This window comes from Clupea harengus, chromosome 6 (assembly GCF_900700415.2).
Source record: "Clupea harengus chromosome 6, Ch_v2.0.2, whole genome shotgun sequence".
NCBI lineage: Eukaryota > Metazoa > Chordata > Actinopteri > Clupeiformes > Clupeidae > Clupea > Clupea harengus.
This window is the reverse complement of record NC_045157.1, coordinates 23,154,077-23,215,024: the sequence shown is the minus strand read 5'-3', so window position 1 is coordinate 23,215,024 and position 60,948 is coordinate 23,154,077. Positions and strand designations below refer to the sequence as shown.

Genomic DNA, 60,948 nt, shown 5'->3' with positions numbered 1-60,948 from the left:
TAAACTCAACAACTGTACATCCACAAAATACGCCTTACATGTTCACTCAGAATAAGCATACAAAATAAGTTTTAGTCTATTGTTGCCCGAAACATAATCATTCAAGCACCTCTCCTGGAATGAAAAATATCCATGAAATAAATTTCACCTAAATATTTGCTTTTGGCTCTCCTATTTTGCGTCTGGTTTATGTAGTGCCAACAAAGATTATCTCAGAAAACAAATGCAAATCTTCTTTTTCTACTCTCTATTACCTCTCTAATTCTATATCAAATGTATTTGTTAAGAAGTTACAAAATAAATTAGTTCATTTATTTTCATTTACTTTTAATTCATTTTTGCTGTTGCTGATTGTTTTTTGTTTTAATCAAACCAAGCAGCTTAAGCTTCGTTTAGGTTCAAAGTGAGAGTTCATGTAATTTGCTATTAGTAGTAGTTCCTTGTACATATCAGCATACATCTTTAGAGGAATATTAAGAGTTTTAACCTTAACAGTACCCATTCACCATCTCCATTGATTTAAATGCAGCTACACAATTTCTTTCAAATGTAAATTCATAACCAGTCTATATGTATTCCTTGCACTTCTGATATCAAGTTGCTTCTTGTACATTTAATTTGAAAATCAGCTGCTTATGACCTACACCAATATTTACAACTTCTAAAATAAGGAAAAGAAAACTAAAGCCTTCTGTCACTAGATCACTTTAAACTGTGCATACACAAGATGTAGGCTGGTGGACCTGTGCTTTTAAAGAAACTGGTTGGGGGCACTGGGCTGAAAATGGCGAGTGGCAAGATGAACAAGCAAGCAGAAATTAAAAATAAGCACTACAAAGAACAATACCACTCTGACACCCTAAAACCACAATGTTTTTTGTAGCAATGGAGGGAAGTAGTAGCTAATCTGAGTTTGTCTCACTTTCTCTGACGAATACAAATAGTCCATGTATAGGTTAGAAGTATGCATTTAAGCCGAAACGCGAAAAAAATATTTTGTGTTTTAAAATTGTCAGGACTTCGGGCGGCGATTGCCACGATTTGGCACATTGGTGGCCTCTGGTGGCCAAGGGACAAGATAACGGACTTGTTTTCGCACACATGTGCATTTGTTGTGATTTGTGTTCTCACCTGTTCCCCATTGTGTGCTCTCACCTGTCTCGCGTTTTTATGATTGTCACTTCCCTCTATCAGCTAGGGTATAAATTCCTGGCTAATCTCTGTGGCCCTCATTGGGTCGTTAGTGTTTTCCTCACTATGCCTAGCGCGAGTTCAAGGTTCGTTCACTGTGCAGTTCTCGTACTGCTTTTTGTCGCGTTGCTCTCAAGCATCGCCTCTCGCTGCTAGGGCGTAGTTCCGCTGATAGCTACACTTTTAGTAGCTTCTTTAGTTTATGGCCTTTTGCCCTGGATTCATATCTTCTCTGTTTTTGGATTTTCCACTGCTCTCCTGTGTTTTGGATTACTGCTGTTTTGTAATAAACAATCCTTTTCAACATCCTGCAACTGGGTCCACTCATTAGGACACTGGGCTAAGCGCTGGTTCACCGGATCCAGCATCTTGGGTTCAATCCCAGAGAAAAGCCTGACAGAACGACCCGATCAACATGGACCCATCAGGTAGTGCCCAACAGGGATGCAAGAAGTTGGCGCAGACGTTGAAGAAGCTGCTTCAGCGCGAGCAGGTCTTGCTGCAGCTGCAGAAGGATCTCGACCGCCAGCAGGAGGATCTAGCTCGTCGCCAGCAACAACTGAACCGTCGGCAACAACTGGACCAACCTCCCCCATGGTTCCCACTCTACGATGGCAATCTGGGTGGCTCCTCAAATTCAATCTGGAGTGCAGCCGCCGGCCCATCACCCTCTCCTCCGACCGCTCGAGAATTGCCTACATGATAATCTTGCTCTCAGGCAAGGCCTTGGCATTGGCAACCGCTTTTATGGGAGAAGCAAGACCCCGAGTGCTCCAGGCTCAGGGCTTTTCAGGCGGTGCTGTTGTGGGTCTACGACCGGGTTAGCATGGACAGCTTCGAGGCCGCCATTGCCTCTGCTCTGAGGAGAGATGCTGCCCTTACCCCTGCTCTCCCGGTGACGTCTGCTGCCGTTCCTGAAGCCGCTAACAGTCCAAGTGCACCAAGCAGCCCGGAGGCCGCCAGCCCGGATGCCGAAGCCCCAGATGCCGCCAGCCCGAGTGAGCCAAGCAGTCTGGAGGCCGACAGGCCAGATGCCGAAGCCCCAGATACCGCCAGCCTGAGTGAGCCAGGTAGTCTGGAGGCCGACAGCCCGGATGCCGATGCCCCAGATACCGTCAGCCCGAGTGAGCCAGGTAGCCTGGAGGCCGACAGTCCGGATGAGCCAGGCAGCCTTGAGGCCGACAGCCCGAATGCTGCCAGCACTAGTGAGCCAGAAAGCCCGGAGGTCTCAGCCTCAGGCGCCCTTGTACCAGGCGTTCCTGGCGCGGGCGCCCCTGGTCCCGTCCCAGGCGTCCGTGTCCCTCTCTCCACTGTCCTAGATGCCCCAGTCCCTGATGCTCCCAGCCCTGGTGAACCAGGCAGCTCCAATGCTGCCAGCCGCAATGAACCAGGCAGCTCCAATGCCTCCAGCTCCGATGCCTCCAGCCCCGGTGAACCAGGCAGCCCCGATGCCTCCAGCCCCGGTGAACCAGACAGCCCCGATGCCGCCAGCCCCGGTGAACCAGGCAGCCCCGATGCCGCCCCGGACCCCGCAGCCGCTCCTACTGCCGACCCGGACCCCGCAGCCGCCCCTGCTGCCAACCCGGACCCCGCAGCCTCTGCTGCCGACCCGGAACCGGCAGCCTCCGCTGCCGACCCGGACCCCACAGCCTCCGCTGTCGACCCGGACCTCGCAGCCTCCGCTCCAGGCGCCCCTGTCCTGAGCGCCCCTGTCCCGACCACCCCAGACGCCCCTGTCCTGAGCGCTCCTTTCTTGAGCGCCCCTGTCCCGAGCACCCCTGGCGCCCCTGTCCAGAGCGCTCATGTCCCAGGTGCCCCTGTCCCAGGTGCCCCCTGTCCTCGTCCCAGGCGTCGGTGTCCCTGCCCCTGTCCCAGGCGTCCCTGCTCGCGCCCCAGGTGCCCGTTCCCCTCTTCAGTGTCCTGGGTGCCACGACTTCGCCTCATGCTGGTCGTCCACCCGACCAGCCGCCAAGGACTCTGCCCTGGTGTGGCCGCCCGCCCGGCCGCCCACCAGACACTCTGCCCCTGCTTGGACGCCCGCCCGGCCGCCCACCAGATACTCTGTCCTGGTTCGGCCGTCCACCCGGCTGGCCACCTGACCCTTGGTTCCTGGCTGGCCACCTGACCCTTGGTTGGTTTTGTGATTGTCACTTCCCTCTATCAGCTAGGGTATAAATTCCTGGCTAATCTCTGTGGCCCTCATCGGGTCGTTAGTGTTTTCCTCGCTATGCCTAGCGCGAGTTAAAGGTTCGTTCACTGTGCAGTTCTCATACTGCTTTTTGTCGCGTTGCTCTCAAGCATCGCCTCTCGCTGCTAGGGCGTAGTTCCGCTGATAGCTACACTTTTAGTAGCATTAGGACACTGGGCTAAGCGCTGGTTCCCCAGATCCAGCATCTCGGGTTCAATCCCCGAGAAAAGCCTGACAAAAATATGTATAAATGAATGTGTGCTCATCCCTGACAGAGACATTTTACTTTAGGTGGATTTCCGCTACAAGAGCATTTTTGATTCTTGCAGCCAGGATCATTTGTCCTGGAGCTCCTGTTTAAGTGGAAACTGTGGAAGTCAGGCCAGTCTGGAAAGAGGCGTGATGCATAACACTGGTGGAAAGTATCCTTACAATTATAATTGGTGCCAAAAAGAAGGTGTTATGACCAGACGCCTTCCGAGTGATAAGCCTTTTGAACTTACGTAAGTCCATCCACTGGTACATTTGTTACACCCAATTCAAATGTGGTTATCCAGAGGGACCTAAATTATCAGAATTTTTATATTATTATGATAATTTGATACAGAGAACCATCTACAGGTTTAGCTTCATAGAACGTCCATCATGATAACTTTACACAATATATAGACATTAATTCTGTTTCTAAGATTTGAGAAACACTTGAAACAGTAGGTTTTAGGCAATCCTTTTCACAAACTTTATTAAAATGTGCAAAGGAAGTGATCTTTGTCTCTTTGTCTCAGACACATACATTCTTGTTGTCATATACCATGATATTGTTTGTATCTGATTTGTGCAAGGCATAAGAAGAGTGGGTACCCACCACTTATAAGATTGTTAGCTAGTATAACCAGCTCAGGTTAAATGTCACTTACTTTCCAAAGATGCATTTGTGATTTGAACTTTTTGGAAACGTTTCATACTGTGACGAGCAATGTTATGGCAATTACTGTAATGTACCAAAACATATCGGAATTTGCTACATTTCAAAACCAATATAGAGATGACAGTTGGTCATGTTGTATGTTTCTGCTGGCTCTTTCTGCATGTTTAATATAGGTGGCTTGTAAGGGAATGGAAGAAATAATTTGAAATGGATTTTTTGCTAAAGTCAAGCCTTCAAAAACCTTTACCGAGCTAACCACTTCAAAGAATTAGAAACAAAACAAAACATCTTTACCAACATTTAACTATTACTGCTTGGTAATCATCACATCGCTTCTTTTTATAGTGCATACAGTTGCTGTTGGGTGTCTTTGAGAAACTCTTGGAACTCAGTTTGGAACCTTCCAATCCTGGTAGATCTTGGACTTCGATCTGACACGAATGAAGCAAACCGTTCTCCAGTCACAACCATCATATCATTTGTCCGGTATAACCTTGTCCTTTTTATATTCATTGTCTTTTATATATCTTTCATAACATGTGATTTGTTTGATATCACACGGGCCAGGATATTGTACGTGAAACTCAATCACATTAAAAGTTGTTGGACTATAGCTCACACAAGTTCCCAAATCTCCTGCAGTGTACCACAGAACTGTCCTCGCACATTCAACTTGATCGCTTTTGATGCAGATGATGATCACGTCAGATGTAGAAGCAACATAGGTTTACCCTCAGGGTTCCACCTTGATCAAGTAAGAGTCACCCAGAAGAATCACACACACACACACACAATTTCATGAAGCATTTGTCAGGACAAAAAGTGACATTTCCTTTTGATGTCTGTTTGTCCTAGGATTCTTGCGCTTTACACTATGTCACCAGCACCAGCACCAGCACTGGATCCTATGGTTTCGAAATTGTTTTAGAGGACTTCCCCAATCAGAGCATCACTCTTACCTACAATGACAAGACTACTGCTTTCAAGGGTCCAATCCATGCAGGGTGGCCATTGGTGCATTCTCCCTTAACACCTGGTCCTTCCACAAATAGTCCAATGACGGTGCATTCTCCCTCAACACCTGGTCTAACCACAAATAGTCCAACGACGGTACATTCTCCCTCAACACCTGGTCTAATCACAAATAGTCCAACGGTGCATTCTCCCTCAACACCTACTCTAACCATGCATACTTCCGCATCGCCTAGTTTAAACACAAGTAGTCCAGCGGTACATTCTTCCTCAACACCTGGTTCACCCATTAATAAACTAACGATACATTCTTCGTCAAAACCTGGTTCAACCATAAATAGTCCAGCGGTACATTCTTCCTCAACACCTGGTTCAACCATAAATAGTCCAATGGTACCATCTCCAACCCAAATGGCCTTTGAGTCCTCTACCCCTTGGTCACAGAACAGCACTCCATTGAGCAAACTTCCACTGCAATTTGTTGTTGTGGGTAAGTGTTTTAAATGTAGATTGTGGTTTATTTTTCAGTCAAAGAATCACAAATGCACCAGTCATTTATAATCTGTTGCCATTTCAGTTGACCCCCCAGCACCATCTTGCAGTGAAGGAGTGTACTTGCCCCAGTTCCTGCCTCCCACTCCACACAACGGAGAACGGCTTCACGCTGCCATCAACCAGGAGCTAGAAATCAGAATTCAGGCGAAAGCTTCTAACACAATGCAAGTAGACCTGTAATTCAAACTTGAATATATGTCTGTGCGTGTGCAAGTTTGTGTGTGGCTGTTTTTGTGTGTGAATGTTTGGTCATGTGAATAAACTCTTAAAGTACCTTGAATGATGACATAAAGTTTGTTCTGTCTTGAAGGGTTCATGATATCATAATAAGTGGACCTCTGAACATCACAAAGGACAAGGTCACCTCTGGAGAGTTTGTCCTCAGATGGACACCCAGAAGTGGTGACCTTGGCGAGCATTTTCCCGTCTGTTTTATTGCTGAGAGCTCAGTGAATAATAGGCCTACGTAAGTTTTTCCCAGTGGCATCAACTTATGAATGCTTGAATTTGTAAGCGATGTTAATGATAGTTTTGTATTGCCTACAGACACGATTTTTAATATATGATAAGGACGATAAAGGCTGGCAGAAACGAGAGCGCAGGTGATGAAGCGAGCAGCAAAAAGCAATAGGTGTGCAGTGCTAGGCGGAAGTCAATAAGTGAAAGGTTTGACCAATAGCGTTGTCGAGCAATCCCTTAAAACTGAATGCGTTAGAAGAGATCACAATGTAAGATGCTCTGGGTTCTGGACATTTTTACAAGGAATAAAGGCATCTGTTGTTTCAAACTAATTGATTTGTTAATATACAATTGTAGCTTGTCAGAACTATTTGAAAATGCCCTAACACATCCCTTCGAAACTAACTTTTATATTGTTAAACATGAGAGCCTTTGTGATTTTGAAAAGTATAAAGCGTTTTGCTCCTTTAGATTTCATTTCAGCCCAACGTTATTTGTATTGAGATCGATAGCTGTACATTTAATTCTGGAGAATTTATTTCAGAATAAAATGTAAAATGTAAAAACACCTGTGACATGTGTCAGATATTAAATGTAATCATCTAAAATACATTTAATGGAACACGTTTGCAACTTCGGAACTGGGTATTGAAACGAAAAATGTAGAGCTTACATCTCTGCTGAAATGTTTCTGCAGACATTTTGGCACTTGCTCCGGTATAACTTGTGGGAGCAGAAGAGGTTAGCTCTATTTTCTATGGACATGAACGTTTTTGGATGGATAACCGTGTTTTCTAAGTTACTACTTTCACTAATTTCCCCAATAGCATAGGCTACTGTGTGGTGATGCGAAATAACTATCTTAAACTCTTAGGCTACTGCAACAGCATTAGATTCGCCTCAGGTAACTTATTCGAAGTTAATTAAATTAACATGTTATCCTTTATTTGATCCTTTTACATATAATTATTCTGGGAACAATATGTAGGCTATTTAGTGCAGTTAGGGAATCCAGAACCCCAGCAGAACCGAACAGGTGAGTGAAAACCTGTTTAGCTGACCACTGGATAGTGGACATAGAGGCTGTCTATTCATTTGTGTAACGCGAGACTGATGGTGACTGTGTATGTGTAGGTGTACTAACGATATGGGATATCCCAGAGGCAGGGAAATAACCGTATGCGTAAAACGCCAGAGTCAGTGAAGAATATTTCGCCACGCCCAGATTCAAAATTCCCCGAATCGGCGTAGAATTTTGTTTATAGCAGGACAACCAGCCCGGGCGAAATCGGCCATTTCCGCCAGCCGTTATCGTCCATGCCATGTATTATTCAAAATATCCATCTCATTAATCAGTAGGCCCACACTCGGTTGTAGTTATTGTAAATTTAGATACAGTAAGTAAATATTCTATGTCTGTGCTGAGCATTTTCAGCATACAATGATGTATTCACTATGGGAGTTATCACTCCAAATTCATCCATTAACTTGCATCGGCATTAACCAGTAAACATACTTACTTTCAGTTCCACCTTCTATCAGTCTGACATGAGATGTGTCATTGTTGATGTTGGACATGAAAAGGGTTTGTGTTTTCCATTATCCCATGCATTGAATAAATGGTAAAGGATACATGTTTGTTTTTACATAATTCACAATAATTAATATCCACAGCTGCTTCAGCTAAAGTGATTTGCTCTGAGAATTTTATGGCCATTGAAGTGGACAAATCACTATCAGACAGCATCAGACTAAATGAGGATCACCTACGACTCACTGACCCATCTTGCACACTCTACTCCAACGGCAGTCATGTCTTTGCCAACATGTCTCTCAACACCTGTGGCACTGAAGTGGAGGTGAATAAACCTTATTAAGCCCATCTTCAGAAAAAGTATATGCTATATAATATATTAATTCCATATTTCCTTTTAAAAGGAGGATGAAAACAATCTCATCTTCAGGAATGAAATTGTGTCTTTTGATAACACAAATGACATTATAACAAGAGACCAACAGGTGGAGCTAAGGTTCTTCTGCAAGTACCCTAAAAAAAGCAGTGTGTCCATAGAGTTTGATGCTCACAGAGGCCCTTATGTATTTATACAAAAAGGATTTGGAACTTTCAGCTTTGAGTTTGAATTCTTCCAATCAAGTCAATTTCAAAATCGGAAGGACCCCAACTCCTATCCCCTGGAGTATGATCTTGGTGAAATGATGTACATGCAGATCGAAGCCATCTCTCCAGTCAACAATACAGAGCTCTTTGTCGAGTCTTGCACTGCCAGTCCCAGTGATCACTCTCAAGCCCATGTTTCCTATGCAATAATTCAAAATGGGTAAGCTTGACATGTATTGTAGATACTGGAAATGTCTTGTTCATGTCATGTTATGTTCTAAACATACCATGTTCTCCACATAGGTGCAAGGAAGATGAAACAATGCAATTCTACTCGAGCCATACAAATAAAGTCCAGTTTGGAATGAAGGCATTTAAATTCATTGGATGGCATGACCAGGTAACAGATGGAATTATAGACTGCTCTCTGAATGAACAAACCTAATTTATGTTGAGTATGTTCTGTATTCAATTGGTTTCTCTCCCAAAAGGTTTACATCACTTGCTCAGTCATACTGTGTGAGGCTGGACATCCCAACACCAGATGTTCTCAGGGCTGCACCAATGCCACTGCCCCACCTGCAGTGCATCACCATCACAGGAGAGAGGTTACCATTCAGACCACCAGTCACTCCATCTCCCAGGGGCCCGTGCGGCTCAGCAGGAATGCTGACATCAAGAGTGCTCCAAGCACAGGTGACTATCCTCCTGTATATCTCCCAGTGTCGCTTGGGTACTCCCAAAATGCACTTAATAAATCACAGTTTGATGCAATAGTATTTCCTTATGGCTAATTTCTCTAACACGTACATACCAGTGCCAGGCAATGTGTAACTGTGACTATTTCTTCTGCTACTGTTTTCTTACAGTGCTAAATGATGAATTGAACATGAATCTTGTTTTCCTCACTGGATGCCTGCTGGCAGTTGTTGCCATGGTGTGTGGTGTACTGATCTACACAAGGCGACCTAGGATTGAATATCAGTTACTACCTTCTTCCGACTAGGTAGCCTTCATGCACAGCAGGGACATATACAGAGAATTGTTATGAAACAAACTATATAAACTCCTTTTTTTTCTGCATGGATTGTGTTTAAAAATGGCTAAAACAGCTGATTATATAGATATACATTATTTCCATGTGATATAATTACATATTACTTTTATTTTTTGGAAAATGTAACTGTTAGTAATAAATGCATGTTTTTGCCAAATTATGACCATATTATTCTGGGTGTATAGTCAAGCTTATATAGGTTTAGTTAGGATCACAACCCTTACTGAGGCTCTTTCCTACTAAATTTTCCATTATCTTCTCTACAAAAAACTGTCTAAACATGTATGGTATGGTAATAAAGGTTTCTTAAACTGGTTTAATAAAGCAAATAAATTCTATATTTGAAAGACTGGCTGAAGAAGTACATGTCTAAAGACACTAAGGAAAACTATGAGGTGGGTCATCCTGTCCATCATGGTAAGTTTTATTAGCTGAAATAAATTAAAAAAAACCTTATGTAACCTTTCCAGTGTGCTTTTGGCGGGATTTACATCTCCTGACATCTCCATCAATATGCCTCTGTTTTACAGCACATGTCCAAACTTTGTTTAATGTGCCCTCTGCTGTTCCACGCCGGTTTGTTGTAGGGGCAGGAGAAGGCACGGGGTTGTTCACAGTGTCACGTTTGACCCTCTTGGACCCTGTGTAAATTCCATGAATTCCAGGCATTCTCTCTGTGTAGCATATTGTCTGCTGTGATTAGATGTCTGTTTTTTGTCAGCCTGATTAGAGACTCAGAAAAACTAGTTGGTGATGTTTGTCCTGAGAGTGGCAATCTTAAACATTTTCAGTTCTGTTTCAAGTCTGCAGTGTCAAAAAGAAAGAGTGAGTATTGGGTCACAACAATGGAAAAGAAGAGAGAACAAAGAAGAGAAACAGAGAAGGAAAATGAAAAGGGTCTATTTCAGCATTCACACTGTGACGCTAATTAATCAATGGTATTTGTTGGCAATTTCTTTAATTAAAAAAATCCAGCTGACTTTACTGTGTAAAAAAAGGAGAGCACATTAATTTAATAAAAAAAATCAGTTATGACTGTAAAAATAGTATACCAAAACCGTTAATTCAACAAAAAGCTCATTCACATGTGGGCAATTGCACATTAATACAAAGGAGAAGAAACAAGCAAATCCCAAAGTCAGACTCTTCAACTAGTTGACAGGTCAGTTACAGAACCCATGTGACTTATGACTCAAACTCTACACTAACCAGCATCATCAGACTTCTCTTTCTTTCACTTTGATGTCATTCCCACATTTCATAAAATGCCACAAAGGAACAAACACTAAAGATACATGGATATGTGTGTTTTCTCTCTCTGGAAGCAGAAATATCCTGTTTTAATGAAATAGGATTAGTTGGCTTTTGACGAAAATGTATGCTAATGCTTACAGTCTGCCAGACAAAGGGTGGCATAGTCCCCATGTAATTTCTCAGGAACAGGCTGAAGTAAGAGTGATCTAATTTTAGTTGCTGAAATGGGGACAAAAGTGAGTGGGCAGGGGGCTGGGGTCATGGGCCACATGACTTTCTTGGGGTGAAGAGACCAGACCAGACAGTGGGAGGGAGACGTAACCAGAGAGGGTCTGAGGGATGAGGACAGAAAGTGGCTCTGTCAGATACTTCTAATCTTGTCCTGCTTAAAGTGGGCAATACAAATGTGTCAGGAGAGAGAGAGAGAGAGAGAGAGAGAGAAAAAATTGAACACTATATGAGTACAAATACATTTTCTATGCAATATATTTTTAATAATAAAAAAAATAATAACAATAACAGCAACAATAATATATTTGTTTTATAAGTTATATTCTATTTAAAGAGTGCTCTTAGCTCACCTAGAGAGTTCAGATACAGGTGTCTATATATGTTTTGTTCATATTTGAATCTGCTGTGCCCCACACTGGCCTATGGCTATTTGCTTTGAGGAAGGCTGGAGCTACTCTGCGTGTGCTCCCCGAGTCGAGCCACGTACCAACGTCACCAGCACGCATTGACTTTTCTGGAGAGCAGGAAACGGCAGATAACACCACAGTGACTTCTCCGCCGACCGGGAGAGGGACGGCTTCCATCGACCAGGGTTTCGGGAAAACTGAGATTCAAACGCTGTCCTATGCTGGATTTAATTATTTCAAAGTGGGCGAAACCAAAATGATCGCGGATAACTACAGGTTTTCGCGGTGGATCTTGTATTTAGGACACAGATAAGTTTTCCTGGTCTCCGGGAGCTCCAAATTTTCTCCTGGATCTAGCAGTCTGCTTTTATTTTGCTCCGCTCTACTTGGTGACGCGGCTCAACAGCAAAGAAGTGATCTGGAAGAAATACATTTGGATGTTTACTTTTCACAACGTTGCCTTGAGTACTTATTAACTCGTCTGGTGGTCCACTTTAGGTGCCTTACTTGTTTCCGCACCAGAATATTGTTGAGTATCCCCTCGCCATCAAATGAGTTGGCTAATGTTAGCTTGTTAGCGTCATCGCTAGCCTTGTTTAGCTCTTTAGCTTGGTAGCTAGCTGGCTTACCAAGTGAGCCAGCTTGCTAGTTAGTGGGGCACGGGGTTTAGCGAAATCTAAGTTTAAATACATGGTTACAGAGCTTTAATTCTTGCCATAATTGTTTGACAGAAAATACGGCATCAGGACTACAATGGCAAGCAGTATTAGAAGTTGATATATGTCACACACAATTGCCAGCACAGCAAAACCATGCAATACATCCAAATATCCAGATAGCAAGCTAGCACTTGATTCAGATAATTGTCCAATGTTGGTGTGGTTTATGAGGCCTCTGGATTTTCTTCCTTCCTGTGGCGAAAATTTCATAGACCGATTTTTTTCTCAGTTGATGGATTTTATGATTTTTGATGGCTTTGAGGATTATTACAACTTCACCGTTATATCCGAGGGCAAAACAACTGTAGGATAACCGGTGTCAGATTACATTTCAGATAACAAACTGTTCCTGAAAACAAAAGAAAAGTGGACTTGACGGAAATCTAAACTGTGCGAAGGTAAAACTACATGTTGATATTAGATACCATACTTGACTTTGACTAATAGTAGTTCTGTTATCCATGCATTTAGGACGTACATTTATGTTACATACATGTATGTTAAGCATAAGATAATGACAGTGTTAGCGTTTGTTGAACTCATTTTAGTTCGGTTAATGGCTGGCGTTTTAATCTGGTTATCCCTCTTCCCATAATTATATTACATTTTTACAGATTTGTTTTTCAGTTGTAATCCTGTGGGTATGTCATCTCCTTTTGCTTGACTTCTCCCCTATTTTTCTCATTGAAGTGATGAGAACGATATGTATTTTAACTCATCCTTGTCTGAAGTGGGTTAGGTAGCTTGCCTTCAACACTAACCTTGTTGTTTGTTAGCCAGGCCTGCTAATTTCGCAGTTTATGTGTGGTAACGTTAATTATTCAATCTAAATTCCAGCACACGTTAGAGAGAGAGCATTGTTATTTCTTCCTTTTGTATATTTCTTTTAATTTTGTAAGATAAAGTGAATCATTTAATGTCATCATTTGAAAGTGGAATGAATTGTTGTTTATAGCGAAAATAGTAGTTGTCACGTACGTTAGAAGATTGCCAAACTAGACAATTTGGTTGTTAGTGCGTTTAATTTTACCGTCCACATGGGCACATTTTGTTTTACGTTTGCTAAAAAACATGACGTTGTCCACGCAGAGCTTGAACGATTTTTACTTTGCTAATACACATATATTTTAGACAAACTAAACGCTTTTCATAAAAGCGTTAGAAATATTTGTCTTGAGGGTATGGATGATAAAAATGTGACAGTTGTTTACTCTGGCTAGGAGGCCTCCCAGACAGCACCTCAGTGGTAAAGGCTTGAAAATGAATTCTTCAGTTTTTCCACATTATTCAGTAACTTCGCCGCATGAGGACAAATCGATGGTTCACCTCATTTAAGTTTTCGGGGCTACAATTAAGAGCGGTTACAGTAGGGCATGACAGTATGTCAGCTTGCCAGGCAAGGGAAAGACAAGCATCCTCCTAGTGCCATCTGTCAATCTGTCTCGTGCGGCTGAAAGTATAGCCCCTCCCCCTTCAGTGATCTTCATTCGGGTGCTTTCGTCGCTTGACCTCGTTATGAGAGCACAACAGCGGAGTCCATTTGCCTAGTGAAATTAGGGTAACCCTTTTTTTCTCTCCAGGATTTGTGATACCTAACTGCTAGTCTTGCAGGATTTGTCAAGTCGGTATGGGGGTTGTTTGGTAGTGGGGGTGGGGTGTGCTATTGCCATTGCCAGGGTAGTCTCCTCAGGACACGTTGAATGGATGCTACGGCTGGGTTTCAAGTGGGCACTGAAGTGAAAACAATGGCTTTTGAACATTAGTGGCGTTGGGATTTTTTTCTCGCTCTTTAGCCCACTATTCCAACTTTGAATGCATCCATGCTGATTTGTTGAACCTCTGTCAGGCTCTGGTCTGCAAGTCTTCTCACATGATCTCTGAATGTCTGGATAACCATTCCAAAAGGTCCAGTGACATAATTAAACCCCCTTCTGTTAATGGGGAGCTAGGATATGCTGTAGATTTAGATTTAATTCCACCATAGAGATAGGCCAATAGTGTAGTGCGCCTTTGCACTTGTCCATGCTGGTCTTTGACAGTGTGCGTGCGTGGAGACGGCACCCAAGCTCTTTGGAATGTGCTGTTTAGCTTTAGAACATGGCCAGGCTGTCTACGCTTTTGTCAGAGAAAGAGATGTGCTTTTTGAGCTATTGATGTATTATAGATCTGTCAATCAATACATATTTTACTCTTTTCTTACTGTTACATCCCATTATTATATTATAGAATTATGAATTTGTTAAGTTGCCCTGGTGAGATAGATTGTGAATAATGACTGCCTAGAAAAGCTGTTTTTTTTGGGGGGGGTGGGTGGTTATTGACTTTTGAGAAGAAACTAAATTAGTGGTGTAAGGTCCTAGAGCATAAAGAACTGATTTCTCACTTCAACAGAGCAGAAAGCTGGTGCTTACATCCACACTTTGAGAACTGAAAAGTAGGCCCTACCAGTACAGTGCTTATAGCCTAAGGGCAGTTTCTTCCCTTCACACCTTCAGTGACCGTGCCATTTGTTTGGGTTGTCAACATTCGGGGGCAGGCACATTTAAAGAAAAAAAAGAAGAGTAGAAAGTAGTGTTAGTAGTTTTCACACTAATATTTCTTTAGTTAATCCCACCTTCAGGTAGATGTAGTTAATGGTTATGAGTAACAGAATTTGTCTCAAGCTGTGATTTGTTTCCTGCAGATGATGTGCGAGGTGATGCCCACTATCAGTGAGGCAGAGGTGGGCCATGGGAATGGCAATGGCAGGGGGTCCGGATCCCCGCTGCAGTCAGACTCCGAGGGCCACTTTGAGTCACTGATGGTGTCCATGCTGGAGGAGAGGGACCGGCTTCTGGAAACCCTGAGGGAGACCCAGGAGAACTTAGGCCTGACCCAGAGCAAGCTGCATGAAGTCAGCCACGAGCGGGACTCCCTCCAGAGGCAGCTCAACTCTGCTCTGCCCCAGGTAAGCGCTTAGAGTCGACCCAGGTCGCAGCAGCAAGGACGGTATTCTACTCTGGATGGAGGAGATTCTTATAGTGTGGGGTGTAAGCATTATCTGTTGCCAGCAGTACTGATGACGATGGACCACTGTTTTTGATACGGCTAGTGCCAAGTGCATAGTTGCTTTTGTTATATAAATACTGAGCTTGCTTTTTGTAGCAGGCGCCAGCCAGAATATTCATATACAACTTAAAGTCCAGGATTTAAGTATTGAGTAGCATCTACACATTAAAACACCATTTCTTAATGTTTGAGTGTTTATGGGACTATGTGTCCCCCCTTAACTCTCTCTCTTCGGAGAAAACGCAAAGCATGCTACACCAATATTTACCATGGGCAGAGTTCAGGGAGATGGGGGAAAGGGGTTATGAGTGGTATTTCAGTGGTTGGATCAAAGGCAGTATTTCAGGCCATCCTCTTCAGCAGATGGCCAAACTGATTTGAGACGCAAGACAGAGGACCTTGTAGATGGGGAGGCTAGAATTTCAGTCATTGTCTATTGGAGACATCCCTTGGGATCCGAAGGCTTCATGTTGGTCATATCTGTTTTTGTCTTTCCATGGTCTGCACGAAGCTGTAGAAATGCTAGAATGTCTACAAACAAAGCTCCCTCCTCAAAACTGCTGGTCAGATTTCTCAACTTTCTCAGCAGTCTCAACATGATCTAAGAAATGGGTGAAGTGTTCCAAGTAGAACTTCTCCACCAATCAGCTACACAAGCCGTTTTGTCATCTCTGCTCACTTACATCATCGTGTCATCATGAGATTAAAAGTGTGCTATCTTTTTCAAACACCTTTTAAGCTCTGATTCACATGCCAGTTAGCCATGACTGTGTCATGGTAGGTATTTATTTAAAGAACCCTAGATCTCCGTGTCAGGCTGTAGTGATTTGCCCCCTTGTTTAACTAGAGGAAAACCTTTAAAAGAAACCTGATGAGAATAGCACATGAGCTGTAACTCCAGTTTCTATGTGCCCAACAACGTCTGTTTATGTTTCCTGCGAGTGTTTCCTCACCATGTATATTTAGCTGTTCTGTTCAATCTGGATACATTGAAGGAGTTTCCTGTCAAACCTATTTTGGACCGTTTTGCACAGCTGTACACAGCTTTTTTTTTATTGGAGAGTGGAGTGCAGTTAGAATGATCTTCTCTTCAGTACTGAAGGTGAAATGATGGTTTGCAGTGCTAGGAAGGAATGTGTTGTGAAATACTTCCATACTCCATTACACTTTTACTTTGATCTGACAGCTAGGTTGTGTGTGTGTGTGTGTGTGTGTGTGTGTGTGTGTGTGTGTGTGTGTGTGTGTGTGTGTGTGTGTGTGTGTGTGTGTGTTTTTGAGTGAGAGGCAGAGAGGCAGAGAGAGAGAGAGAGATGTAGACTACAGCATTCACCATCAGTGTTAATGAGGCTTTGTTTTTCAGCGTGGAAAATACTTCCTTTCATGCACACTTGTCTGCACACCTGTTTGTAAATGGTTTAGTCTCTGCAGCAAGTCGGTACTTGCATTCTGTATTTCTTGTCTGTAGAAAGTAGGCGTTACAGACATGAGGTACCTTCTCCAGAACTGCATGATTCATCATAGCATTAACAATTCTTCACAGAAATGTGTGCATCTAGCCATGAGACCGTGCAAACATTTGACAGTTAATACCACCTTCTGTTTTAACAACTATAAGCGATTGTCATAGTTAAATATGCATCCTAATCATTTTAGTAATTTGGCTTAATTCATGGATTAAGGCTGTTGAACATCATAAAATATTGCTCGCAAATGGCGCCCGAACTGAGCATAGCTCTCCAATGGTTGCTGCTAAACCTACAGTGGCCCTGTTTTTCAGTTTAATTCAATTTATAATATCATATAATGGTTATCATTTCTCATTTATCACTGGACTATCACTTGTTTGGAACTATTTGGCACTATGTTTATCTGTTGATGTGTGTGTGTGTGTGTGTGTGTGTGTGTGTGTGTGGCCTTGAAGATGCAGTCCGCGGTTCTAGCGAAATGTTGTCGATATTTTAGCTCAACAGCCAATCAAATCACTTTATAGCCCAGCCCTAGTTCATAGCACCAGAAGATGAGGTAGAGTCCACACTGAAACTCTTTTGATTGCGATATAGAGCATTGGGCTTAGAAATGAGCTCCCTCCTTCTTGCCTTGTGGTTTGGATGTCTTGAGATTTCAGAATGATCCACTGAGGCCGTGTAGAGAGTTTTGGCAGTACGCAATGCCTCTTTCTGAAACACGGAGATGGGTAAAAAGTGATGAACAGGAATTATGTCACGTAGATTTAGATGCATGCAGAGAAATCTGCAGAATTGGTTAGGAGCAGTGTGTTTATTGAGGGTCAAGGGCTAGAGGAGAAAGATGGCTCTGCATTTGAGCAAGTTATTGAATTAGTGATGAATGACTGCATACTGCTAATTGATGGTTCTTCCACTATTGCAGAAAGAAAGGGCGTTTAGGCCTCTAAATCAGTTTATTTAGAAGCACATGTACTCTCTGGACAAATCCCAAGGCAGGCGCGGTCTCTCTCTCTCCTCTCTCTCCTTCCCTCCCCCTTCTCTCTGCAGGGATGTTCTGGCCTTCACACAGACTAATAAATGGCACCACAGAGAGAGGGAAGAGAGAGGGGAGAGAGAGAGGAGAGAGAGAGAGAGAGGGAGAGGGAGAGGGAGAGGGAGAGGGAGAGGGAGAGGGAGAGGGAGAGAGGAGCGAGCAGGAACGTATATGTGCTGAAGTAAAGGAGGTGTGGGTGGTGGACGAGTTGGCATTCTCAAGAGGGTTGGCAGACGAGGGCCTCAGTGTAGCCGCCGGCTCGTCTCCAACTGTTATTCCTGTTGTTTGTGTTGAAACTTATTTATGAAAATGTGTTTGTGATGTGTATTCAAAGCTTGACAGTGCAGAGTGAGGTTGGGAAGCCTAGACCAGTCTGACTTGATGTTACAGGAGCCTGCATGTCAATAATTGGTTGCTCGGACAACAAAAAGCTCTCAAATGAAATAAGACCAGACTTCTTTTCATGTTCAAGGCCATGGCTACCATAAATCAGAAGAAACTGGAAAAAAAAACAGCCGAAATGGACACACAACTTTATGAAGGGTTGTTCTTGTCTTTGTCCAGATTCTGCAATATGTCCTGTGATTGTTAAGGTGATTTATCTTGTACCTAGTGGTCATGCTGACATTTTGTTCATCAATTGGAAGCAAGAGTAATGTCCCCATTCATTGTCTTTTCCAGTGAGTTATGAAAACTACTTGGATCGAGTACAAATCTGTTGTTTAAAGTGAATAATAGGATGGTACCCATTGGTGGAAGGCTGCAACTGGCTGCTCAGGTTATGTGAGTGTGGTTGTGTTGTCACCTCTCGTAAAGTAGCCGGACATGGTGAGCTGTACCCTCAAGGAAAGTGTGTGTGTGTCTGTGTGTGTGTGTGTTGCAGCACATAGGAGAGGGGGTGTGAGTGTGCATAAACTCTTAACATCCTTCCTGTCCTGTCGTGAGAGCATTTTAAATAGATGGTTCCTTTGGCCTGGTTTTCCCGGAGACAGCCTGATAACCACAGCCTCAGACAACCGGCCCTCAAATCCACCAGCCCCCCCCCCCTACTAGCCCTCTCTGCCCCCTCTTTGGTCCTCCAATGTCCTCCTGGAGAGCTTGACTAGTCGGGTGTGGAATGCACCAGCATTCCGAGGTGGCAGGGGCGCATGTATGGTGTGAGAGTTAGAGGGTGTGACGCCTCCCATCACGTCTCATGGCGACTTTTAGTCCATGTGTGTGTGGTCTGTACAATTTTTTTTTCTCCCTGTGAGCCGGGAGGCTAGGATGGTTGTTTAGGGGGGTGCTACGGTATGTGAAAAGGTCACTCGTGCTTTTGGTGCATGGCGCGGCGCTCCCCCAGTGAAGTAGTCTGAGAGCACAGCTCCCGGGGTCTGCCAGCCAGGCGGCCAGCTGCAGGCTCCCGTGGGCACCGAGCACAGCTGAGGGGGGCTTTATTTGAAGCGCTCTCCCTTTGATTGGGCTAATTGCGCCGCGCCAGTGCGAGCGCTGGAGTGTGAGGCTGGTTAAGTGTGCGGTTTGGTTGAAGTGGTGTCGTAGCTTAACCCTTTGCCTTCTCTCATTCTCTCTCTCTTTCTCTCACCCTGGTTCTGTGAGAGCGTTGGGTCTTTAAACTGGGATGGCACAGTGGGGGCTTTGTGCTGCTGGGAGAGCACAGCCCACTTCACGTGACTTTTTTCTTTCTTTCTTTCTTTCTTCCTCGTTGTATCTCTCTTTAAGTAATTGGTATGAGGGAAAACAAAGTGGTAGGGAATGAGGGAGCGTGTGAGTGAGTGAGAACTCGCTGGCTCGCTGTCGACTGGTCTTGTGATCCTCGTCCAGGAATGAAGGAAAGGTGAATCAAAACGAGAGGGGTGCAAGGAGGGCTGTGGGTTGAAGAGCGAAAAACAAAAGGGTAGCCTAATGCTACACTGTCTCTCCTCTGGATCTTTTTTTTTTCTCCCCCAAACCATTTGCCTTGTCAAAGGCTTTTCACCCCCGAGCTGTTACAGTGTGCTACTCCTTTTCGTTTGAGTTTATTCAGTGCCCATTAAAGGAGGGGTAGGTGGGGGGGCATTATTGATTTTCCTGCAGAATCCAGCCGGCTGTATGCTGTGTATCCATGGAAAGTCTGACAGTGAAATTCCATTCACGCTCGTGTGTGTGTGTATGTGTGTTAGAGTGAGAATGAAAGAGAGAGAGAGGGTCTCTTTTTTTTCCATGGAGTGAAAATATGAGGGAGCAGTGCCAGCCATGGCTCTGGCTGAAGTGAGGAACATTCTGGAGGAGGCTTATGCCTCCAGGAAGGCCTACATAGACTCCTCAGTCGATTATTAAGACTCATGTCAATCACGGTGCTCATTCTCTACTGAGACTACAGGCCTAACAGTCATGATCTTTCTCAGTATCCCTCAGTCATCAACCGTTTATCATGGTCTTCCTCCATCGCTCTCATATGGATTCGGTATCTGTTGAACACGGCAGAGTGGGTATGTGCAAGCGGGTTGGGTATTGGAGTGAAGTTATGAACCTGTGGCATCCTGTATGGAATGTAGCACTTCTTGGCTCAACAGATGGGCTTATGCTTGCACTCAACACCGCACAAGTTCTCCCTATAGGTCCTGTGCGAGTAAGATCTTGCTTTTTGTTTCTCACTGTTTAGATAGCGTTGTCAGCCACAGCAGAACTGTAGATTGACTGAGTGGCTGTTGTGTCAACAGATTTTTTTTTTTCTAGGCTTGGAGATAAAGAGTTCAGTGTCTCAACTAATCCTAAATCTCTACAAGACGCAGATCTGTGTAAATTAGAGGGTGGTCCAGCCAGATAATCCAGTATTTCGAGGAGGGTGGGCAAACAGAGTTGGGTGTATAGTCTCTGTGTAGTCTCATCACTACCACACACACATCAACCACCAGCCTTAAATGCGGTCCTCATATCAGAGTGCCAGAGTGCCAATGTCTGATTGGGATCAGGTTCCTCAAAGACGTCATTTGAGCTTTAAGCCAGAATATTGCATATACTGGTTGTACTTAGCTAGCAATATGTACTTGCATATTGAAGCACAGCATTCCCTATCGACTGTAGGGTCAGTGGCCTTCTGTAGGGCAAAGTTCTTGCCTCTGATTGTGGCTTTTGTTTGTTTTTACCCAGTTACGCAGTTAAACAGTATTTTTGTTTTGTGTGTGCTTTATGTGAGTGTGTGTCGCTTTAGCATGAGGGAAGAGGGAAATCTCACCGCAGAGCTCAATCCTCACAAGGTCCTGTTGAATGGAGAACACAGGGCAGAAACAAACAAACACACACACACACACACACACACACACACACACACACAGTACATTCCACAGCTCTGAGGCTTGCAAAAAATCTCTTTATATATCTGTGGCCTTCCAGAAAAGTAATTATGCTGGAATGCACAATGTACTGTAACAAATACAGCATTGCTTTAGAGCCAAACATAGTTGGATGAAAAGATACAGGATGATTGCCAGCATGCTCCTTTTATGTTCAGGAATTGGTGAACAACATCATTTCATCTTGCTTCTAGATCAGGGGTCTTCAACCGGGGGTCCGCGACCCCCAGGCGGTCCGCGGAGGTACTGCAGGGGGTCCGCCAAATTATTTCATCTGAAGCATTTTTCCCTCTTCCAAAAATTTAAAACGTCCAATAGGCTACATAAACATAAACAGATCGTACCAATTGTTTCTATTCGTTTATAAAATAATACATAGGCTACCCATAAATCTTCACACGATCATTTGATTATCATGGCAACATATGCACTTTTAGCTACATTTAGCTATCTGGTGCCAAAACACGTTACCTGCCATAACCATACAATTTAAAAGTTTTGTAATATCTCGGAACAAAAGCTCCACTTCATACAGCACTGATGGCGGTTGAGATGCTCTACCTTCAGAGGATGCCAACATGCCTTAATACCCCAAAACGCAAACTGGAGAAAACACGTAAATATTCAAATAATTATCTGAAGTTTGGCTTCACCTACAGAGAGACCGATGGTGATGAACTACCAGTGTGCGTGGTTTGCTCTTCCGTGCTATCAAACGAAAGTATGAAGCCATCAAACGTGCAAACCTCCATGCTCACTTGAAAGAAACACACATTTAATATTTCCCGTTTAAAATCTTTTGAGGGCCAGTAGACAATCAGCCACAGTTGGCGAGCTAGCTTTAAAACCCTCAAGTTGCATTACATGTCGCTCAGACCAAAACGCCATAAATAATTGCGGAAAATTTTAATATTGCCAGCAGCTAGTAATATGTGAAAAACGATGTTTGGGAAGGAGGAGTACGTAAACCAAACTGAAAAGCATCCCTTTGCTTTTTTCCCCTTTCAATTGATGAATTGGCAGCTGATGTGAGGGCACAACTAGTCGCGAAACTCCCGAAAGCAGATTATTTTGCACTACAATTAGATGAATCCACAGGCGTGTCAAACGACCCTCAGCTTTTAGCGTTTGTGTGGTTGTCGACCAAAATGAGATGCAGGAGGAATTTATATTCTGTAAGCAGCAGCTGCATGGACGTACAAAAAAGTTCAGAGATTTTCAAAGTGATCGACATTTTTTTCCGTGAACATGATATACCCTGGCCAAAATGTGACGGGATGTGCACAAACGGTGCAAGAGCCATGTGTGACGCACTGAATGCTTCATAGGGAGAATCTTGTTGCCAAAGACATGAGTGAGGAATTGTCAAACGTCAGGCCTCTCACTAGGTATGAGATATTTCATCCATACTTAAGCTTCTCAAGCTACTCAATTCTTTGTGTGTGTGTGTGTGTGTGTGTGTGTGTGTGTGTGTGTGTGTCCCCTCATTGAATACAGAGTAATGGCTAACTGTAAGGGAGAAAAAAAATCGACGAGTTGTGTGTTACAAATTATGTAACATTATGTTCAAACATGTGTAGGGGAGTGTGTTTGTGTGTGTGTGACTGACACTTAGTTCCAGATAAAATATATGAATATCAGTTCTAAATTTGGGGCGGCGGGGGTGGGGGTCCCTGCTCAGTGTCTCTCTCAGCCAAGGGGTCCTTGGGCTGAAAAAGGTTGAAGACCCCTGTTCTAGATGATTTAAATGGATGAGCAGGTACAAAAACACAAGATGGTGAGTGACAGACAGAGAGTGAGGTCGAGAAGAAAGAATGAGAGGGGGAGAAAAAGAAAAAGAGCAGGAGACATAGACAAACGCAAAAAGGAGAGAAAGGAAGAAAGAAAGAGAGAGAGAGAGAGAGAGAGACAGAAAGATAGACAGATAGACAGACAGACAGACAGACAGACAGACAGACAGACAGACAGACAGACAGACAGACAGACAGACAGACAGACAGACAGACAGACAGACAGACAGACAGACAGACAGACAGACAGACAGACAGACAGACAGACAGACAGACAGACAGACAGACAGACAGACAGACAGACAAAGGCTGGGTTGTTCCAAGCGCCGTCACTGGAGTTTGCCAAGGCCGACTCGATGCCAGATGTGAGTTTAAATAGCTAGCTTAAAGAGACCCGCGAGCATGCTGGAGCCACAGCAGTAGAACCAGCACAGGCTGCAGGAGCAAAGATGGCCACGGGCCCAGCTTAACTCAGGCCAAACCTGCCCCCCCCACACACACACACACACACACACACACACACACAATCACGCACACACACACACAATCACGCACACTCTCTCTCACACTCTCATATACACGCACCCCAGACCCTCTCTGGGCCCCTCAGAGCACATGCACACACAGCCTGAGGCCTCTTCCAGCACCAACAAAGTCAAAGCCCTGCTACACAGGAAGAGAGGGGGATTATATAAGAAGCAAGGTAGGACCCAGTCTGCACTCAAGCAGAAGGAGGCTGCGCCACATCGCCGGACAGCCCACGATTGTAAACATGGTGATTTAAGATGGGGGTGGAAGTTCACACATTGCTAATGAGGTTGAGCGAATTCTTCTGCTCAAAGAGGAAATACAGTTTCACTGGTAAATAAAGCTAGTGTGTTTTTTGTTTTTTTAGCAAGAAACATCTAGGAAAAATAAACAAATAAACAAGCAAATCAACAGCCTTGTCACCAGGGAGAGCATCTTGACAGCCTCACGCCTGGCACTCCCAGGACGACATGTCAAAGCTCTACTGAACCATACTGCTTCACCACGTTGCTTTTGGCTGACTGCGCTCTCCCCCGAGAGCTCAACTGTGGGCTTTTTTTTTTGTGAGTGACTATGTAGCGTGTGTGTGTGTGTGTGTGTGTGTGTGTGTGTGTGTGTGTGTGTCCGTGTGTCCGCGCATGCTGCGTGAACCCTAGGCAGAAGGGGTCGGAGTGACAGACAAGCTGCTCTTCTGTAACCTCATCCTCATGCTTTTACCTGCATAACATCTGCCTAGCGACAGCCAGCGAGAGCCCCAGCACAAGCCTCTCTCATTAGCACTCAGTCCTTCACTGTGCATATTTCATGAGTAGTTAAGGATAAGCGTGTGTGTTTGTAATGTCTGAAATGCCTGCAGACTTATTACTGCTAGTGCCTATGGGGCCTACTTGGTTGCCTTTATCTACTTGCATTATTATGCCGTTGAATATGGTTTTCTTCTTGATTCTGAGGGGTCTGAACAGGAACAATAAGCCCCACAGCCTGTTGAGTGTGGGAAGACCCTGTAATGCGGTTTGTGTGTGCCAGGTGGACGGCGCACTCTGACCTGTAACATCCCCATCTGCCAGCAGGGTAACATACCCCCCTACACACACACCGTTTGTTGCGCCAAGGCCCTTTCCCAGTCATCTCCCCCCTTCCCCACACCCCATGGGCCCTGAAAACGATCCGAGTCAGCCACAGGGGTAACGGGAGAAGCACCCCCAGTGTCGCCTGCCGCCAGCCGCCATGACGCCCGGTCCTCCCTCTCCGTTTGCTTTCCCTGCAGCCCTGTTAAACCACAGAGACACGTCAGGCGCATTCTGAGCATAGACCTGCGGGGAGCTGAGGGAAAAGGGCAAAGGGATACTTGCATTTGAAAACAGCCAGCATTGGAAAGGAATGTCCTGTCGAAGCTGAACTGTTTGAATATCAAGCAAAGCCCTATACTTCCCACGAGGTGGAGAAAATGCAGGGCATCAGTGTTTTGAACGTGTCAAGCTGGTGCCTATGTGTTGACATTCAGTGCAAGAATTCCTGAGAGATGAAAGTGGATGTCCTTTACACAGCTCTTATTAGAGGAGTGAATGTATTTTTTTATACTTGACCAGTTAGAAAAAGTTTAAGCAATTTGCGATTTTATAGGGGACCAATCTTTTTTTTTCAGGGCTGATACGATAATGATTATCTGCGACAAAACCAGGACTAGAACCAATATTTCAGGCTGATAATTGATTATCTGTAATTTGAGCTGCAATGTGTGTGCAAGGGGGTGCACGTTCATATGAAACGGTGTACGAGAAAGAGACAGGACTTTCTAAAAGGGGGCTACTATTGACATTGTGGTAAAATGTATTCATTTATTTATAAAACCTTATTTTGGCTATGCAACAGATGCCTAACACTATTTCAAAAGCATTCAATTATCGGACAGACTTGGGCAATCATTGCGTTAGAAATGAAGCGAATTGATGCATCTTTTCAAGTTGCATTTCAATCATAAACTTTGAAATATCAAACCTTAAAACTAGCCTGTGTGTCCACACTTTTTCATTTGAAATAGATACAGTCCATTACTGTTTGTGAAATGTGCTGGGTCAAACTGTTGCAACCTATTGCAAAAGTGCACCAATTAGTCCTTATTACAAGTCCTTATTTCTTTTATATTCCACACTTGTTTAGTAGCTAGGGGTAGCTTACACACATTCATAAAGGTCCAAATGGCCTAATGCATTTTGGTTAGACCACGGCGACCCTTTTGCTGGATTCTTACCTTCCATCCTCATTTCCAGCAGGTCTGAGAAAATGTTTGATTTTCAACGCCAGATAACGGCGTTTCGTTATTTTGGCCAATGAGGGAATTTTGTGGAAAGGATGTTCGCCATACCTATAGCATTATTATCTAACAGAGGAGATGCATGGGGGGAGTACACGCATTGGTTTTTAAAATGTATTTATTTTTATTATTTTTATGATAGATGACAGATAATCATAAATTTGCAAACATCTGCCCCAACTATCTAACAACCAGATAATCGGGCGGCCCCTATTACATAAGGCATAGGCACTTGCAAACATAATCAACCAGTTGGAGCTCTTGAGAAATACACACTTAATGTCATGTAATGTGATCTATAAGACCGATCCAGTCACATAAACCTGCCTGGCAAGAACACTAATGTTCCATTCCTCTCTTAGTAATACCCAACTCACTAGCGGTTGTGTCCCTGGTGAAAGGAATCATACGTTATTGGTTGCAACCTTATAGTCTGTTTTAGAAGGACGGTAGCCTGCACCATCTGTTTTTACCAGTTTCAGTGAACAAACCCGGAATGTGGCCTAATGCTTCCCAGAGGCATGTTTTTTCTGTGAGGATGTAACACAGAAGTAAAGTAGGAGATTTAAACAGGCCTCTCGTAACCATCCTGTGAAACCTTGTTTTTATAGGTGTAAGAGACCTTTGAACTGTGCTTTTCTGAAAAGTAACTTGTTTGTTTCCATAAACCTCAGGATAACTTTGTTTAGTCATGAACTAATGAAGAGTAATTATACTTAGGCAAAATTGGCGGAGTTTTCTCTCAACCTCCTCTGATTGGTCCACTGTTGTGTGATGTCACTGGGTGGTGGGCGACAGGCAGAGCGATTATGGAAATCTTTATCCTCCATGCTTTATTCTGCTTAATCTTTCCCCTCTGTCATCATTCTCTGCTGTGCTATGGGACTGTGTCATTGGTTACTTCTTCCGCCGTCACAGAATATACCACCTCACAAATGCCACATTCCTGGGTGTTCCTGTCCTTTTTTCATGTGGGTTAATGACCTGCAGAGCAACCTGTAACATGGTGTAATTTGATGATTGTGTGTGTGTACACATCTGTGTGCACGTGTGTGTGTGTGTGTGTGTGTGTGTGTGTGTGTGTGTGCGCGCGTGCGCACACTACTGTGAGATAAGCCTTCATGGGTAAATAGTTATTTTAATTAACTGGTCCTGCTTGTGCTTCTCTGTCTTGCGTAAAAAGCTCACCCAGGAAGGATGAGTCACACACGATGATGGTGCAACACTAAGTGGTCCTCGTTTACCGTGTGCGTTTGAACAAACAGACACCGTGCCACCTGTTCTTCCATGACTGATATTTGTCTGCTGCCGCCCTGACTGCCACGCCGTCAGCTCACGTAGTTCTCTCTCTTCCGTCTCCCTGTCCCACTCTTTTTGTTTGTCTTTCTCTTTTTGTTTCCTCTTTTCTCACTTTCTCTCTTCACCCGCAGCTCACTCATTAGCTTTTAAATCGATACACTTGTGTGCTTTTTTTTTTTAATTTTTTTTTTATAACTTTTGGGGCAAGAGATGGCAGCCCCTGTTTTGGTTTTGCATCATCTACTCCACCTCCTATTAAACAGTTGCTCTGGGCTCCTGTCAGTGTTTCATCTGTTTGACCCCAAACCCGTAGTGGGGCCCACCTTCCTCTGCCTCTGCTGTTTACCCCCTCATCCTATTACAGGCAGTCTGGCTGGCTGTCTGGTGGAGGGCTCATCCCCTCCCCATTGCCTCCAAATGCTGCTGACGTGAATAGAAGCCATTGTCTGCCACAATTAATTTCTCCAGGCCACTCACCGTTGACCGGCTCCTAGCAGAGGGAGACACCTGCTGTGGTGGTGTCTTATTTCAGTAGTGTGGGTTCTTTTTGGCAGAAAACTGGACACACGTACGCTGACCTCATAAATCCAGAAGGCAGTCATCGACTGCCATATCTGGAGTTGGAAGGAAGTGTCAGTCATGCACCCAGCTGCATACTAGCGGTGTCTCTTTAAGAATTTGGCACACATATACATTTCCCCTCTAACTCGCCTTCCACTTTTTGCCTTAGGATTACTTGCCATCAGAACCCACTTCCAAATCCAGTGTGCGATGAGCTGTGTGTGTGTGTGTGTGTGTGTGTGTGTGTGTGTGTGTGTGTGTGTGCAAGCGAGCGTGTTGAGTGTGTGATCCCTGGACTCCCATCTCCCAAGAGGAGGACAAGACACGAGGACTCTGGGTCAGATATGCAGAGGAGCAGAATTAAATATACAAGCGCCCCTCAGCCTCAGCCCCTCAGTGTCGACCCTTAGCCTCACCTCACCGTTAGCCTCTGCAAAGCTAAGTGTTATGTTTCGTGAGCATCTTAGCATACCATCTGCAGCCCTGGTGTCAAATGTTATGCACAGATGATGTGTATTTGCTATATGACCTCATTCTGACAGGGCAGAAGCTTCGCCAGACTGCAGTTTCCTTGCGTGGCGTCTTGGGCGCCCCCCCCCCCCCCCCCCATATCCAATTTCATGTCATTTCCCTGACGGAAGGCGCCCCTGACACCCGCAGGAGGAAGTGAAATCTCGTCACTGGGTGCTCCCTAAGGCATCGAGGCAGTGATGAAAGGCGGTCGCTGAGTGCTTGTCGGTCACAGTTTACGCCTGTCTGAACACTCAGCACGGTGCTCAGAGCCTGCTCAGCAAAAGATGGCTTGTCGATTGGCATCCAGTGTTGAATGTTGCATTGTTGTGAAGAAAGGCAATAAAAAGGCTTGTGTGCCTTTTGTGCTTGTTGTTTGCTGCAAAAACACAAGCGTTCCCACATTAGAAACATCCTTGTGTCCACTTGCATTTCTTCTGAAGTGGTGTGGCTGGCCGGTGGCTTGGACTTTGTCCTTGGGGCTAAAACGTGAGGCACACACATTCTTCTCGAGCAATCATGCATTTAATCTGCAAAAACATATGCCGATCTAGTAACTAGATCACACTCATAAGTAAGCTTTATGTGGAAAAAAAACAGGGTTTGTGGTTGGATAGAACAAAGAACGCAATCCATAGGTTTTGCTTGTGATTTTTGGCTGTCTACCATTAGATGCGTTGTTTTTGACTGGACAACGAAGTGCATGGTGATGAATGTTCAATCTGTTTGGGTGGGACTGCTTATGTTAGACTGCATTCTGGGACGGAACAAGCCTTTTTATGGGATGGTGTTGTGTTGTTGCTGTGGCCTAACGGGATGGTGTTGTGTTGTTGTGTGCAGGAGTTTGCAGCGCTGACCAAGGAGGTGAACATGTGCCGCGAGCAGCTCCTCGAGAGGGAGGAGGAGATCGCCGAGCTGAAGGCTGAGCGCAACAATACACGGGTAAGAGAAGACTAATGAACACACACACACACACTCACTCACTCGAACAGTATGCATGCACTATGCTCTCGCATAGGTGTTCTGAAATGGAAAATACTCTCTTGCACAACAATTCCAGCATCTGAGTGAGGTTATCCAAAACAATGTCAGTCTCGACCTTTGAGCTCTAGATTGTGGCCCTCTCTGACCTCTAATGACTGTCGGGTTTAGATAGGATACTTGGAGTTGTTTATACATGGGTAAGCAATCCCGCAGAGCTGTAAATGAAACAAGCACTAACCCCCGTGGTGCAGACTGTAATATGGGTCACTGTCAGCAGTGTGCGTCCCTCAGGCCATAGGGTTTTTCACAGTCACACTACACACTTCACTGCATTGTATTCTGAGTTGGAGGCAGAGTTTACATTGAATGGATGTCACTCTACGCCCCTGTTTCTGTGTTTTGGGTGTGTGCTGGAGGTATGTGTATATGGGTTTGTTTAGAGGTACGATGACTGACTGTGCTTTTTGATGAGCGAGAGAGTGTTTTTAGGGAAGACTGTGGCCCCCTCTGGTATTTGCTATGTGGATTAGGAGGCTTTACTAACGAGAGGGACGGAGCACACTGCAGGGTCACAGACGTGGGCCGCCATAGGTTAATCCCCTTGCCACGTTATCCACGCTTCCTCCCAGCCCGGGGCTGCTATACGTCAGCCTGAGAAGAGGGAGGCCCATGTTTAGGGGGGGGGGGGTTAATCCAAGTGTGGCTTGCTGCTGCCTGACACACTTGGCAGGGACCCAGCTCAGCAGTGTAGTGAGTGAGAGAGAGGGAGAGAGAGGGAGGATCGAGGGATTAGAGGGAGCCACAGAGGGGATGAGTTTGGGCTTTGTCATCCTAACGGGCCTGATGGGATCCCACTGTGCTGCACAGCACGAATGAGTGACAGGATTGTGTGTGTATGTGTGTATGTGTGTGTGTGTGTGTGTGTGTGTGTGTGTGTGTGTGTGTGTGTGTGTGTGTGTGTGTGTGTGTGTACGTGTACGTGTACATGTATTTGTGTGTCCCAAAACCAGTCAATATGCAGCATTCTGCCTTGCACACAACTCTCTGGAATGCTCTATGTACTCCTACAAAGTGCGGTCACAGACAGCCACATACACAATGGCACTGACATTCATCCTTGGGTGCGTTCCCTTGGACGAAATTGTCCCACAGTGTGGTCACATGAGATTGTGTAAATAGATTGAAGCCCAACAGATTTGTTTGTGTGTTTGTTTGCAATGCACCTTCACTGTAAATCATACTGACTTATTCATTCCTACTGACTTCTCTCTCTCCTTCTCTGACTGTAGTTGTTGCTGGAGCATCTGGAGTGTCTGGTGTCTCGACACGAGCGCTCTCTGAGGATGACTGTGGTGAAGAGGCAGGCGCAGTCTCCAGCTGGCGTGTCCAGTGAGGTGGAGGTGCTCAAGGCCCTCAAATCTCTATTTGAGCACCACAAAGCCCTGGACGAGAAGGTGAGGAAGCAGGCCTGCTCATGACAAACCCTGTGAAACATTGAGTTTGATGTTTGCTGCCTCCGTTGAATTAAAACTGGTCTCGGATACATTCAGAAATCGTTTATATGTCAAAACAATATATGTGTGTGTGTGTATGTATGTCTATGTGTTGTCAGTGAAATTTGCCTCAACCTCAACATTTGTTTTTGTGTCTTCAGGTTAGGGAGAGGCTCCGGGTAGCACTTGAGCGGTGTAGTGCCTTGGAGGAACAGCTGACAAATACTAACAAGGAGGTACGACATAAACACACACACACACACACACACACACACACACACACACACACACACTAATATACACACACACACACTAATATACTCACACGCACGCACACACACGCGCGCGCGCACACACACACACACACACACACACACACACACACACACACACACACACACACACACACACTAATATACAAACACACACACACACACACACGCACACGCACACACTCAAACATGGCCGAATGTTCTCCACTCGGGGCTGCGTTGCAGTCTTAGCCAGCCTTTGGCACACGGCTTCCCCTGAGGAATGTGGAGCGCTGGTGTGTAATTTGTGCTGTAAGCACCTGCTTTGCCTCTATAAACTAATCCCTCACCCAATGACCAAAGGCAGGCAACCTCATCAGGACCAACCAGTTTAGCAGACCTGGCACCGGAAAGAAGAAGTGCCGATGAGTCAGTAACCTGCTGACAGCTCTGTGTTATGTCTCACCAAACCACTCCCTGTTCATCAATAGTGAGCTCATGAATTACCCAGAAGTGCCAGAACATTCCCCCGAGTCAAGGTCTCTCAAGAACTGTCAGCATCAGCATGTCGGCATTAAAGGGCATGTTTCCGCGTCCTTGTTTTTAGTTTAAATTCAAGGAAGCGCCAACAAATAGTGTAGGTTCAAAATAGGTTCTCTCTTGTTTTTGTTGTTGTTGTAAGACTACAAAACATTGTGCATTGCATTGTTCATTACAGCCCTCTGTAATCTTCTCTTTGCACATTGTTCTGTTTTATACTCCTTCTCTTTGGTGCGCGGTCGCTCTCCCTTGCCTCTGAGCGAGCCTGTGATGAGATTAAGATTGACAAAAGGGAGCAGGGAGCATGATGGGAGAGTGGCCTAGATTTTTTTCTCTCTGGTGTGCGTGCCCGTGCCCGTGCCCGTGCACTTATGTATTTGTGTGTCTGCGTTTGTATTGAAAATTCTGCAGAGGTGAATTGCTCAACCAGAAATGACCCAGACCCACTCTAGAGGACTTGGATGGTACCACGCAAATATGCTCTCGTACACACATGCACCCGCACACAGTCACACACATGCCCTCATTGACACGTACGTCCGCACTCACAGTATATTTGTGGTTTGAATAATTCTTAGAACTGCCTGTCTGTGCAGTTAGTCCTCTGTGGGGTGTCTGACTTAAGCTTGTAATATCCACACACACACACACACACTCACAAGCTAGTGTGTCAACATTAGTGGAGTCTCTGACAGTATCAGTGTTTAGCTGCTGGTGGTCTGCTGTTGCACTCAACACATTTCTGCACTCAGCCAAAAAAAACCTCCTAGCATACACACCATCTGCTCCACTTTCATGGCCTTTTTTCTGTAAATGTATTAAGTGAGAGCCGTTCTCTTTCTCTCTCTCTCTCTCTCTCTCTCTGCCATCCTCCCTTTCAGATCCACTTCCTCCGCGAGCAGAACAATCAGAAAAAGGTGCTGCTCGACGGCATGACAGAAATCAACCACAACTCCGAGAGCATGCCCAGCACAAATGGCAAGGTACGCTCAACACCCCCACCCAACCCCCCTCCGCGCCCCCCTTTGCCCAGAGATACGGGCCTATCTGCGTCAGCGCCGAGCGTAGCAGATGGTGCCGCCCTGCTGTCCACCAACCATTCTGTCCATCCGTTCATGCGCGTGCGGCGAAGCCCGCTACGTCTGGCAGGCAGTGCATGTGTGAAGGCGCTGATCTCGCTCACGACATACATACCAACGGCCTGTGTTTGGGATTCACTCCGACTTGAGGGTTCACCATTGTGTTTGTTCAAACAGGCTATTTAAATGAATAAATGATGTCTAGCCTGGCTGGATCAGATGGTGTAATATAAGTCATATGAGAGGGCCTAAAACAGGCGCTGGGCTTATTTGATTAAAGGGAGCAGAGGGGGGGGGGGGGGGGGGTGGAACTGCTGGGTGAGCCGCTGGGTGCTGCATTGGAGCTTTTGCACAGCGGGGGGTTGGTGCTGATTTAAATTGCATTAGAAAACCCTGCCCCGCCCCAACCTTTAGGGCCAGTTGAACTTGAGTCACCCCTGGGAACCCTTTTTGTTGACGACGGACTCGAATAGTAGCGCTGCACACACAGGCCCATTATCCCTGACGCAGCACAAAAACAGCTCCGAAAACAGTTCAGATGAGCTGAACACTATACCTGTTATGTGTTTTTATTTGTAGTTTCTATCTCGTGGCCACATAAAAGCATAGAATGGCCTATGAATTATCCTCTGATTATTAGAATTATCCCCTGCTAAAAGCTAGATGTTGTGTATTTACCATCAGTCTAGTCATCTGGCATTGAGCGTCTTACTCCTGTAGCTTAACTGGTGAACTGGGATCACAAGTGCCCCTGTTGTTACCACTTGAAAGTGGCCTTGCAGGGATTCTGGTTTGGTACGCTGATCTTTTGCTCTGCCTGTCCTTTGTTTGTCAGCACATTTACCAGTTTACTTACTACTGTACACACCTTTACTCAGTAGCCGTTATTAAATGTGTTTTTCAAATTGACTTTGATCTTGATGTGTTTGGTGGCTGTGTGCGCAGCGCTCTTCGGACGGCTCGGAGGAGGACGTTGGGAGGGTGATGGAGCTGCAGGAGCTCCTGGACCGTCAGAGCAAGGAGGTGCAGCAGATGAAGGAGCGCATCGTGTGCCTGACGGGCCGCGTGGCCGAGCTGGAGGAGGACCTGGACACGGCCCGCAAGGACCTCATCAAGTCCGAGGACATGAGCACGCGTCTGCAGAGGGACATCCGAGAGGTGAGGAGGCATGGTCACAGGGACGATGTTTCTGGACAGGAGATAGAACTCGAACATTTTAATAAACAGAAGGGGGATGGCTGTACAAAGATCAACTGTAGTAGTCATTGATATATTCTATGGAGTCTGTAGTAATTCACAGAGTTGCTCTGATTGATTTGATCAAAACATCAGGTAATGTGATTGCACTGGTGGGTTCTTAGGCTTTTCCCTCTTGCCATATGGAAATGTATTTGAAGGCTCCTCATAATTGCATTGGTTTCTCCCATGTCAGTCCATGGCCCAGAAGGAGGACATGGAGGAGCGCATCACCACGCTGGAGAAGCGCTACCTGGCCGCTCAGAGGGAGGCCACATCGGTGCATGACCTCAACGACAAGCTGGAGAATGAGATTGCCAACAAGGAATCCCTCTTCCGCCAGGTGAGACACCGACAGGCTCAGCACTGCTGGCTCCTGGGTGCTCCCTCTCTGCTTCCTGTCCTGTCCTTGTGAGATTTAGGGCAGGGACAGGGAGGACAAGTTGATTTAACCAAACGGGTGAACCCGAACATTGCAGTTGTGCCGTTTTCCAGTCATCACATAATGGCTGTTTTGGCCATCTGGAGGCTTTGAGTACAGGTTTAAATATCCCATATTGCAGTATGTGCACTGCTATACCCAACCACCCCCCACCCCCGCCCCCCGTATGACAGAGAGCCTGTGATCGCAGAGCCGTGTGGCTGCTGTTCCAGCGCCCAACTTTCCCAGTCGGCTCCCTTCATGGTGGTCCAACGTAATGCACGTTTCCACACGGTGCTCTATTTGTAGCAGAGGCGGCCCTTCCCCTCCTCTTCCCTTCCTGTCCCCCAGCCACTCTTTTGTCCCCTTTGTCCCTCTGTTCCTCTCTGCAGGCCGGTGGAGGGAGGGTGGTTTGTGTGTGTGTGTGTGTGTGTGTGTGTGAACTGTGTGTAGTCTAGTCTGTGTGTGTAGTGTGACAGGCACTCTTTTGGACGGCAGGAAGAGCCTGCAGTGCCCTGGCAACATTAGGACCCCTCTCAGTGCATTCACAGGCCACTCACCGCAGCAGGCGCTGAATAGGACGCCTGCGAGTCATGTTAGTTTACGGAGAGGCTCTCCAAAGAGTCAGGGACAGTGGTGTGGCTCCAAAGGGAATGTGCACACACACCAACTCACACATCAACAAACATGCACACAATAACTCTCACACACACACACACTCTTCTGCTCTCGCATGCACATACTAGTCATCCCTCTGCTGTCGCTTGCTCTCTCTCTCTCTCCCCTCTTTTTTGTTTTTGTCGCCACTATATGCCCTGCTTGTTTTTTGCCCTTTCCCTTCCCTGTCTCCTCTTTTCCTCAGAGCTGACACGCTGAAACAATATTGGCTTAGCGCTGCTAACAGAGAAAGAGCAGAAACGTAGCTGCTCCCCCGCAGGGGATGCAAAGCATGAAGAGGGCCCCTTGTGTTCAGATACAGCGCTGATAAGCATCTCTTTGCTTACTGTTTATTCACATCGCCAGTGGCCAGTGTTTCACACAGTGAGAGCTGGGCAGTTCAGAAACAAAATGTGTGCCATGTCCAATCTCTGTGCCAGCTGATTTGACTCAGTAGCTCTCCCTCCTGGCATGAGAATCGTGTCTATTTGTAAATCAGTATTGTTGACTAAGGGACAACTCTAGTAAATGCCAATCAACTTTTTTATGAATTTTTACTTACCAGTTTTGGCACAACTGTCCAACTGCTACCACCTAAGTCTGTCTGATTCAACTTTGGACATTTCTAAATAGATGGACCATTCCAATCTGGATAGTTTTTTCAGGCACTCATGGAAAGTACCTTGTAATGCTCTTTAAGTTAGCATGTTATGGTATTGTCGGGTCCTGACCCAGTGCCATGTTCTGTGTTCCATGTTGTCCGGCAGACGGAGGATAAGAATCGGCAGCTGCAGGAGCGTCTAGAGCTGGCCGAGCAGAAACTCCAGCAGACCATCAGGAAGGCGGAGACGCTGCCAGAGGTGGAGGCGGAGCTAGCACAGAGAGTGGCTGCTCTCACCAAGGTAAGCCCACTCACTAATTCCTGACACTCCTCTTACACACACACACACACACACACACACATTTCAGAGTTGGATCATGCACAAGCAGCACTGACATCTCTTTTTACCTGTCAGAACTTTTGTTTCTATGTGACATCATTTAGATGTGTGATATAATTAAGGGATAAATCTTGCATGTGTTGCTTGCAGGAGTGTAATAAACTAGCCCAATCTGGCTAAATAACATCTGCTAACTCACACTCCTCTTTAAGGTGTGATTATGATTCAGTAAAATACAAATATAATGTAGAGGATGAATTAAGCTTTCTTACAGTGAAGCTGTATTGTTTGTATGAAAGAGATAAGGTGTCAGAGACATTTTCTGTCTTTTTAATTTAAAAATCAAGAACCATTTTCACACAGCAGATATCCCCAGATTTGCTGCACAGACTGCCATTTCAGCATTCAATAAGTGCAGTTGCAGTAACCCTGATATACAAAGTACCACAAGGAACTGTCTGTAGACCTAACCACATTTACCTTGCAGCTACTTTTTCCGGCAAAGCTGTTATTCACAGTTTCCTTGTCTTTGTTTCCCCCATAAATGTTTGTCGGCTTCTTTATCTGCGACCTGGTGTGTGGAGCCTCTGGAGCTTTGAGTACCAACAGTTTGCTGCCTCATGTGCTTTCACACTTCTGTGTCCTGTCTGTGCCTTCTCTTGTTTGGTTCTTCTGTCATTTAATTTGGAATTTTAGAAATGTGCATGGAATGACTGCACTGTGTAGACTAAAACCAAGGCAGCCAGAGCTACACAGCCTCAGAGAGGGGAAACCCTTATTTCTCTCAGCTGGTCAGACAGACCAAACTCAACACAAAGCCACTTGGCCTCTACTACTGGCACCACTACTATTCTTTAGGAGCGAGTGCATTCTAAATTAAGGCCTGGAGCTATTTTTGAACAGTCTGGTCCTGTGTTTAGGACACAGCTGGACGGTTGCAATCTGTATGTGTTAGTCATTACTTCAACCAGTTGGACCAAATGGAGTGGACACCATAGGCCGAGACCCATAGTTTCTGATGGTGCTCCTTACTGTAAGACAAAACGAGCATTAAACCTTAATGTGGACCACGTTAGTGCAGTATATGCTGAAGCCTGGCAGCATGGTGTTTTGCCCCTGGGTAATCAACGTCATGTCTGGGAGGGAGAGATAGAAAGGGAGGAGAGACTGCTGTTTCAGCCTTTGGCAAGGACATCTTCTGTCTAATTACCATTAGCAGCCTCCCCCCACCCCACCCCTCAGCTCAGTGCTGTCTGTTTAGTTACTGCTCTCCAGACTCAACATCCCCGCATCCCCTCAGTCCTGTCAAAGCACATGTTCCATTTGAGCTCATGAGCTCCATTTTTTGAGCTGTTTAGGAGCCCAGTGTTCCTACATAGCTGTTGTGTTGACAGCGTGGCACGCTTGTGTTTCTTCAGTCAAACGGAATTGTCTCCCTTTCTTGGTTTCTATAATTGCTCAGGCATTTACTTGCACAATGTGATTAAGCTACTTTTCTTGTTTACTGGCCTACTAATAAAGTTCAGTGTCAAGGTCTGAGCTTTCAGTTCAACCAACGTGCTAATTAAAACTCAACTCTCTTATCTAACCTTAAAATCTCCTTTGCATCACTTGCAGGCCCTTGTGTGTCTGTGACCCCTCCCACCTCAGTGGTTAAGTTCAGAAAACTGCCCTGCAGCTCACTCTGTCAGCTCAAGCTGTGGTCTGGTAATCCCTGTGCTAGTGCTCCCAGATCCTAGTTGTGCACTCTCTCCAGCCTTAGACGGTTGTTTACACGGAGTCTAGTTTGCCTGAATCCGGAGAGAAATGTCTCCGGATCGACCTTTCGTCTACACGAACAAGGCGGATCCCCACACGAACTCTTTCGAATCGGGGGTCCAAAGTGTGTAGATTCGAATCTGTCCGAGGATTGGTGTTTGTCTGCACGCCGATCCGCAACCCTTTCTAATCTGATGATGTCATTGCCCCACGTGATCGCCTCGCAACCGCAGGCTGAACCCTTATTAACCCAACTGCGTCACTTCATAACAGCAACAACATAAACTAAATGTATATGACGTGGCGCCTTTTTCGTGACTTACATTTTTCTACTGTGCTTAGTTGTTTGTATTGGGATAGTGTGCTGCTCTACCTACATGTGGATAGTTTTTCGTGATCTTACTTAGCCATTTTTTAGACCAGCCAGAACAACGGACACGACTGGCATTATTTAATAACTGAATGGGTTGCCACGGCGCAGCGAGTGTGGCAGCCTGTTTTAGCAGTTCTCCAGCTTCAAAAAATAAAATATGTCTTCCTATTACCTTGCTGCTATTACATGTGAATTTCTTTAACAGGATTAATACAAGTTTATCTATCTATCTAAATCGATGTTGTTAGGAAAGGGATGACATTAACAAGCCACACTTTAATCGATCACTGTTTAATCTATTTGCATCAGACCATTTTACAAAACCGGTTTTTAAAAGTGTCAGCAATAGCCTATATGAGCAAATCTGACGTGAAAAGATTTTTATTATAGACGGAAGTTTCAAAACGGTCTATAATAAAGATGAATGTTACGTTAGCTCTAGTCCTGTCAGACAACGATAGCGATAGCTACTAGCTAGCGTTAACGTTACTTCAGAGGTACAGTACGTGAAGGACAAAGCCCTCAACAATAGCCTACATTTGTTCTTAGTAATAAAACCATGAAATTGGAAGCAATTGTAAACCATGAAACATCCAGGATCCACACCACTTGCATTGTGGTCTCCCGTGCTCAAGCTCAGCCTCTCCATAAAGCACAGGCATTTAAACAACTCACAGACATGTAATGTTGCACATTGCTTTGTTGCACTGTTCTAAACTCTTTATTATCAATACAAAATAGAATTATTTTTTGCTTAACCTACAGTCTGCTCTGACCACTGATTTTATTAACCACCATAATGTGTTACTGTGCAGATTAAATGTAGGCTATCGACTACTGTCTTCTGTCACTTTATACGCATGCTCCTGTCTTCTCCGTTTTCTTCAGTTGTCTGTTGCACCGTTAAAGCGCCACCAACAGGCCTGGGAGATGTACTACAGCGGATTCAATCCGATCCGCTGGGTTCAATGTATGTAGACGCAAATTTCTCTTGACACTGCTCCGTGTAGACGCGATAAAGAGGATCCATGTCAAAAATGAATCCGGGTTCAGGCAATCCAGGCTCCGTGTAAACGAGGTCTTAGTCCTCTTTCACAGGATGCCATCGTCTTCCCAATGGCTCCTTTTGGCACCGTGTGTGGTCAGGCTGTGGTTATCTGTACCACTGCCTCTCTTAAACATGCCCCTTTTCCTTGTCCCCATATTTGTAAAGGGGACGCCTCTCTCTCTATCTCTTAGAAACAGTGTTTGAAGTCCTCTCCTTTTGTGTGTCTGTGCCTGTGCTCTGCCCTTTTCTTGCTTCCCTTAGCCCTTTAATAGTCAGTCTCTCTCTCTCTCTCTCTCTCTCGTAGTCTCCTACGTTCTGTCTTTCTTTTTTTCTTTCTCCTTCCCTCTCTCAATCTCACCCATCCTCGTTTTGCAGCAGTATGGAACACTGTACTCTGTGCCTGTACTTAAGTCTGTACTAAAAGTCCCTCCCTCTACACTCATTCTCTCTCTTTCTCTCTCTCTCTCTCTCTCTCTCTCTGACTCGTTCTCTCTTTCTCTCTGGTCCTCTGTCCCCTGTCTCTCCTCCCTGCTGTCTCTGGCTCTGTGTAGTCTGACTCTAAGGACTCAAAGGACACTAAAGCTCAGAGGAAGGTACACTGCAGTCTCATCCCCATCCCTCCTCCAAACTTCCTCCACCATTTCCAGCTCTCTTCCTGCCCCTCTGCCTGCCTGCTCAGTCTTTGCTCATCCATGCCCAGATTTTTATTTTTCCTCCTCTGATCCCAACCCCCATTTCTAAAGTGCTGTAATCTAACCATAACAGGAAGCGTGCCAGTTCGCTTGGGCAGGAGGCTGCAGGAAAGGCTGGTGCCGCCCACATCGGGGCAGGGTGGGAGCGCACCGAGGGGCGCTTGGCATTTCAGCTCCCAGCAGGCCTCAGGGCAGGGCTGCCTGACTGGGGTTTTGGAGGGCCACCTCTTCAAAGGGTTCTGGCTGTCCTACCAACAGATTAGAAAAAATTGCTTTAAAAAGGCATTATTAAAGTAAAAATATATAAGGAACAACGTAAGCGTTATCTGAAGTAATTAATTTGTTCTGAACAACTGTTGCAGGAAAAAAGCAGCAAACCCCTTTGCAAACTGGCCCGTCAAAACCAGCTTCCAATTTCAGACGTTCATGACATTATTTCTTTGGTTTTTCATTTGGGAATTGAAGTGGGACAGTAGAACATGTAGCCCTGTGGGCACGTGTGATGTTTTACTGTTGACCCATGTCCTCCCCCAAACACATACTGGAGTTTATGTAAACTCTGGAGGAATTTTATCTTCACTAACCTCTGTGTTTAGTGTGCCGCTCACCACGTGGCTAACTGCCTGGCTAACCGAGGAAGTCATCTGTGTATGTGTGTTTCTTTGTGTGTGTGTGTGTGCGTGTGTGTCAGATCTGTTTGTGTGCCCTGTCTGTGCTGTACGCTTTGGCCTGGCTTTGTACGGTCTTGTGCTTCCTGGAGCATGACGTGCGTATGTGTGCTGGTTGTGCAGCTCTTCGTCAGGCTTCTGTCTTTTTCTGCTGTGTCCCTTTGGGGTCTGTGGGACAAGCTATTTTTGTTTTGTTCTCTGTGCCATTGTGCATTTTGATGAAAGTCATTTATAGGTTTGAGGTTTCTTTTTTAATTTTTTTTATTACAGTTGTGTCTTTGATAAACCTCTTCTCAGTTCTTCATTGGTCTCTTTTTAACCCCCCCAATCAGGCGGAGGAACGCCATGGCAACGTGGAGGAGCGGCTGAAACAGTTGGAAGCACAGCTGGAAGAGAAGAACCAGGAGCTGCTCAGGGTGAGGGGTCAAAGTTCACCACCCACATGTCATTTCCTGTCAATCATTTCATCAACTGGGTCTGTGCTCCTGGCAACATCTATTGGCATATCTACTTGTTTCTGTCCCAGCTTTCACACAGACATCAGTTCTTTTGTCACCTAATGTAAACACAACCTTTCCTTGTTTTCAGTTGGATTAAATATTTGTGTGTTTGTTTATATGTATATGCATATTTGTTTGCCAAAGGCTCGCCAGCGAGAGAAGATGAATGAAGAGCACAACAAGCGTCTGTCGGAGACAGTGGACAAGCTGCTGTCGGAGTCCAACGAGAGGCTACAGCTCCACCTAAAGGAGAGGATGTCTGCTCTGGAGGAGAAGGTACTGCTGGAGCTCTGGGCTCTGCCTGGCCCAGTTCAGCCCTACTACTGCTAGCCTGCAACCTGGAATTAGTTCAAATTATTATAAATGAACCATCCCGTTTTCCTGTTCTCTTCTTCAGAACACCCTCATTCGTGATCTGGAGCACACCAAGAAGCTGATTGAGGAAGCTCACCATGAAAAGGTCTGTAGTGCAAGTGCAGGAATAGTTCAACTCTAAAGGCAGTTCATTGATGCCTAGTGTAGGGTGCATCCTCATTCGTGTGTGTGTGTGTGTGTGTGTGTGTGTGTGTGTGTGTGTGTGTGTGTGTGTGTGTGTCTGTCAACCCTCAGGAGCAGCTTCTGATCCAGATTGAGACCATGAGGGCTGAGAACGAACAGGGCCGCAGCCGGAGTAACTCCTTGTTGCATGGGTAAGAACGGGCACAATCACTTTCCTTCCTATCCTCTATAGTCTTTTCCCCATGCATCCCTTCTCATCCACTCACTGGCTGGTTGGTGTGCTTGGGCAGGCGGTCTCATTTGGGCAGCACCCCAGACTTCAGGTACCCAGTGTCGGCGTCCTCCATGATGGACAGCCACTCTGACCACTACAACAGTGCACTCGTGCTACGGCGACCCCAGAAAGGGCGAGTGGCTGCCCTGCGAGATGAACCCTCCAAGGTGCGTCTTTAACCCTTGCACTTTTCTGCATCCTTACAAGCCAGAAGTTCTACAAAGATAGTGTTGCTTCAGATATTCATTTCTGATTTAACCTTGTTAACCATGGTTCATCAGGCCATGTGACTGCTGTTTCTGTGCATAGCTCACAATGACTTGTCACTATTTGCTCACATGTTTTAACCTTTTTGGGGATAAGGCACATCAAAGATCAAACCAGAAAATCAAGGCACACCCACTTGTATAATAATTGTAAATAATGTAATTATCTTAATAATCGAAAACGTTGTAAATATGTGACTACACTATTTGTCTTTATGAAAATGTGCCACTAATATTACAGTACCTTGATTGAGTAAGTAAGAGAACAAGATATGTTAACATGTCTCAATTTGAGTTAATCTTGGTTTAGGATATGTACCTTGAAATGACATGCTATTTGATAGCAAATGATAGCAATTTTCTCTTAAAGAGTTCCTTTGATGTTATTGATATAACACAAAAGAGGGGGAGACGTCAAATACGGTAGTCTAATGCCCTTGCGCATATACTTGGGGCTTGGTAATGCTGGAGTGTACACATCTATGTTGATGTTCTGCCTGACGGTGTTTCGATAAAATTAGCGAAAGCTAAATATAGCCTCCATCGCCATGTAATTAAGTGACTGCTTACAAACAGTTTAATTAAGAAGCGGTGTCATTGGTGTATTTAATGAGCTTGTATAAAAACACACTGGGTTCCTTAAAATTCCACAGCACACTTGACTTTGCTTGTCGACACACCACTGGTTGAGAACCGTTGCTCTAATGTGTTCTGATTTCCTGATTTTCTGTTTGTGTCTCTCTCCTTCCTCTCCTCTGCTTCTCTTTCTGCTTCCTCTCTGGACTACAGAGGCATGTAAGTGGTGTGATGGTGGTAGCTCTCTTCTCTTTGCAGTAGTTAGATTTCGTGATGCTGTGGTGCTCTGTCCACATTGCTTCCCAGGAGCAGTGCATGAGTTTGGCTGCTGAGTGTCTCCGAAACCTAAACAAATACTTGTCTGGGGTCTCCTAGCAGAGCATGTTGTATGTGTGTACCCGCTCCTGAATAGCTGTCAGACATGTTTAGCTCATCAGGAAGTTCTCTTATGAGAAGTAGGTCATCCTCTAGTCGAGTGTTCCAAACTAGGTATGTCAGAAGACCTAGAACCCTGAGGCATGCAGTGCATGGAGGAGCCCTACGTAAAGGCACAGACTGAGTCGGTCTTTGTTCGGGTTGTTCCCGTCAGGTCCAGACGCTTAATGAACAGGAGTGGGAGCGCGTGCAGCAGGCCAACGTGCTGGCCAACGTGGCGCACGCCTTCGAGAGTGACATGGACGTGTCCGACCTGGAGGACGACCGCGAGACCATCTTCAGCTCGGTGGACCTGCTGTCCCCTGCCGGACAGGCCGACGCCCAGACACTCGCCCTCATGCTGCAGGAGCAGCTGGATGCTATCAACAATGAGATCAGGTGTGTGTGTGTGTGTGTGAATGCTTTCTGCTGTTTTCTGCATTATGTACCAACTTTAGTTTCAGCGGTAGAGTAAATCAACCAGTGACGTTGGTTTATGGCAAAACGTTCTCATTCTCAGTGTTCATCTTTCATTCCAACCCTTTCTGTATTTTCTGCTGTCAAAGCTTCCAACAGCCTTGCAGGTGTCTGTGTGTGTCTTTGTAGTTGCACACGTAACAGAATGTGTTCATTGTGTTCCATGTATGTGCTGGTTTTCCCTCCTCAGGATGATCCAGGAGGAGAAGGAGAACACTGCGCAGCGGGCCGAGGAGATCGAGTCTCGGGTGGGCAGCGGGGAGAGCCTGGGTGGCCGTTTCCGCTCTATGAGCTCGCTCCAGCCCTCCCTGCTGGCCCCTGGCCATGCCGGCTCCTCCCCGCCCGGCTCGGGCCACTCCACGCCCCGCAGGGCCCCACGCAGCCCCAACCGGGAGGTGGACCGCATGGGGGTCATGACGCTGGTGAGCCCCCTGCTCCCCCTACACCAACGAAACCCCACACCTAAAACTCCTTACGCTCTACACGACATAAAAGTACCCTGCGAAGACAATAATGATGCACTCATTCTCATATCATTCTCTCACCTGCCACGTGGTTTACCCCGGGTGATCCATCATCAACTGTGCTCATCCTGTTGGGTAGTCCATGTTCAGAATGTAAACGCAGTGCACCATTCACTTGTACACTGTGTTGTCCATACCAGTGATTTCACGCAGTTATCTTCAATTAGCTCAGCTAACTTTCAGTTTGTGTTAATAAAGTAAATTCAGATGGTTGAAACCTGGAAGGACCTTCATTCTGTGCCTGGACTGCCTGTGCATCCATTCATCCATTCATCGTTAGCATCTTGTGTTAATGGCGTCCTGTGTTGTCTTGCCTTGTTGCTAAGCTTTAAGGGTTGTAATGGTGTCCTGTGTCTGTGTTGTCCCAGCACTACTGCTATGACCCATATGTCATCCAGAGCTCGCTCTCGCATCAGACCGTAGCTTACCTGCCCTTCCCCACTAACACCACCCCCCTGTACAGCTACCCATGCTACATCCAGGTACACACACACAGGCTCGTCCTCTGGGGCATGTGTGTCTCTCTCTCTCTGCTCCGTGGTTGTGTTCATGATGGTTAAACTGCCAGAGATCTGAGTCGTGCACTTTCTTATCTCACCACTCTGGAGCTCGGCTCGTGTTTAAAGACCCATCTCCCCAAGCCTTACAGCTCAACATGTGAGGGCGGTCATGAAAGAGCCTCCTGGAAATCTCTCCGCCTCGCCCTCCATTTCTCCTGAGCTTTTCCTAATCTTTCTTCCTGCCTGTCGGTGCTTTGCTGGGTGTGTTTTTTTTTTCTTCTTCTCTTGCTCTCGCTCGCTCTCTCTCTCTTTCTTTCTTTCTTTCTTTCTTTCTTTCTTTCTCTATCTTTCTTTCTTTCTTTCTCTCTCTTTCTCTCTCTGTCTTTCTCTCTCTTTTTTCTCTGTCTCTGTCTCTCTCTTCTTCCCCCTCTGGGATCAAAGGAGGACATGAGTGATTAGGACTGCCCGAGGGGAGGGAAAAAAAGTGCCACAGCAAACCACCATTTACCCTGGAAATGCCAGAGGTGAAAGGCATGCAGGAAGAGAATAAAAAAAAAAAAAAAAGCCCATCCTGAGCAGACTGTGATTAAACAGAGGAGAGTGCGCGAGTTGGAGCTTATTTGTCCGCCCCTGTGCGTAGTGCATCTCCATGGCTCAACACATCAAGCCCTGTTCTAATGGGTGAATGCTGGGGCCTCTGTGTTTGGGCCCCGTGGAACCTCTGAGTGGAGAGAGAGAAACAGCAGGCCCCCGGGGATGAGCCCATCCGCCCCCAGACCCTACACCCAGCCTGCCTGTGTGCCGTGCTTCTGCTCTGCTTCACCCTCAGCATGATTCACTGACCGCCCACTCACTGTGTGTGTGTGTGTGTTTGCATATTTGTGTTATCAGTTAGTATATGTCTGTGCCTGTGAGAACAAGTATGCGTGTCAGCCTAGCGGTAAGTTGTGAGCGTGAATCCGAGGCATAGCTAATGGGGAGTATGTGAGTGAGTGTGTGTGTGTGTGTGTGTGTGTTTGTGTGCAACAGGGAGAGTGTGCGTGTTTGTGTCGGATATATCCTGTACTGAAGACTGTTTGCCTGTTTGTGTGTGTGTATGTTTCTGCTCTGAGTCCCTCGATCTCCCTCTGGTGTGCCGTGCCCTCTTTCTTTGTCTCTCTCCCTCTTTATTCTTTCTCTTCATTCTCTCCCTCCCTCTGGCCCCTGTCTCTCTTCCCCCCCCCCCCCCCCCTCTCATCGTTTTGCCTTTTCCCTCCCTTGCTCTCTCTGGTCCTCTGCTTCTCACGTTCACGGTGCCACTAATTTGCTTTTTTGTCTCCTCCTCTCTGCTTCTCATGCTTCCGACAGCCTAGCGACTTGCGGAAGCACCGCAGGAAGGTAATTTAGTGGAAATGCTTTTGGGCTCCCAGCCCGTGCACACTTAATCAGCCGCGCGCCCCCACACTCACACAACCCTGCAAACCTAAACTCCGTCACACAAACACACACACACACACAGTAATACGGCTGGCTATTTATAGGGCTGGTCTTAAATGGTAAATAGGGTACTCTATTCAGAGGCCGCCTTTGTTTGAACTTTTAATAGTTTTGTCATTAGCCATATATGCCTAGATTTTTGTATTTTCATTCAGCTTTATGAGGTACAGAACAAATTGCAGTTTGTCTATGTCTTTTACAATTGAACATGAAGAGAAACCATGGTTAACAGGACCACCATGAACATATAGCTTTAATTACATCTCTCTCTAGAAAATCTTTTGAAGACACTGATTAATTACATGTGTTACAACATTAAAAGGTTGTGGTTGGAGCTGATGTTTTACCACAATCTTACAAAGGCCGTCTCTATTTAACTGTGCAAATGTTCTCCATGGGCAATCTCAGGGACAATCCATATTCTCAGGGGACAATCCATATTGCTAACTGAGCAGAAGTACAGACTTACTGAGGCTTTCTCTCCATTTGACTTCAGTCTGAGCAGGACGACAAAGCCACCATCAGGTGTGAAACATCTCCGCCCACCACCCCGCGCTCCATGCGTCTCCACAAAGGGGCCATCCACGCCGCCAGTCACGAGGACATCCGAGACATCCGAGGGTGAGTCAGTCCCTGACGTTGGTCAGAGGAGATGGATGCAGAGTCAGTCATGCACTCACCATTCAGGCATACTCAGACCTCTTGGAATCTGGTGCACTGACATGCCTCAAGCGTTATACTCACAACAGCAACCATTAATGGGCTTCTCTCTTTGTTTTATTTATTTATTTATTTATTGTGTGTGTGTTGGGTTGCATATCTCTGCATGTGAGTCAGACTATATGTCTTCATCTGTGTGCATAATGTGTGTACTGTGTGTGTGTGTGTACTGTGTGTGTGTGTGTGTACCGTGTGTGTGCGCGTCTCTGACTGAGCATATGCCTGTGTGTTGCACTCCCATTTCCGTCTGTAGTATCGCTGGACTGCAGGACGGTCAGGGCAGCGACCCTAGCAGCAGTAACAGCAGCCAGGACTCGCTCAACAAGGCTGCCAAGAAGAAGAGCATCAAGTCCTCCATCGGGCGTCTGTTCGGCAAGAAGGAGAAGGGTCGGCCCAGTCCTTCCAGCAAAGACTCCAGCCTGGGTAAGTACCGCTACGCTTCTCCCTTTCACTCTCAGTTAAGAATCTCTCTTCTGGTCTAGTCCCTGTCAGCCCAAGACATAGTGGGCGTCCACCCATTTCTCTAGATACATTCTCCTCTGTAAAGTCGAATTAACGTCATACTTTTAGAAATGTGATTCAGTTGATCAAGACATCTTAAGAGTATATCTCAGCAACTACCACAGTATACATCGGCATCACAGTGACATCGTTTGCAACCTGCAGTACTGCAGTAGTGCACATCCAGGAGGAATCGACTGTGTTAGTGGACTATATCCTGAGTGCCTGCTCCTTGTCCACGCTAGTGCTGCTAAGCTCCCTAACTCTGTGACCCACCCCCATTTCTTCAAACAGCCGGGACCCCAGAGGGAGAGGGCTCTCCAGATGGACTGGGGATCAGCAAGCTGGGCGGCCCATCGGAGAAGAACAGGAAGATGCAGAAGAAGTAGGTGTTTCACTTCCTGCTGCAGACTGGCTTTAGCAGAGTGATTTGTTACAGTAGCCCCCCCCTCAGTTCAGCAATGAGCTGTGTGTGCTTCCACATCGGATGTGGTCATGCCGCAGTGCTAAACACAGAACTGGTGACAATGGAGAAAGTTCTGTCTCTGTGTGTGTGTGTGTGTGTGTGTGTGTGTGTGTGTGTGTGTGTGTGTGTGTGTGTGTGTGTGTGTGTGTGTGTGTGTGTGTGTGTGTGTGTGTGTGTGGTGGTTCAGTAGCCACACGGAGGCAGTAGTAACACTGGGTAACCACAATGCTGAGAAGAGCCGCAAAAGCACTCTGTCACCACACCTCCATCCTGTTCACTGGCCTCCTCTCAGCCCGAGCCCCGTGCTCTCTCCACACACCTCCATCCTGTTCACTGGCTGCCTCTCAGCCCGAGCCCCGTGCTCTCTCCACACTGCTCTTCATATGTGGCCCCAGGCTCTCACTTTAGCTTCACAGCACAGGCCGGACAGCCAAGGGCTAAAATGTGCTCCATTTCAGATCATTCGTGCCATAGCATGAACTCCTGACGGATGTTTAGCAAGCACAGGTTTTAGCTCTTGGCTTGATCGTTATCTAGAACCTTCTCTGACCCGTCTGTAGTCTTCCTTTGCAGCGCAGTGTCATTTATGTCAGTCCTTTCAGTTGCATTCGTGCAGTTCATTTGATTACTTGTCATTTCTGCTTAACATCAGTGTGTGGCTATTAAATGCAGCTAGTCAAATCTCTGTAAATACTTTTCATGTTGCTCTAATCTAGATGTTGCCGCATAATTTGCTTCAGATCACATTTTCTTTTGTTCCCATTTGTTGTGTGATTGCTGATTCTGGATTATTCCCTCTCTTATTCCATCCTGTGTGTGTCATGTACATTTGTAGTCCCAAAACAGGGTAAGTGGCTCCATTTTGGCCTTTTACTTTGGCTCTCTCTGCCACTCGTCTTTTTTTTTTTTTTGTCTGCTTCAGAGTGTGGTTGGCATGGCTTCCCTCTTGAATAACAACCAACGGCTGTCCTCCCAGATGCCTGAATATGCACATACAGTGCATTTCTTCCTTTCAAAACTACTAACTCAAATGTGCCTTAACCTCAGAGACTGGCATTGTATTTATTAAAGTCTGGGTTTATTACTCTTGTCATGGCAGTTATATTCTTCATGCCATGCTGTGTGCAGTCTTGTTGTCTCTGGACTGTTAGCCATGTTATTAGATGGAATTGCTATGAGGTTTTACACTGCTGTCATAGTAAAAAATGTGGAGCGGCGCCCTCTAGTGGTGCAACCAGCTCTGCACACCACAGTTGTGCAGTAATCAAATATTTGTTTTGCAAGGGTGTTATTTAACAAGGTTTAAACACTTTCAGCATGCACCATATACAAATAAACTATTTTATCTACCTTTTAGGCAAGGGTGTCATGTAGTGGATGTGCTAGTTGACTAACACTGGTCTTGTTGTGCCTGCCTTTGTTTATGAATTCTCTCTCTCATTACTGTCGTTACGCCACCACGTCAGCCACAGACATGTCTTGGATTATTTTTACATAATTATCATATAATTATATTTTTAAATTCCTCAACTTTTCCTCCGAGGTATCATGATTGACAGCTTCTTGGATGCTCATTTGGTGGTTGCAGTCATACTTTAGCGTTAAACTTCCCCCCCCCCCCCCTCCTTGTAATGCTGTTTGGTACCAGCCTGGGAAACGTTTGTCTACTATCTGGCCTGTTTTTGTTATTTAGCCCTGTTAGTGTGGCTGGCAAAGGATCTTTGTCATGTGTTTACCGGTGTGTTTGGGCTTTTCCGGTGCATTGGCATTTTTCCCTGTCGGAATTCAAGCATGAGGAGTGTGTGTGTCTGTCCTTCGTTTGCCATTGGTGTCTTCCTCTCAAGCCTGGGACTAACTCTTGTAATGTTGGACTGTAGGCATGACCTCCTGGGTGAAGTGTGCGGTGGGCCTGTGTATGTTTGTCTTGACTCTGTGTGTGTATTTGTGTAACAGCGTGAGTGTGACCTGCTTGTGTGTATTCCACAGGCATGAGCTCCTGGAGGAAGCTCGTCGGCTGGGCCTGCCCTTTGCCCAGTGGGATGGGCCCACGGTAGTGGTCTGGCTGGAGGTAGGAGCACACTTGAATACAATCCAACCTTCAGCCACTATAACTGGGAAAATACAGTCACCCAGAGTACTTAGTGTCATGCAGGATCCTTTTGCTGCCATAAGTTAGAACCGTGTCTGTGGGCTATGAGATTAAGTCATTTTGTGCTCTCTCTCTCTCTCTCTCTCTGACCCTCTCCAGTTGTGGGTCGGGATGCCCGCCTGGTATGTGGCGGCGTGCCGTGCCAACGTGAAGAGTGGCGCCATCATGTCCGCGCTGTCCGACACGGAGATCCAGCGGGAGATCGGCATCAGCAACCCGCTGCACCGCCTCAAGCTGCGGCTCGCCATCCAGGAGATCATGTCCCTCACCAGCCCCTCTGCCCCGCCCACCTCCAGAACGGTACCCACACAACTGGACATACAAATGCACATACACACAGTTGACTCACACAGAAATAAACCACTTGTACAATTACATATATACCGGTCAGCCCAAAAATGTTCTTTTTCACAAACATTAATACTCTCAGAACACATGTAGTAGTTCTCAACTGGTCTGGCCTTGGGACTCAAGTTGCGACCCAAATTTGAAGAATTCAAACCAAAGAATATACAGAGAATATATAAACAAATACATGTTTATGCGTACAAACAAATTCATCTTTTATTCTTCATCAAATTAGCTTGTTGTACAATCAGACAAGTTGACTTCTTTATCACACACAAAACTTCTCATAGCATAGGTAATCTCAATTACATGCTAGCATTATAATTACAGTGATTAGCTAAACGTTTTTTTTTCTTTAACAGAATTATGAACTCTAACACAAAGACTAGCCCACCAGTGGCATCCCTATAGACAGCTAATAAGTCGAAGCGTTCCAGTGCTACTCCAGCTGGCACTTCAGACTCTCATACAGTAGGCTATGCATCTGCTGCTCATGCAGAACTTTGTCCGTCTTTTTCCAAGGGCTCCCTTTTCCCTTTGTGATTGAGGCATGAGAACAGCGAAGACTCCGCTTTTTCCATTTCAAAATAAAAGCTACTGTTCACATATCTTTTCAACAAAAGTCATTAATGTTCTGAAGGAACACAGACACTCAGCGACGGGTCACGACCCCACCAGTTGAGAAACACTGCACTAATGTCTTCATATGTGTCTGCAGACGTGCACTTAAGAATGAATGATGAAGGATTAGTCTTAGTGGTTAAAAGTGAACTACACTGCAGCTGGAGGTACACTGTGGTTCTGTCGAGGCTCTCCCATTTCAGCACATTGTTCACACCAAGCAGTGAAAATCCAGATTCAGAATGTGTGACTGTCAGCCCACTGCCGTTAGTCAGCCATCTGAATGAGCTCATTAGCGTAGTCCTGAGCCAGATGGAGAGGTCATATGGGGAAATCAGCTGCTTCAGAGCAAGGGTGGGGCAAATCTGTGGCAGAACTTTCACTCTCTGAGCCTGGAATTCCACTTCTGGTTTACACTGTAGTTCTCATTGAGAGCTTAGAGCACAACGTTGTTGTTTTTTTTCCAGGGCTAATTGTTTCAATATGACGGGTGTTTTCAATGAACTGCAAAATAATAAATTAGAATCAACAAAGGAGAGATCTGCCTCTGTATAAATGTGTGTGCTTTCCAGCACTGAGAGTCCCAGGATCACTACACACTACAGCTTTATCTCTGTCATTGATTATCAATCTTAAGTGTCTTCTCTTCTTTTAAACAAAGAGTTCCATAACCTGTAGGCCATCAATGATTTATATGGTAGATGACCAACTCTTTCTTCTTGATTGGGGCATGCCTTTCTTCTCTCACACTAATATTTGAGGCCAACAACAATCTGACTGCACGGTGGCACTCCAATGACCGTTAACCTGGATGATTTGTTTGCCTTTTTTTTGTTTTTGTTTTCTTCTTCATTTGATAATTGGTTCCTAATATGCCTGCTACTCATTAACATTCCTGTGCTGTGATGTTCTTTCCTCCTCTCCTCTCCTCTCCTCTCACAATGCTTCTCTCACTCACTGGACTGTGCTTGTCACTCACTGGGGGTCACTCGATTGGGGGTGGTGGCGGTTGGTCCGTCGTGTCACGTGACTGCTCATGTGATTAGTCCACGGGAAACGTGTGGGTGACGCATGAAGAGATGGAGAGCCTGGCGGCCACGCCTCCCACGGTTAGTCACCTGATTGGTCCGATTCTTGTGGTCGGCTCCACCCACCCCACCCTAACCCCAACAGCTGTGTGAGCGGTGTGGGCACGGGAGCGCACACGAATGTCTCTAGAGTACACCTATGTAGTCTATAGAACTCCTTTTTTAAACTTGCATCTGGAAGTGTGTGTGTGTGTGTGTGTGTGTGTGTGTGTGTGTGTGTGTGTGTGTGTGTGCGTGTGTGTGTGTGTCTTTTCTAGATGAAGTGTATAGTAGAGCATGTGGCGGCTAATTCATAGTCGTCTAACTGTTGCTGGCTAACAAACCTCTTTTGCTTTTTTCCACGCTAACGCTAACCATGCTAACCTCAGGAGGATGACGAGGGCACCTGGGCCCAGGTTTGCACTTGTCTCTCTCTGTGTGTCTGACCTCAATCTTTAAATTGGCGTGCCTCTGCCAAATCTCCTCATGTTTTCAGTTTGATTATGAGTTTCTGTCATACTTGTCTTTGGGTTTGTCAAGGGTGTGCCCAGTCCTCTATTCAACATATTATCTATCATCAACACTTAGTCATAGCTTTTGTCTAATACATCCAATATGAGAGATGAGAAGTCCACCTGACCTCCGTTTGTTCTAAAAGGATAATTTGCCAGCGACGACGGCCCTGCCATTATCTCGGTTGCACAGCCTCATAACCTCCCATGAAAGCTTTGCGTGCCAGTGTAACATTAAATTACTGACATAAAATCCAAATGCCAAAGACTAGAAAGAGCGGTTTTAGAAGAAGAGACTGTCTGTTGTCTAGCTCTTGTTGTGATGCACTGAACAAGGGACTTATTATGGGATCCCACCACAATGAAGAATATTAATTAAATTTTTTGACAAAAGCTTCCATTGAAGACTGTAATAATAATAAATGTAGACCCTTTTGAAATCTTACAACCTCCATATAAGCTCTGTTGTAGACATCTTGATGTCATATGAATAAAGTGGAAGGGTAGGAGGTTTGTGCTGCTGACTAAGCAGTAACGAGTGTGAGAGAGTGAGTCATACTTCACTAAATGTCATAGCTAGGTGGTGCAGGTGGTTTTGTTTTTGTATTGCTTTAGACTGTTTTACCCATACAAGGTTTTCCCAGAGGTCTTTGTCTTGATTGTGTTATTTCAGTTCTTTTATAGTACAGTCTAGTATAGTTCACTGTTGTGACCCATCACTGGTATTCTTCACCACCTCTCTTGAGAGCACTGGACACTGTGCTCGCTTTGTGCTGTTGCTCATTAGTTGACTTGTAGTAGCTGTGGGTGAGGCATGTGTGAGGGACTTCTCTTCCCCTGTAGTAGTAGTAGTAGTAGTGGTGGTAGTAGTTGGCACAGTTGTGCTCTGAATCGCTGTGGTTAGATACCTGACTGAGTGTGTGCGTGTCCATTCAGACTCTGGCGTACGGCGACATGAATCACGAGTGGATCGGCAATGAGTGGCTGCCCAGCCTGGGCCTGCCCCAGTACCGCAGCTACTTCATGGAGTCCCTGGTGGACGCACGCATGCTGGACCACCTGACCAAGAAGGACCTCCGGGGACAGCTCAAGATGGTGGACAGCTTCCACAGGTTGGCTACTCCATCATCTCATGCCTCATCTTGCAAGTCGCTCCTTTTTTTTTTTGGTGCGTTTGAATGTGGCGCTGATACAAGCATCTAGTGGTTTCTGCTGTGTGGATGCTCAGTGTCGCCCCCTTGTGTGCGTGCCTCTACAGGAACAGCTTCCAGTGTGGGGTGATGTCCTTGAGGCGGCTCAACTACGACCGGAAAGAGCTGGAGAGGCGACGAGAGGATGCTCAGCTAGAGATCAAAGGTAGAGCTCCAGGCGTCTGAATGCATTGTGACCACATTGTGACTCTAGCGCTGGTTGTGGTAGCCATAAATCTATTTTCCTCTGGACTTTGTGTCACAGTTCCCTCCTGTAATGATTCGTTTTGTGTTGATGGGCCAACTGAAAAGCATCTCATGCACAAAGTGGCTGCATATTTCATCTTTACTGCCACTTTGAGGTTTCCAACAGCTTCTGTTTGTTTACCAGCCTGGCTCCAAGTGGCTTAATCAGTGTCATCTCATGTTTCACTCTTTAATTTCATCTGGCTCAGAAATGCCATTTTTGCCACCAGCAGTAATGCCTTTATAAGTCCCTCTGGCTGTTCTCCTGTGAAAGCCAGCGTGTCTGGTCTGTGTGTGTGTGTGTTTCAGCCGTGCTGGTGTGGAGTACTGAGCGTGTCGTGTCTGGTCTGTGTGTGTGTGTTTCAGACGTGCTAGTGTGGAGTAATGAGCGGGTGATCAGCTGGGTGCAGGCCATCGGGCTGAAGGAGTACGCCAACAACCTGCTGGAGATCGGAATCCACGGTGCGCTCCTCGCCCTGGACGAGACCTTCGACCACAACACCATGGCCCTGCTGCTTCAGATCCCCACGCAAAACACACAGGTGCCCACTTCACACACACACACACACACACACACACACACACACACACACACACTCTCACTCTCTCTCTCTCTCCTTCAATGTTTAATTGAATAGGTTTGTGGGGAGGACAATGATGAGGTTGGGGTTCCTGTTCTCCAAGACATTTGTATTGTATTTGGTTATGGGTAAAAACAAGCTGGACAGGAGCGATCTTTGGTTGGACAGGCCAAGTTGGCCATTCTAAAATCTCATGAGGGGTCTTTGGTGGAGACGGGAATAGTGGTTGAGCATGGGTTTTATCGACTGACAGACAACTTGGACAAATGGAGGGGAGAAATAGTCACCATTAATGACTGCTAGGTGTGTATTTAGCTGGTAGGGTAGGCTGACACACACCCCAAGCCTTGACTCTACAGATCCCCATACAGAACATACAGGTATCCAACACACACACACACACACACACACACACACACACACACACACACACACACACACACACGCGCGCCCTAGGCTATCTAGTGTTTACAGCCCGTAGCAGTGAAGTAAGGTGAGCATGTGTATTGGACTCAGTGGCCGTGTGTGTTTCTGTGCAGGCCCGAACTATGCTGGAGCGAGAGTACAACAGTCTACTGGCTGTGGGGACGGACAGGAAGATGGAGGAGGTGAGCTGCACTGCGAGACACTCACATGCAGGCATATCAGTGCCAGCCTTGCTTTTTTTTTCCCCCTCTTCACTGAGCGTCCCCTCTCCTCTCTCTCTTCCTCCTCTGTCAGGACGACGACAAGAACTTCCGGCGGGCCCCCTCCTGGAGGAAGAAGTTCCGTCCCAAAGACGTCAGGGGCATGAACATCGGCGCGGCCGACACCCTCCCCGCCAACTTCAGGATGACCAACAGCAGCGCCTCCTCCCCCGCCATGCAGCCAAAGAATCTCCAGATGGACGGTACGTGCGGGCCAGATGAGGAGGCGTCAGAGGAGGAGGAGGGGGGTGGGTGGAACCATGAACATCACCAGTGATTATTATGCACATGATGCTGTTTGCCTCTCTATACACTAATCGAATGTGTGCTTATTGCGAATGCCATGCTTTGAGTGTGTTTGCTTGTGAACTTGCATTGTGTGTGTGTGTGTGTGTGTGTGTGTGTGTGTGCGCGTGTGTGTGTGGCGCCTAACTGTTTGGGTCTGTGACTAACTGCACGTCCTGTCCTGCTGCATGTTGTCGTCCTGATGGGGCCCCGCAGGAGCGCAGAGGCTGGACTCTGCCACGATCAGGACCTACTCGTGCTAACCAGAACTGTGAGCCCGGCGCAGTCTGACTGGCACCATGGTGAGTGTGAGCCGCGGCAGCACAGACCCTAACCAGACCACCCCGCTCTAGAGCCACAGGGAGGTCATGCTCACTGATACGATCACTCCTCATAGTCACTCGAACATGTGCTGAGGCTCTCGGGTTATTTAGGTAAATGTTTGTGAGGTTTGACCTTAGAATTTCATGGTCAGGTAGTGCAACATTAGATTATGAAGCATTATGAAAACAAGTCTCTCAATTTCTATTAATATTCTTTTGTAGCATGTACCATCTCTAAATGGCTTTAAAGAAAAATGTCATTGCTAACATGGCTGCTTCCTTTATTATCAAACTATCATGGTTAAATTACTTTACTTATGACTTATAATGAACTTATGACTTATAATGAATAGTGTCGAGTGAATCAATAGTTGCCTGATGTGAAAAGTCGATGCTAACATGCTCTGCGCTGTCAGAGCTGTATTTGGGAGAGATGTGTGTGATGGCCTGGTCATGCCTGTGGTCACTAAGTGCTGAGTGGGAGTTTGGGAATAGCAGTAGCAGTGCCGTGTCAGCACAAATGACTTGACAGAATAACAAGCAAATGGCGGCTCCTCTGCTATGCTTACATTTAAATGGCTGATTGTTGGGCTGAAGAAATCTTGGCAGTAATGCATCTCTGTCCTCTGCTTTCTCTCTCTGTCTTTCTCTCTCTGTCTTTCTCTCTCTCTCTCTCGCTCTCTGCTCTCTTATTCTCTTTCCCTCTCACCCCACCTCCATCTCTCTCTCTCTTCCCCCCCCCCCCCCCCCCTTTTATTTTTTTTTTAAAAACCTTGATTCATTCTTTCACTATCTGTCCATCCATCTCTCCCCCTTTTTGCATATTGGTCTGTCTGTCTTTCTCTGTGTCTTTCTCCATCTCCATACTCATCTCATACTTTTCCTCTCCCTCTATCTCCCTCTCTTCTCCCTGTTTATCACCCCCTTTCATTTTCCCTCTCTTTCTCTCAGTTTATGCTCATTATCTCTATAGGTGATGATCTTGCCGAAGAGGTGGACCTCTCACCGAGCTGAGCTCTAAATGGACGAGGACTCTAAGATACTATATCATGGAAGATCGCATTTGCAAATCTCCCCCGATAGCCTGGAGAACATATTTTAGATGTAATGATTATTATATTTATCTAAACCAATGGGACATTTCATTTATGTAGTTCTGTTCTGTTTGTCTGTAAAAATATATATTTTTGTTTGCCCCCCCCCCCCCCCACACACACACACGTCATTTCTCCTGTTCTTTGTCTTTATCATGCTTAACTCTTTCAGATGTAACTGAATGTATCATGAGTCTGAAGTTTGTATATTTATCTTACAAACGTTATCTAATCTTTTTATTCTCACCTTGTTATCAACCAGATGTACTTTTTTCCCCTCTCTGCCCGTCTTTGTTTTTAATCAAACTTAAGCTCAAGTGACTTTATCGTGTGATTTTAACTTAATTTTTGTCACCCTTTTAGTTGTTATGGAGCTTATTGATGTTGGATCATTTCTGTTGTTTGGTCTTTAAATGCGGCTCTTTAGGTCAACTGTATTATGTGAATATCAGAACAGGTGCAAACCATAGACTGAAACTTCCTCCTCAAACTGATGAAATGTGGATGCTTGACAGTGGAGCATGACACAGACCCTGCCCCTTTACTCCTATGAACCCTGTGGGACATTCATGTGAAACGGTTCGTCCCCCTCTTTCTACTTTTCCTGCTAAACCAAAACGGAACTCTTGAATAAGCCATAAACGGTAGCGACAATGAGGGCTACTTTTTTTTCGGAGGCATCCTTTTTTTGGACAGAGGTGTTCCTGCCGAAAAAGCCAGGTTATCCGGTGATCCTTGTGTGCTGAAACTCTTCATTCCTACACTCTCCCTCTGCACAAGAGACACGTGCAAAGGCAAAAGCATTGGTATGAGTGCGCCCGTGTGTGTGTGGTGTGTGTGTGTGTGTGTGTGTGTGTGTGTGTGTGTGTGTGCGCTGTGCTGAATGCTTCTCTGACAGGACCAACCCCACTGTGGCCTCAACTCAAACCACGTGCTCCACTCTCCAAAAGAGGGCTGCATGACCCCACCATCTTTAACCCGCTTTACTCATCCTTTAATCAAGCCTTATTGTTCTCTGTATCTCTCTTCTCTTGTTTGTGTTCTTTTTTTTCTATTCACTCTCCATCCTTATGTGTGCTTTTTTCCTGTCATCTTGTAGACCTATTTAGAAGTTGCCATTTGTTTTTGCTCTTTCTCTTTTGGATCATCTTAAAGGCTGGATGATTTTTGTTTTCCGACAAGGAAGTTAATATTGTGATAAGGTCCCTCTGAACTTCTATGAGCAAATAATGTAGAGGAACTGAAGCTATCCCTTACCCTCCCAGAAAGTGCTGACATGTTGGTAGTTTTGTCATTGTTATTTGTGCTTTAGGCATTTATGCACACTTCAAATCATGTTAGTGTCCTGTTTTTAAATTGTCTCCCATATCACGGTTTAAAAATCTCTTGTAACAGAAATGATGTACAGTCTGAGTACTTATGAACTATTTTTATCACAGTATTATTTATTGCTTCCTTTCAATAAAATACTGAAACTTATTTTCCACTGCCAATAAAAAGACTAAGTCTTTGTGTTAAAAACAACTCTGTGTCTGCTTCTCCTTTATCTGGGGTACGTTCGTCGTAGAGTTGAAGCTAAGTTAATCAATTGGCCTTTTAGCCCGTTAAGATTAGCGAGCTGATTGAGAACAGCAAATATCGGTTCGTTAACGGCTGACCCGCATCCTAATCATGTGGTTAATTTCAAGCAGGCTAAAGTTATCATGGCATTTGCGCGTGCACTTCCTACTTCAAAAGGCAGGAAAGGTCGATTACCAAAACCATGATTTTCTAACGGTATAATTGTTCTAAACTCAAAGAAAATGGCTATTTTTTTCTCCGCTGGCGAGTAGGAGATGAACATGAACGCTTATGAAGAATACAAGACCATAATCATGGCAAAATTCAACACCACCACCGCTGTGAGAGCAAGGTGTGTTGGGGTGTTTATAGGGTGATATCTATATATGAATCCCTAACCGCAAGTGTCAGCTGGTACAGAGGTTTCGTCTACCGATTTGAATCTGCATGGTTGCTAGTTCAAATCCCCTCACCTCCTTCCTCAGTGAAGTTTTACATTTCCTTGGAAGTCGCTTTGAATAAAAGCGTCTGTTAAATGACTAAATGTATTAATAACAAATGCAATAAATTGAAGCAGCGAAAATAAATTGGCTGTATTTCTCTCTATTCTTATCATGAGTCCACCGTAATCATTTTCTACAATAATGATATGCTATGCTGTACGAATAACACATATAATTATGAGTGCTTTGTTCTCCGCATCACCGACACTACAAAAATGTACCACTCGCAAAAAAGCGCAAGACAGTCAATGTTCGACTGTGGTGTTTGCAATAAATGACTCGAGAAGGTCTTGTAAATTAATGATTCCTTGTCGGCTGAATCGGTAGCGCTCATACAAGAATAATGGATCTTGGCGATCGCAAAGAACTCTCTCCCTCCGCTAATCTAACTCTAATATCAGTCCTTGGTCAAATGGGATCCCTCCTTTTTCCGGGGGTGTGGCAAGCTTATCCAGCTACACTTAAGTTAGCCTGCCCTGGAGCAGGTTAGTGCTAATCGATATGTAACTATGGTGATTTATCAAAAGTTGCTTCCACGAACCAAAAAGAGGGGCGTTTTTTATCTTAGCCTGAAAATTAGCTCGCTAAACCGTTTAGCGAGCTACGACGAATACCCCCCCTGGTTCTGTGTTGAGAGTTCAATCTCATGGAAGCAAGAAAAGAATCTCGGTAAGGTTCCAACACACAAAGTTCTTCCATGCACTACCATTCAGTCAGATATTGAAACTACTTGAAGGATATCTGTCAAAGTAGAGTAGAGCGGGACATTCATTTTTCTTACAGGCATGTGTAAGTCGCTGAAACGCTTACAATCAAGCCTTTGGGCTATCGTTGCCCTCCATAGCAAGTTCCTTTCAGAATGAGCCTGCATTCTGGGTCTGCGCAGAGCTGTGTCTCACTCTGTTCCCTGGAGAACCGAGGTTCCAAAGAAACCCGACGTTCTTCTTCGGTCACTTTGTAAGAGCTCACATATGGGGAAATAGAAAAGGTCCTGAAATGTGAAAGCTCAAAAGCATCCTGCTGCTCACCCAGTAATACTTGGTGGGTAAACACCTACTTGCCACTTGGCCCAGATCGCAAAACACATTGCGCAAACGATGATGCTGTGACCTCTAAACGACGAATGTAAGAGGATTGGCCCAATCAGCAGCTAAACAGCCATGAAATAATACCCAAGAGGTTTCCAAACTGCGTGTAGAGTGGTGCCCACCTGTGGCAAGCTTTCACCTTTTGTTTTGTAGGAGGCCTTAAAAGCCTGCACAATCCAGTGTAAAAGAAGTTGCGTTGACAAAAAGCCTGACTGTGTGGGCTGCACAAAGCAGATTGGTCAGATGATCTGAAATCCCTTGTCCTGTCCATATATGTCCATAACACCCATACTGGACATAAGGTGTGCAATCTCCATCCCTCTGTGGAAAGGAAACTGGGGGCAGAAAGAACCTTAATATGTGCTGAACCACAGTCACAACCTTAGGCACACAAGTAGGGATAGTCCGTGGAAGCACCTTGGGAATTCTCTGTGGCTCACTGAGTGCATAAAGGGCTCACTGAGAGTGTGTGCAGTTCACCCCTCATTTAGCTGAGAGCCAAAAGCAGAGACACTTTATATGAGAGAAATGTAATATCCACTTTGTGAAAGGGCTCAAAAAGGTGATCACAGAGCATGCGTCACCAGGAGACATTGTGGGAATATGAACTTGTAGTGAAAGATGCTTGAAACCCCTGAATAGTGGCAATAACAGCTGGATTGAGACTTTCAGTTTATCTGCTTCAGGAGAAAACCCAACCGATTCCACAGCACCTATCTGGGAAGAAAAATCTCTCCTTTCGCCTGAGAGAGTAGGATCTGAAGGGTTAATTTCCCCATACGTATAGCATTATAGCTTATAGTGTTATCACTAAGATATGGTGATTAAAGCAGCAATACGGAGTTCTGTTCCAAAACTAGTAAGCTAACTACCTAAAAGGCATGCAAAAACTTGCACACACCACCAACAGCCCAGCTGACACTGAGTGAAGCTTGCCAACACACTAACTGGTGTCTTTTGGCAGTATAGCTGGCAATGTCATGCGTGTGAAAGCTTTTCTTCCATTTTTGCAGGGGGTTCCAGCCCTTTACACAGAACTACATAGGGCATATCTTGGATGGCTAGTGGGGAAGACACAGGTGTTTTTCTATCCTTCACATGACCATATGCTATTAAAATGAATTTGAGGATGGTACCAAAACTAGTTCTATAAAACCATACCTCCTGTGACAGGAGATCCGCCCCCTGGTTCAGGCACCCAGACACATATGTTGTTCTCAGGGACAGAAAGTCCTCGTTGCTCCGCAACAGCAGAGACTTTTCCTGTCCAACCTGTCAGCACATCCCGAGTCAGGGTGATTCTTTGGCAAATTGCAGCTTGTAACCTCTGTGTATAGTTTCCCCAGGTACAGCTGGACATGAATGCCACAGTGGGGCAGAAAAGGCTACGCTGTGGCCTGG

At 45.6% G+C, this 60,948-nt stretch overlaps 2 protein-coding genes across 19 annotated transcripts; both read left to right on the top strand.

Moving 5' to 3' along the window:
* Positions 1–1,148: 1,148 nt before the first annotated feature.
* Positions 1,149–10,260, top strand: LOC105902985. The gene is made up of 13 exons (XM_031568702.2): positions 1,149–1,277; positions 3,671–3,882; positions 4,653–4,793; positions 4,950–5,061; positions 5,163–5,769; positions 5,857–5,998; positions 6,145–6,300; positions 7,820–7,878; positions 7,968–8,152; positions 8,232–8,632; positions 8,716–8,812; positions 8,904–9,108; positions 9,282–10,260. The coding sequence occupies exons 2-13, from the start codon at positions 3,782–3,784 to the stop codon at positions 9,416–9,418; spliced, it is 2,343 nt and encodes a 780-aa protein (XP_031424562.1). The 5' UTR covers positions 1,149–1,277; positions 3,671–3,781; the 3' UTR covers positions 9,419–10,260.
* Positions 10,261–11,444: 1,184 nt separating this feature from the next.
* On the top strand, positions 11,445–57,920 carry ppfia1 (PTPRF interacting protein alpha 1). Of its 18 annotated transcripts, none has more exons than XM_031569463.2 (34): positions 11,445–12,478; positions 14,764–15,027; positions 28,802–28,903; positions 30,235–30,399; positions 30,600–30,674; positions 32,111–32,212; positions 33,254–33,466; positions 33,741–33,887; positions 35,390–35,524; positions 39,294–39,335; positions 40,435–40,518; positions 40,747–40,878; positions 41,000–41,062; positions 41,212–41,291; positions 41,391–41,541; positions 42,430–42,435; positions 42,806–43,029; positions 43,298–43,529; positions 45,479–45,508; positions 46,104–46,228; positions 46,581–46,750; positions 47,123–47,213; positions 48,130–48,141; positions 49,281–49,362; positions 49,543–49,743; positions 51,459–51,521; positions 51,869–51,895; positions 52,928–53,103; positions 53,250–53,347; positions 53,737–53,969; positions 54,548–54,616; positions 54,729–54,942; positions 55,196–55,281; positions 56,276–57,920. In XM_031569463.2, the coding sequence occupies exons 2-33, from the start codon at positions 14,764–14,766 to the stop codon at positions 55,240–55,242; spliced, it is 3,855 nt and encodes a 1,284-aa protein (XP_031425323.1). In that variant the 5' UTR covers positions 11,445–12,478; the 3' UTR covers positions 55,243–55,281; positions 56,276–57,920. The 18 variants fall into 18 exon arrangements, with proteins under 18 accessions (XP_031425323.1, XP_031425322.1, XP_031425325.1 ...); XM_031569462.2 differs by having other exon boundaries at positions 56,254–57,920; XM_031569469.2 differs by having other exon boundaries at positions 11,447–12,478; positions 54,729–54,897; positions 56,254–57,920.
* Positions 57,921–60,948: the final 3,028 nt, after the last annotated feature.

Coding starts and splice junctions, on each gene's coding strand:
- LOC105902985 (XM_031568702.2), top strand. CDS start 3,782: ATGCATAACACTGGTGGAAAGTATCCTTACAATTATAATTGGTGCCAA. Junction 5,999..6,144: donor GCGAAAGCTTCTAACACAAT/GCAAGTAGACCT, acceptor TCTGTCTTGAAG/GGTTCATGATATCATAATAA. Junction 8,153..8,231: donor CCTGTGGCACTGAAGTGGAG/GTGAATAAACCT, acceptor TCCTTTTAAAAG/GAGGATGAAAACAATCTCAT.
- ppfia1 (XM_031569463.2), top strand. CDS start 14,764: ATGATGTGCGAGGTGATGCCCACTATCAGTGAGGCAGAGGTGGGCCAT. Junction 33,467..33,740: donor TGCAGAGGGACATCCGAGAG/GTGAGGAGGCAT, acceptor CTCCCATGTCAG/TCCATGGCCCAGAAGGAGGA. Junction 46,229..46,580: donor GACATCCGAGACATCCGAGG/GTGAGTCAGTCC, acceptor TTCCGTCTGTAG/TATCGCTGGACTGCAGGACG.